Source organism: Quercus suber, unplaced genomic scaffold, assembly GCF_002906115.3.
Source record: "Quercus suber isolate HL8 unplaced genomic scaffold, Cork oak 2.0 scaffold_76, whole genome shotgun sequence".
Classification (NCBI taxonomy): domain Eukaryota; kingdom Viridiplantae; phylum Streptophyta; class Magnoliopsida; order Fagales; family Fagaceae; genus Quercus; species Quercus suber.
Genome location: NW_027069541.1, coordinates 1,039,778 through 1,101,790, shown reverse-complemented (window position 1 = coordinate 1,101,790; position 62,013 = coordinate 1,039,778). Strand labels below are relative to the sequence as shown.

The window sequence follows — 62,013 nt, the reverse complement described above, 5'->3', positions numbered from 1 at the left end:
ACACCTTGAAGCAAGGCCATAATCTCCACTAAATCTGCAAAATAGCACGCTTTTAGGAACTTGCAATTGGCTACAATTACTCCAACACTAGAGTTCCCACCATGATCCGCGGTTGCCCCATCAATGTTCACCTTGAAAAAACCTGGGGGGGGGGGGTTTCCATTTGACAGGAAGAGGTCTTGGTTGGGAGAAGTCCCAGTCAACTGCATTGCTAAAGTCCTCCACCACACTCTTAGCCAATTGTCAAACTTGTTGGTGGGAGAGGCAGCTTTCCTCATGGACTACCTTATTCCTATTATACCATATAGCCCAAGCAATTCCAAAGAAAAATTCCAGATCTTGTTGAGAGTGATGGGAGAGGATAAACATGGCTGAGTCAATGAAAGACCATTGAACCTCTTGTGAGCCTAAGGGATTTTCAGGCCATTGATTCCAGACAAGGGTGGAGAAGTCACAGCTGAGGAGGGCATGGTTAATGCTTTCAGGGTCTTTTTCATAGATTAGACAACCCCTATTGTTGCTGATTCCTCTGCTGCAAATAGCTTCCATGGTGGGGAGACCGTTGACACAAACCCTCCAAGCAAAAATCTTGACCTTGGCAGGAAGAGGGGGGGGGGGGGTTTCCATTTGACAGGAAGAGGTCTTGGTTGGGAGAAGTCCCAGTCAACTGCATTGCTAAAGTCCTCCACCACACTCTTAGCCAATTGTCAAACTTGTTGGTGGGAGAGGCAGCTTTCCTCATGGACTACCTTATTCCTATTATACCATATAGCCCAAGCAATTCCAAAGAAAAATTCCAGATCTTGTTGAGAGTGATGGGAGAGGATAAACATGGCTGAGTCAATGAAAGACCATTGAACCTCTTGTGAGCCTAAGGGATTTTCAGGCCATTGATTCCAGACAAGGGTGGAGAAGTCACAGCTGAGGAGGGCATGGTTAATGCTTTCAGGGTCTTTTTCATAGATTAGACAACCCCTATTGTTGCTGATTCCTCTGCTGCAAATAGCTTCCATGGTGGGGAGACCGTTGACACAAACCCTCCAAGCAAAAATCTTGACCTTGGCAGGAAGATTAACACGCCAAAGTCTCTTCCAAAGTGATTTATATGGGTCCCCTAAAGAACATTCTCCATCCTTCTTTGCTTCAATCAGGTTGTAGGCAATGTGGTATGCACTTTTCACTGTAAATTCTCCTCGGTTATTACCCAACCAGATTATCTTATCCTCAAGCATGTTATGAGTCAAAGGAATCCTTAGAATAGTGTCAGCCTCAAAGGGGAGAAGCGTTGCTCTGACCAAGTTGACATTCCACCACTTTGTGATAGGATCAATAAGAGTGAAACCATGGGAAATTCAAGATTGCCATTTGGGGGAGAAATAACCTTGTAAGTGGATGGGGTAGGCAGCCACCTGTCATCCCAAATGTGAATCAGCTTCCCATTGCCTACTCTCCATCGAGATCCATTCTTTATGACTTCAAGGCTGCTGTGTATACTTCTTCAAGAGTATGAAGGCAAACTCCCTAGTTTTGCATTTAGAACATCGCCCGTGGGAAAGTACTTTGATTTAAGGACTTGAGTAACTAGGGAAGTTGGGTTTGAAAGGATTCTCCATGCCTGCTTTGCAAGCATGGCTTGGTTAAAAGCTCTTTAAGTTCTGGAACCCCATGCCTCCATATGCTTTCGAAATACACATTCTTTTCCAGCTAACCCAACTCATTTTTGCTTCGTTTTGCTTTTGACCTCACCAAAATTTTTGCATCATACTCTCCAAATCATCACACAAGCTTTGTGGGAGTTGGAAGCAACTCATAGTATACGTCGGGATCGCTTGAGCCACTGCTTTGATGAGAATTTCCTTCCCCTCCATTGAAAGGAGCTTACCTTTCTAACCAGCCAATTTTTGCCCAATCCTCTCTTTTAAGACGGAGAAAACCTGTGTCTTAGATCTTCCAATAAAGGATGGGAGTCCCAAGTATTTAGTGTGCTTTGAGTCTTGCATTGGCCCCAAAAAGTTAAAAATCTCATCCTTAATATCTTGACCTGTGTTTGGGCTAAAAAACATTGAGGATTTGTCGATGTTGATTTTTTGGCCCGAGGCTTTTTCATATCTACGGAGGATTAGCTTTAACTCTTAGCATTCTTCAGGGTTTGCTTTGCAAAAGAGAATACTATCATCTGCAAAGAAGAGATGGGTCACTCTTGGGCAGCCATGTGCTATTGAAATACCAGTCAAGTTTTGGTTTTGGGAAGCTTCATGGATGAGGGTAGAGAGACCTTCAGTACAGAGGAGGAAGAGACTAGGGGAGAGGGGATCACCCTATCAGATCCCACGGGTTGGCTTGATATTTCCATAAGCAACACGATTTATAAGAACTAAATATGAAATAGAGATGATACATTTTATAATCAAATTTATCCACCTAGTATTGAAGCCCATTCTTTCCATTACACCTTGAATGAAACACCATTCCACCTTCTCAAAAGCCTTACTCATGTCGAGCTTGGCTGCCATAAAGCCTTCCTTTCCTGCAGATTTGTGGTTTAGAAAGTGCATTAATTCAAAAGCCACAATCACATTGTCGGTGATGAGACGGTTAGAAGTGAATGCACTCTGGTTCTCAATGATGATATGTGGTAGAAGGGCTTTTAGTCTGTTTTCCAGAGTTTTTGAGATTAGCTTATACACCACATTACATAAGCTAATGGGGTGGAAATCAGTCATTTTCTTTGGGCTGTTTGTTTTTGGAATGAGGGATATATTGGTTCTGTTAAGTTCGGCCACTGATACATTATTATTGAGAGCATTAAGGACCATGTTAGTAATACCATTACCCACAATATTCCAGTAATTCTGATAAAATAAAGTAGACATATCGTCGGGGCCAGGAGCTTTGGTGGGGTGAATCTGTTTAAGAGCAGTGACTACCTCTTCTCTGATGAAGACTCAGTCTAAGCTTTCGTTCTTGTCTTCAGTTACCCTTGATGGTATGGCTGCAGTTACTTCTTCAACTTATGCTGGATGGGTTGTTGTATAGATGTTCTAAAAATAACTAATGGCTGCATGGGCAATGCTTTCCTTTTCATCACTTGTTCATCCCAAATTCCAACAATAGTGTTCTGCTTACGTCTCTTCGAAGCCTGAGCATGGAAGAATTTTGTATTCTTGTCCCCTTCCTTGAATCAGTGTGCTTTGGCTCGTTGACCCTGTTAAGGTTCAAAAAATCATAATATAAGGCCCAAAGATTTGAAGCCCAAGATCCATGAAGGAGCAGGTTTTAGAGCCCATAATACAAAGGCCCAGCTTGCCAAGACCAGAAGACAAAAAAAGAGAGGAGGAAGAAAGAAACTAGGCTGGGATCCCAGAGACCGCCAAAAGCCAGGGATCCTTGGGACGTGCAACATAGCCAGAGTGGGATTGAGACAGCTCAAAAAGGGGAATAAAAAAGCACAGGAAACGAAGGATAGATATGTCCTTCTCAAGCGCTCATTAATGTAGCAAAAAACCAGAGGGCTTGGAAAGTAACAAATAGTGAGAAAAAGGTTGGCACTTTAGGGAACCCAGAAAGATGAAACATAAGGGGAAGTAGCAGGGAAGACCTTCGACTTGGCAGGGAAGGATTTGGCTCATTTTGGAAAAATGACAAAGGGTAAAGGCATGAAAGCATTGAAAGAAGGTAGATTGAAGGTCGGCTACTGAGAAGCACCATCAAATGGAAAGTCAGCGAAGGACTTTCGGGGAAACAACACCAAAAGGAGAAAAACTATAAGGAATGAGGAAAGAACCTACCATCTGGGTAACAGGCACAGCACAAGCTTTGATGCCTAGGGGAGCAAAAGAGAGAAATTGGTGGTATCCTAGAATCCTACCATGACATTATAAAAAGGGGCAGGCAGCCAACATCAAAGGGGGCATTCGGCAATAGTGGAATCATAACAGAATCATTGAGAAAACACTATCAAAACTCAAAAGAAATAGAAAAACACCTCTCGGTATCCCATAAACAGCCATTATTATTTACTTGGATTCAAGGGAATTCAAATTTTGCAAGTCTTAGAGGCTTGGATAGCCATCTAAGTCTGTAATTTTTGAGCTCATTTGGACCTTGTATCATGTTTTAGTGAGCATACTGTGATCTATAATAAAAAAGATAATTAAATATTTCATATTTCATATTTCAAATATATATATATATATATTTTTACGTTACATTGTCTTTTTTGTTGTTTTTCTTACTGTTCAATACATATATTCTTGTTTGCCAGTGTATACGTGTTGTAGGATCTTTTCTCTATGCATAACCTGGTTCATAAATAGCTCATTTAGCTACGATGAACCAAGCCTAGTCCCTTCAAACTATGACAAGAGGGTCCGGGGTCCTTGCTTAAGCTTGGGCTAGGATACCGTCAAAAATCAACCCTCATAGACCCCAATAGAGTTCCTCATCATCAAGGAGGGTATTAATTTCTCTCTTTAAGTTGTTGATTTCATTACTTAGGACACCATCCTTGTTACTCCGAGATAGGTTGTTCAAAACAATTCTTTTTGCCTAGATTTTTTTTCGGGATTTGCCCATACTCTTCTGAACTCTACGTCCTAAGGCCAACAGCGCATCATTTGATATTCTCCATAACTCCTTTTGGGGTGCTTAAATCAGTCCCCATGCCCCAGGATGATTCTATAACGACTTTACAATGCTTGTTCTTCGCCCACATTGCTTCGAAATAGAAGCGCTTTTCATTGGCGTAGCGCTTGGATATTGAATCTGTGACTAGCAATGTGAGGTGATTCGATGTTGAGTCAGTAATGTGGTGCACTTTCAAACCCCCAAACTTTTCCACCCACTTCGGAGTAGCGAAGGCCCTGTCTAATCTTAGGCTTATGCAGTTATCTCCCTCTTGCATATTGCTCCATATATAATCAGACCCACTATAACCTAAGTTTAGGAAATTGCAATAGTTAACTACCCTTCTAAATCCATCCATTTGCAGTTGGGTTCAAATAGCACCCCCTGCCTTCTCAGTTATCGATAAAATTTCATTAAAATCCTCCAGGCATAGCCATGGGAGTTGGAACTGATTATTGAGGAAAGCTAAAAGTTGCCATGATTCATACCTTCGGTGAGTTTCCGGATGCCCATAGAAGCCAGTGAATCTCCAATAGAAATTACTGTCATGTTCCTTAATCACTGCATCAATATGGTTCTTTGAATAGCTTTTGATTTCGAGGTCGATATCTCTAGCCCATAGAAGAGCAAGCCCTCCACTTCGGCCAATACAAGGAACAATAAGGCCATTTGCAAAGCCTAGCCTATTTCTGATTCTCTCCATACGTCTAATTTTTTGCTTTTGTCTTTATAAGGAAGACCACTTTGGGATTGTAACGTTGCACCAAATCCTGCAGCGCTCTAACTGACTGGGGGTTCCCAAGTCCCCGGCAGTTCCAGCTTATGGGATTCATGACTTTCGGCGGTGCTGCGCTGCAGCAACTACTGATCTCTCCTCAGACTCAGTTTGGTTTGTGTTAACTACTGTGTATCTCTTTTTCTGCACAATGACTTCCTCCTCTTTATCAAATATGAGCTCCCTCCCCCCCCTTTTTTTTTTTCTCACGGTTAGCAATTCTACATCAGACTGTGGGCTTTTATTTTTACCATGCTCCCTTGCTATCTTTTTCAAATAGACTCTGGTCTTTACTTTCTTTTCAACCTTTAGGCTTGTAGAAACTACCTCGGCTGTACTTCCCCTATTTGTATTAGTGCTTGGCTTCATTGGGCTAGTAACTTTCATTAGGTCTTTTTCAGCTTGGGCTTGTTGGCTCACTAAAGACAACGCATCCTTTGCCTTCTTTTCAATTTTGAAACTCCGCGGGAGATTGAGTGTGGGATTCTCAACAACATCACGTGCCTCTACCACATGCATTGGAACATGCTCTAAACGTGTGGAGTAGTCCCATCCATTCAGAACTTTCTCTGGCTGGTCTCCTCTGTCACCAGTGATGTCATTCACCTGCTCATTATTCTAATTTACCTCTTTTTGGTTACCTCCAATGCTTGAAGTGCTTCCTCCACCGTCAATTACAGAGGTATATGAATTCTTTGCCATGGTTGGAATATTTTCTTCAACCTTATCCTCATTACCATCATCTTTACCCCCACTACTAGTAGATTGTGATCTATTAACACCTATTTTAGAGCTTCCTTGAGCTCTGAGCCAGTCACCATATTGGTTGGATTAGCTTTGGGTGTTTGGAATTTCTTGACAGTGTTTCATATCATGCCTAAGTCTACCACAATGAAAACAAAAAGTTGGCAATCTTTCATACCTGAAACTTACCCAAAATTTCTCACCCTCCACGCTAGCTATTTTGCCCCCACCCCTAAGAGGCTTATCCAGTTGAAGATCCACTCTAACTCTCATAAACTTGGCTTGACCCGATTGCCCTGTTCGTCGGTTAGTTTCTATAAATCTCCCCAGGCTATTACCTAGGTCTTTACACACTTCCTCAGACATAAGCTCAAAAGGGAGTCCCCAAATTTGAACCCAGAAGGGGGAGTGGGTAAAGGTGATGTTTGTGCTTGATAGGCCTCTTCTCCTTCTGCACAACAACAAGAGGTTGTTGTCAAAATTCCATGGCCCATTCTTTTTTACCCATTGTAGTTGATATTCAGAATTGAATTTGAACTGTAATACATTGTTTCCCACATCCACGATTTGCAAATCCGAACCCATCTTCCAAGCTAATCTCAACATGGACTTCAAAGCTCTTTGATTCTAACGTCTGTCCGATAACAAACGGCCAAACAAACTTAGATTACACTCTTCTAGTAGATCCGATCTGCACCTTGTTGTGATTGAGATTTCTTCCTCCTCCTATGGTGAGGCGAAGGTTAAGCAAGCCATCCACCTCAGCCCGTTCCATGGTGGCACTTAGGAAAGGTGGGATATACCCTAGACAGACCCTACTGGCGAGAGAATAAGGAGAGAGGACTCTTGGAGAGAGAGAGAAGGCTCCTACAGGGTAGAGTTCTTACCTGGTGAAAGATAATTATTGTTAGTAAAAGAATGTACTAGAACATCTAAGGTAGGTAATTTTAAGGCCTTGTTTGGTTAGGGTGATTATGGGGGATGAAAAATGGAAGGAGAAAATAGAGGGAATTTTGAATATTGCCCTTATTTGGCTCAGGGTTGATTTTGGTGGGGACCGAGTATTTTCTCCTTGGGCCCACCATTTTGGAGTGTTTTGTTTTCTCACCAAATTGGGGAGACAATGGGGGAGAAAGAGGGCTTAGATGGGAGTTTACCTATTTGCCTCTCTCATTCCTCCATAGTAGGTTTATTTATTTATTTATTTTAAATTTTTTTATAATAAATTAATAACATTAGGTCCCCCCCCCCTTATGAACTTTTTTTTTTTTTTTTAAATAATGTAATAGAAGTATGAGAGTAAATTTTTACATATGCCATTTTCTATCATCACATTTTTCTTCTAAGCCAAATAAAAGTGTTTTTTATCCTTCCACTTTTTCACCCCTAGAACCAACTTGAACCACATAGAAATACCGGGTGTGGTGCTAATTTGGTGTATGAAGTATAAGCACAAATTCCTAGTGTGAGTGTTCAAGTGTCCTTACAAAGTTGAGTTTTTTACAATATGTTTGGTTGTAACTGAGAGAAGAGAAAAGATTGAGGGAAAAAAATGGAAAAGAAAATGCTTCTCTGTTACACATTTAGAAAGAGTGAGGAAAGGGAAAAGAAAAGATGTTTAATCTAGGTATGTATGTATTTTTACTTAATAACCCCAATAAAATAAAGAGTTGTTGTGAAAGGTGATGGACAAAATTGAAATTTTATATATCATTAGTGGTGGGCTCCAAAACTTATACTTGTTTTTACTTGGCTTTCTCCTTGTTGTGGGCCTTTTTTACAATATTGGGCTGGGCTGCCTCCTGCGGTACTGGGCCCAAGTATTCTGAGTAAAAGAGTTAAGACTGGTCTAACTACAACTCAATTTAGTCTAGCTTGTGCGTAAACTATACCTCGTTTGCCAAGAGCATGCTTACGGTAGGCCGAGCTACTTTAGATGAGTTGTGGCAAGCAGACATGATAACAATAATAAAAGAAAGTAATTTGGCTTTTTAATCAAAGTGAATAAATAATCCCCAATTAAAAAGGATAATCACAATAATAACAAGCACTTTTGTAAAGAAAGTAGGGGGAATAAGTGGGCAAGACACGAGTTAACAAAAGAAAGAAATCGGATCAATCTAATATGCCAAGCTATGCCACAAGACCAAGACCAGAGAGGGAAGAACGTTTTTCCTCAATGCGAATAATCTCCTGGGGAAATTCTACCATGGGAATTAATCACTTTGAGGGAAACGAATCTGAATGGTTGGTGCTCAAAAGAACCTTTGCTTTTGGTAGAGAGCAGGACTTTAAGAGAGAGAGAGAGAGAATCAACCTATTGGTGCATGCCTACTGTTCTAACTCTCTGTTTTTCTTTCATTCTTTTCTAATTTCCCCTTTTATCTTTCTTTTTCCTCTTTTTTTCTCAGTACTTGTTTTCTATTTCGTGGTTTTTCTTAGAGGTTCCTATTACCGTCCTTGTGATCGTCCCTGTGCACAGTAAAGGGCCCTTTTAATAGTGCCTACCGAGATCGAATTTTACTATTTTAGCCTTTAACCACATTTGTCTGGTCTGGGTGTACTTGCTGACCACCATTGATCCGTCTGTGTTGGTTGTGCCACTCCCCATCACTAGACAAAGAAGACTATTTTGTTTGNTGAACTAGCTCTGCTACTTGCCAAAATCATGATACTGAAAATATTGTGACCAACAATTGCTAGTGGATTTAATTTTAGTCCCACAATCCCCAATACTATATATATCACGACACATCAAATCCGTGTGTTATGCTGGTATTTGAAGATATCCCTATAGAGGACTTACATATGTTTAAATATTAAGGGTTTTCTTTCCCTTAACTTGTTTGTGGAACTTGGCCAAGTGGAAATTTCCTAGGTTGTATAGTATTAGATTCACTAAATACTTTTCATAATAGCTTTGTCATTATCAATATAATTCGAAATTTATGACAAATCTAAATATCATTAGTGATTATTATTGCTACTACTTTGGTGTGCAACATTATAATTTTTTCCCTTAATAACCCTATTTTGCAAATGATATTTTGAGGTTTCAAAATGTATAATCAGAACTTTATGTGTCATTTTTTTTGGTTACTTTTTCCTTCTTATGACGACAAGACATGCATGTTTAATTGAAGGCTAGTTTGAAGGACTAACGGTTTCTCCTATCAATGATATTCAGAAATAACTCCTCTATGGGTAGAGGTTTTGTCAGGAAATGGCTAAGAAAGTTGCGTAATGAGTAATGAGGTAGGTTTACATTCTTCATGGGAATAGAATATCGATTCTTTATTTATAACACATATTCAAAATATTCAAAATCAAAATCAAAGCATTAACAGATCCAAAATATTTTCATGATTAATAAAGGATGAGTTGTTGTTAGGCAAGGCTTTTCTTTTTTAATAACAGAACACGCCATCTCACAAAACTGCTAGCGGCAGTTGGATTGTTAGGCAAGGCTTGATCAATTAATTAACATCTAAGATGTGTACTTCAATCAATAAGCTACAGTTTATCTAAATTTTCTGTTTTGGGCTGCTGACAATTGTTGACTACAGCTCAGCTTTATGAGTCATGAAGTATATTATATATTACATGAATTGTTTTCATCATTAAAAAGAAACAGAAAAAAAAAAGAAAAGAAAAGAAAAAAGAAGAGATCCAAATTCAATGATGACTACATCTCATCTTCTAACATATAAGAAAATATATATCTTACCTGACTCGTATTAAATAAGTCATAGCATCCATTCTTCATTTCTCTTCATTTCAGCAGTCCATATCTTTAGAGAATAAGAAAGAAATGGGATATGATTAGAAAGGACGGGAACCTCAAAATCCAGCGACAGGGCTAGAGTGTTCAGCTTTCTGGTATGGTATACATGTTTTATTGCATTTTTTTTTTACATATGCTAATGATATAAGACAGATCCGAAGTTTAATTGCAAAGTATTTGGGATACATTCATGCTTAGAATTTTGAATTTTATTTAATCAATTGATATCAGAGCAATCTCTCTATGTTCATTAGCTATATGATTTTTTGACTTTATTTAAGAGATACAGTTAACGTCTAGAGATCATTGAAATTGTGTCTATAATGCCAAAATCTCCAATTTGTTTGAATTTTCTTTTGTGTTATCTAGCTACCTACTCAGGTTCAAAACTAAAACATATATTATATCCAAAATCAAGCTTTGTCTAATATTATGCAACCTTCATGCAAAAGACCAGAACATAGAAATATGGCACTAAGCTATCCATCAAGCCACATTTGTTCTATACATCAACCTGCACAATTCCAATTCCCATTGCATTCTATTAACATTTTTCTGTTTGGTGCTAATTCACTGCAAAAATTGTACAAAAGAATATGAAGATAGAAATTCATAGGTAGATTAGAGATAGAAATTGCACAAAAGAATATAAAGATAGAAATTCATAGGTAGATTAGAGATAGGGAAGAAGACTGTCTAACTGGATAAATTCCCAGAATTGACACAACATGTTCCTAGAAAACTATTCAAATGGTAGAATGTGATAGCTTAAAATGATAAGATGCCATTTGGCCCATTTCGGGGTTACCTTATAACAACACATTTTGGTGAGGTGTTAAAGCCGTTGAGGCTCTAAAAGAGCTAAAATAACTAGTCATCATTCTTCTTCTTTTTAATTTTTTTTTTCTCATTCGCTCTAATAAGGACTACATACTTATTGGGTACAAAGGAATGGCAACAATTATTTATTTACTTTTTTTTTTAAAGCAGTGAGGTAGAAGCTTTTGTGACCTGATTGATTGTGATACAATTCCGTAAAGAGCTTCAAATTGATTATCCTACTACAGTTCCATAAAGAGCTTAGTACATACTTCAAGAGTCATGTCTAATATCTACAAAATCAAGTGATTGGAACCAATTCTTAAAGTAAACTCCAAATTTCAATCTCCATTAAAATTGTTTTAAGTTGGTCAACTTGCAAAGTCAATTCTGCACTCTACTCTATTCATACTTTGTTAGGCTTAAATATGAATTGCAAAATTATGAGGTGGCATATATATAAGCTAAATTTGAAGCACTAAGGGTGTGTTTGCTTGGAGGTGAAATAGGGTAGATGGAAAACTTTGGGGAGAAAATGGGAAGGAAAACTTTTTTGAGTGAGTTTGGTTGGATGGAAAGGAAGGAAAATAAATAGTGAGCCCCAGGTATTTTCTCTCCTGGCCAGCAAAAAGTTTTCTTCTTAAAATTGAGAGAAAACTGAAGGGAGAAAATAAGGCTGCTTAATGGACAAAAATGCCCATGTCCAATTCATTTTTTTTTGGTGCTAGGCACGTTGCTTCCTTCCCCACCCCCCCCCCTTTTTCCTGGATGTTGCTTTCTTGTTTTTATTTTTATTTTTTATTTTTCATTTTTTGATTTCCTGGGCTGTGGGTGGGTATGTTGCCCTTTTTTTTTTTTTTTTTTTTTTTTGGGCTGTGGGTTTGATAGTTGTTTTGTTTTTGTTGTTGTTGTTGTTGTTGATTTTTTTTTTTTTCGGGGTTTAACGAGATGTGATTTTTTTGGGACATGATTTTTATTTTTTAATAAATTGGGTGATTGCTTTTTTTTTTTTTTTTTTTTTTTTTGTTGTTTGTCACTTTTTTGTATTAATTGGCCATCATTTTTTAATAAGGGTGTATGAGTAAATTTATACAAACTCACTTTTTTCATCCCTTCACTTTTCCACTCCCAACAAAGAAAAAAAAAAGAGAGAAATTAAAATCTTTTCTATCATTCTACTTTTCCACTCCTCCAACCAAACGGACCCTATGTGTGCATCATTGAAAAACTAATTTATTTTCTTTTTATTTATATTGAGACAATAAAAAATCACCATAAGATGAAGAAAGCCTGGAAGGTGAATTGGTGAGGGAATGAGATTGAATTGGAAATCCCAACTTGAGATTTAGCTTGAAACCAAAACCCATTATGTTTGTTAGAACCAAAAGGGAAGAGAAACAGGGTATATATATATATATATATATATATACACACAATCAAAACTCAAATTTGAAAAAAAATATTGATGAATCGATAATGGTGATGATGAAATAAAAATTAGACTAATGATGCATAAAAATCGTCAGTGAATTGATTGTCCACACGTGTGCCAATTAGGGTACTTAAAGAATAAGCGATGATGAACCAATAGAGAGCATTGGTGGGGTGCTGGCCAAAGATCCTCTGAAAGTTAAGTCAGTGATTGAAGAATCTCCAATAACTCAAAAGTGTAAGAGCTAGGAAATTTTTTTACGTACCTTGGAGAAGAGGAGACTCGATACTTATATTGTGGTGTAAAGCTGACCAAGATCCCATGAACATAGGAGCTTTCCTTGTAGGGAAGATATAAAGTTAATGTTTCGAGATCTTAGGGTTTTTCTTCCCATATTGGGGATATACGAATATGTTAAAGGATCTTTGGATGTGATGTGCAAGTTCTTTTTATATAGGGATGCATAAGTGGAGAGCATGCAAATGGTGTGGGGCTAAGTGTAATCCACTGTAGGTATTGGATAGCTCGACAGGTAATTCCATACCTGATGGAAGAAATGGAAGATGCCTTCATTGGCATTTGACCTGAAGGGGGGGATCTCCAACCTGAAGGGTATCCTTATCTCGAAGGATGCTACAAACCCGAAGGACACTTTTATCCTAAAGGGCTAAAGGAGATAAAGAATTTCTTAGTTAAAATATTCCCTATCAGTTGCCCCCCTATTCCGTATTCGTCAGGATAACCGATGGGTTACGAAATACATTGGGATGACATGATCAATTAGTGGCTGGCCTTGAGCCCTTGCCATTTATGAGGGAAAAAGAGTCTTTTTATGGCGTGTAAGTGACACGTGGCGTTTCCTAATTGGGTGACATAAACAGTTGCTTCGTTTCTTGTGCCCCTTCGCCCTATAAATAGATCAATGCCCTAACTGACCTTACTGTTTATTCTTTTTACTTTTTGATATCGTGTGGAGCTCCAGTTTTCTTGTCAATTTTTGGGATTTTTTTTTATCACTTTTAAAGCCATCTGTTTCGATAATTTGTCCATCGTTCTTCGATCGTTACCTCTATTGGGTAAGTCTCTATTCTTTGAACCTTTCTATTTATTTACTTATAGTTGGAGTGGTCGTTGGTCCAATGTTTGGTTGTCCCATGAGTAGTTTCTTAGTTTTCATATGTCGCTTGTAGGTGAGAGGATGTTAAATGATAGTTAAGCGATGAGTGAGTAGTATTCGTTGTTTGTCCATCCAGATTCGAGTGACGAAGAGGTTTCCCCATCGGGAAATGAATCCATGGCCGACTACCTAGTTGGTTCCTCTGAAAGGGAGCCATAAGCTAATTTGTTCGAGAAGGACGAGGAAGTGGCCAGTCCATCAAGGCAAAATTTTAGGGAGTTCGTCCTCCCTAGGATCTGGGTGGTGAACGAATTTCCCCTTAAAATGATGAAGGAGGTATTTAGAAGGCTCCATCCTCGCTTCCAAATTCCCAACGATGTCCCCATATGAAGGGAAAATAGAAGGGAGAAGTGTTATTTAAGAGAGGCTAAGGACATTGGTTTTTACGAGGTTGCCTCTCAATGAGATCCATCATCGGCTAGCGGATTACTTGGGTAGATCTGTATGCCAAATATCTCCTAACACATGGAGAATATTTCTTGGGCCAAAGTGTTGTGGGGCCAAATGAATGGAGGCCGTCGTGGTCTTTCTCTCGACAAGTTCTTCTATTGTTATAAGCCCCAACAAATTTTTGCGTCATAGGACTTTTATAATTTCATGTGTCGTAAAGCATCATTGCAATTGGTATATGATATGCCTGATTTCAATCATAATTGGAAAAAAAAAATTTCTTTGTTCAAGGGTCCAATTGGGTGTGTAAACCTAACGAGTAAAAAATTATAGGTGAAGTTTACGATAATACCTAGGCAATAATGGACAAGTTTGGTGAGTCATCAGGTTGTCTTCCTTGTTCGTTTCATCGGTTTTATTCTATTCCAAATCTATTTGTTTTCAATTCTGTAGCCTAAACCCGTTCGACAATATCACTCGAGCAAGAAAACTTTATTAATCATATTCTTAAGATCCCTATCAAATGATAAGGGTGGAAAGATCTTGTCACACTTGACAATCTCCAAGTTTTTTATGAGGGACCTGAACCGATGAATAAGGCTAGGCATTTGGATGCTCAATCTCAAACTTGTGAGTTTCTTTATATGTCTACTTTATTCATCAGTTTTCTCAACTAACTCATCATTTTCATTGTTGTGTTTCCTTAGAGATGGATGCTGGAAAGAAAAAAGCAAGTGGAGATAAGGAAAGCGGTTGCCTTCCAAGCTCTACAATCTGAGGGGTCGTTAGCTCTTCTGGCAAAAGTAGGTCAGAAGAGGAAACCCCTGAGCAACATAGGTCATCCGAACAAGAACACTTTTGATATTGTGGACCATCTGAAGCAAGTGAAGATGGTCCAAAAAATGCTCAAGCCTCCCTGTCATGGCATAGGCAAAGGTCTTATGACATCTCAAGGTCCCAACGCCAATCCTCCAGCCCCCTAATGGTGAGAAACAAGGGGTTTACTGTGGGTGATGCCTGTAATTTCATCAAGGATGTGGACCTCGATGAGTGCTCGGAGCATGAAATTAAGGCCTTTGGTGACTCAGGTCTCCTTATCTTGACAAGGGTGAGTTTGGTTCCCGTCGTTCCCTTCTATTTATTTACACACACACACACACACACACACACACACACACACACACACACGTATATGTATAATTTTTAATAAGCCTAATCCTTTCATCCATCTTATTTTAGGCCTTGGTGAGGATGAGGGCATGAAGCTTAACAACTGGTGCCCAGCTGTCGAGTCTACCAAGAGATCGATCCATGGAAGTGGGTAGCTGTTTTTTGGGCAAGCCTTATTCATATTGGTGAAATCCACACACATCCTCCATTTACCATTGGCCTTTTTTACCATCACTATGTTAGCTAACCAATTGGGGTTAGTAGACTTCTTTGATGAATCTTGCTTCTAGTAGCTTGCAAACTTCTTCTGTTATGGCTTTGTCCTTTTTATGGGTGAAGACTTTCTTTTTTTGTCAGACAGGAGGGAAGGATAGGGAGACATTAAGCTGATGGACCATGATACTTGGATTGATTCTTGGCAGGTCCTCATGGCTCCAGACGAAGGTGTCCAAGTTGTTTTTCAAGAAGAGTATGAGCTCTCGACAGATCGAAGGGTCCGCTTGGGTGTTGATGTGAGTGATTCTATCTAGGTGACTTTTGTATAAAGAAATGTCTTCCAATGCCTTCATTGGTTCCACTATCACTCGTTGTACTTTGATAGTCAAGGTTTGTAAATGATCATCCATTTCTAGCATGGCTATGTAGCATTCGTGTGTTGCCATCTAATCCCTGTGCGCTTCTCCTATCTCGTATTTCATCCGGAACTTGACAAGTAGATGGTAGGTGGAGGTGGTTGCTTTCCATGCGTTAAGCGTAGGTCATCCAATGATGGCATTATAAGCTGAAGAGTAGTCGACGACCAAAAATGTGATCTCCCTTGTGAGCTGCTGCGGTTAGCTATTAATGGTGGCTAGCAGCGTGACTGACTTGACGGGGAACACCTTGGTTTTGCCAAACCCCATGAGAGGCATGTTCGATGGTAGGAGACATTTCTTGTCGATTCTCGTCTGCTTAAAGGTGGGATAGTAGAGTATGTCAGCTGAGCTCCCATTGTCCACCAACATCCTTAGGGTGGTATAATCAGCTACAGATTGGGTGATGACCAACGCATTGTTGTGCGGGGGATGGAGCTGTCAAGCATCTTCTTCAGAGAAGGTAATAGGTGAATTCTCAACCCTTAACAACTTAGGGAGGCGACCAATGATTTGTACACTCTGCACCATGCAAAGATAAGTCTTTCTTGCATTTCTAGAAGACCCAACCATTGTGATTCCTCCTACGATCACCCTTATTTCTCTGAGCAGAGCTCTTGGCATTCTTCTGCCCTACCATTGGGCTCTAGACCTCTAGCTGTTCCTTTCAGCTCTCCCTCATTTTAGGAACTATTGTAGCTTTCCTTGTTTAAAGAGAGCTTCTCTCTTTGCTTCAAATCATAGCATTCAGAGGTGTCATGCCCATGGTCTTAATGGAAGCAACAATACTTATCCCTTGAGCGCTTGTTAGGATCACTTTTGAACTTGTCTGGCCACCTGGGTGTTGAGTTATCACTTACTTGCATGAGGACCTGCTTGAGCGGGGTGTTTAGTGGGGTGAAGTTGGTCATCCTTCTGGAAGGAGGTCTTGTCCTCCTGTCTTCCCTTTTGTCATTCTTCTAACTTCCAACCACCATCCAAATGGGGGTTGTCCTGTCTCTCCCTTTTCTTTAATTTGCCCATTTAGGCTATTATGGCATCTTCAGAATTCATATACTTAGTAGCTTTATATAGCATGTTCGTCATCGTCTTTAAGTTGTTCTTGTAGACGAAGAAGAGAAATTCCCCAGACTGGAGTCCATTTGTAAAGGTCATGACCAAGACCTTGTTGTCGGCTTTGTCAATCAAAAGAGCTTCCCTGTTGAATCGAGTCACATGCTATCTCAAGCTCTCATCTTCTCGTTGCTTGATGTTCAAGAAACTTGTCGAGGGCCTCTTATATCTTTGTTCACTAATGAAGTACATGACGAAGTGCCTATTCAACTCCTTGAAGGTTGAGACAGAGTTTGGAGTAATCTTGCTAAACCATACCCTAGCCGGCCCTTTGAGTGTGGTTAGGAATGCTCTACACATTATCTTGCCGGGCACTCCTTGTAGGTGCATTAGAGTTTTGAATGACTCTAGGTGATCAAGTGGATCTTTTGTCCCATGGTATATCTCCACCTAAGGCATACAAAATTTAGGTAGAAGGGGACAAAATGTGACATGCACCATGATAGGAGAGTTAGTATGGTGGACTAGTTCGTCCAAGTTGGTGGACATTTGCCCCCTCATGGCATTCATCATCATGTCCATCTTATCTTTCATCATGTGTATATCTAGTGCCATGTGAATTGCACCGCTCTCCAATTTTGACTAATGGTTAGTATCCTTCCATCGATTTTGCTTGCTGCCGACATTGCTTTCTTCTTGATCTTCCCCTTCATGTTGATCTTCCATTGAAAGATGACTATCTTTGTGCTCGCCGTTGTGTTTTTCATCATGTTGATCGTTGTTCTGGGCACGACACTCATTCACCAAATTCATCTACTGTTTGAGCTCTTGATTTCACTGGGTAAGTTGCTCAACGGCCGTGGTAAGGCTTTGCACTTGCCTCTCCAAGGCGTTGGAGGGGTTTCTAGACTTTGGATGGGTGGTAGTCATTGACCGTATCTAGACCATGCAATTATTTTTCTTAGAAGCAGTGATATGGCCAATCACTTGTTCCCACAGATGACGCCAACTGATGAGCACAAAAATCATCAATGAATTGATTGTCCACATGCGCGCTAATTAGGGTGCTTGAAGAATAAAAGTTAAGGAACCAACAGAGAGAACCAGTAAGGTGCCGGCCAAAAACCCTCAAAAGATTAAGTCAGTGATAGAAGAATCTTCAATAACTCAACAGTGTAAGAGCTAGGAAATATTTTTACGTGCCTTGAAGATGAGGAGACTTGGTGCTTATATTGCAATGTAGAGCTGACTAAGTTCCCATGAACTAATGATGAACAAAAATCGACGGTGAATTGATCGTCCATACATGTGTGCTGATCAAAGACCTTTCAAAAGTTAAGCTTGCGAAAGAAGAATCTCCAATAATTCAAAAGTGTAAGAGTTGAGAAATTTTTTATGTACCTTAGAGAAAAGGAGACTTGGTGCTTATATAATGGTGCAGAGCTGACCAAGATCCCATGAACTGATGATGCACAAAAATCATCAGTGAATTGATCGTCCGCACGTGTGCCAATTAGGGTACTTGAAGAATAAGAGATGAAGAACCAATAGAGAGCACCGATGAGGTACTGTACATAAACCCTTTGAAGATTAAGTCAGCGATAGAAGAATCTCCAATAACTCAAAAGTGTAAGAGTTAGGAAATTTTTTACGTACCTTGGAGAAAAGGAGACTGTAGTGATGTAGAATTTACCAAAATCCCATGAACCAGGATCTCTCCTTGTAGGGAAGATATGGAGTTAATGTTCTGAGATCTTAGTGCTTTTCTTCCCATATTGGGGGATACAAATATGTAGAAGGATCTTTGGATGTGGTGTGCAAATTCTTTCCATATAGGGATGCATAAGTGGAGAACACACAAATGATGTGGGGCTAAGTGTAATCCACTATCGGTATTGGATAGCCTGACAGGTGATTCCATACCTGATGGAAGAAATGGAAGGTGCCCTTGTAGGGATTTGACCCGAAGGGGGATCTCCAACCTGAAAGGCATCCTTATCTCGAAGGATGCTACTTTTATCCTGAAGGGAAAAAGGAGATAGAGAATTTCTTAGTTAAAATATTCCCTATCACAAATTTTATAGGAAAAATGACAATGAAGAAATTACACATGTATACTTTGAATCTACTACCATCTCAATTGGAGTTTTAAGGGAAAAAATTAAATTAAATAATATCAATTAAAAAGTACACAATATTCTCCTCAAAATTCAAGTTGTTATATTTAACACGAAGAAATATAAAGTAAAACAACATGCTAACAACATCAACAATGGCATCATGAAACAATGGTATTGGTTCACTCATTGAAACATGATCCAAACACCATAGACAGATAAAAAAGAAACATATAACTCAAAAAATCAATACTTCATGAATATCGGTTCTATATAATTTTACATTTTCTAAATTTATGAAGATATAATGGATTGGGTTGAAATTTCCCTAGAGAATGACCTTTAAATATACACTAATGAAGGGAAAATAAATGTCTTACCATGAAAGAAAAATAAAATCATTAAATGAATTAACATAGTATATTTAGGTCTAAACAAATAATAAGCTTTTAGTTTAAGTTGTGTCTCTATATCTTATGTTAAGGTGTTATCTCCTTGGCTTTGTTGATTTATTATAACATGAATCTTGGGTAGTATTTGGTTTGTAGGGTCTTAGATTGTTTGGATTGTTATTTTCTTGAGTAAATTCCAGACAACTACCTTGAGGTTTGGGCTATTAGTAATTAGGTCCATGACTTCTCGAAACTAACCAACTTAGTCCCTAAGAGACAACTTTGTCCCTATATAGCTAAACATTGTTATTTATCTCTTCCCTCTCTCTTCTCTCCAACTCTATTCTCTTGTCCCTTTATCTCTCTCTCTCTCTCACCAAACCCAAGCGATCTCCCTCTCTTCTCTCTTGTTCCTTTCTCTCTCTCACCGAACCCTAGTGATTGATGAAACCCATAACCCTTTCTCTCTCTATTTCCTTTGGTTGTTAGGTTCAGATGATTTGGGTGTGAGTTTGAAAAATGAGATTTTGGGTATATTGTTCGTAGATCTATGAGTTTGCTGTTTTGATTTGGGTTTTGGGGTTTCTAGTCAATGATGTTGAATGAGGGCAACCCCCCACGAGCTTGGCCATGGGTAGGCATGTTTGGAAAAAGGCCTTGGGGCCACACCTCGCGTGCTTAATGGTGTGAGGTAGGGCCCCAAATGTATCATCGGGGTGTTGCTAATGTTTCTGTTTTTGGGTGGGTAGAGAGAGAGAGAGAGAGAGAGAGAGCTGATGCTAAGCTAACTTTTAGCAGTGATAGTTGTTTAATAAAGTTCCTAACACTAGTGAAGGCTTATGGGTTTTGCAGGTGACCAGGTTCAGTGAAAGAGAGGAACAAAAGAGAAGAGAGTTAGAAGAGATAAGTATCAACGTTTGGCTATTTATGGATAAAGTTATCTTTTAGGGACTAAATTGGTTAATTTTGAAAATTCTTGGATTTAGTTGGTATTAGCCCAAACCTTAAGATAGTTGTTTGGAATTTACCCCAGATTCTTTTAATCTTTGATCATTGGAATCATATTCTTGAAATATAAGATTACTTCTCCCAAGATATCTAAGATCAAATTATCTTCTAAAATCTCTAAAATAACAACAATATCCCTCAACGTCCCAAATAACCCTTGGATCTTTGCAATGACCAAAATATCATTTGAAACTTTTAAAAAAGAAAGCCAAAATCTCCTAAATGACCAAAGTACACCTAAACTCTTTAAAATGATTAAAATATTCCCACGATTATCATAATTACCAAAATATTCCTAAAAATAAAAAGATCATAATAATCCCCAAGATCTCCAAACTAACCATGGTTTTTAAAATGGTAACCAACCATCCAATTCAACAACAGACATCCCACCTTCCAGATTCTGTCCAACATGATAACCGTTAAGACTAACTATTATATTTATTTTTCTTTTAGTGCATTAAAAGTATTTATTTTATTATATCACATTTCTTTCAATCAATTTTTATTTTTAGATAAATTTATTTATGATTTAGGAATTGTACTTTTTCACGTAAATGCGCTATTTATGAATTTATTTTTAAAATGGGCTTATCATAGATTAAATTAGTTTCTACTTGAAGGATTAATTAACACAACTTTTTTATATTCGCTAATGATTTATTATTTTCTAAGGTAAACTATGTATTTAGTTCCTATATTTTACACCATATTTCAATTTGATTTCTAACTGTTCAATTTTCTCAATTTGGTGCATAACCTTTCAGTGTCGTGTTAATTTAGTCATTGCTATTATCTCTTAGATAAAAATTATTAATGTGGCAAATGACCAAAATAAAAAATTAGTTTACTTTGATGTGGTAATAAAATAATTTTTTTTTTTTATTTTGGCCATTTGTCACATCAAAATTTCTATATAAAAAATAATGGTAGAGACTAAATTGACACGGTACTAAAAGGTTAGAGACAAAATTGACGAAATTGAAAGGTTAGGGATCGAATTAAAATATGTTGTAAAAGATAGAGACCAAATACTAATTTATCCTATTTTCTATTAACCTTATTAAAATCGTTAAAATTCATTTGAAAGTTGTTCAAATTTCCTTAGATATTTCTTAGTCAATTTTGCTATTTTTTACAACTTAAAATATCTTTTTGTATTTTAATTATTATAACCCCTTTAGCAATACATAAATGGGCCATATACATATATATATATATATATATCTATATATATAATAATAGGTAAAGCAGAGAGAGTCTGAAATTGAATTCCAAATTAGAACTCTAATTGTGTGCCACGTGTCCACACCAAATTAGAATTCCTAATTAGAATTCTAATTTTGTGCCATGTGTCTAGAATCTGAAATTGAAGTTGAATTTTGCATCATGTGGCTAAATGTATGTGGACTCATTTTCATTAAAACCACTTCTATGTATCGGGTCAAGTGAGTTACTGTACTAATTAAGTTTTTTCTTTATTTTGCAGTCAAACGTGAAAACTAAAGAGATTAATATCGGTGATAAGAACTTGGTTTAGGTACATTGCATAATTTCCAAAAAGATAAATGTATATAAGCCCATTCTCATTAAAACCACTTCTATGTATCGGGTCAAGTGAGTTACTGTGCTAATTAAGTTTTTTTCTTGATTTTGTAGTCAAACGTGAAAACCAAAGAGATTAATATCGGTGATAAGAACTTGCTTTGGGTATATTGCATAATTTCCAAAAAGATAGCAAAGCCAGAGTTTACATCTTTGTTATAAATTATTTACAAAGTTTGCATCTTTACATTTGCACTGAGTTTCGGATTAAAGTACTTTATTCTTGGTTCTAATACTGAGTTTTGTTTACTATTCACTTACAAAGTTTGCATCTTTACATTTGTTATAAATTGCTAATATGTGATTAGATGCACATTATGCTTAAAATTCACTATCCTTGTATTTGACTTTTTGTTCAGGTTTGGCACCTATAATAACGAAAAAAGCACTGCTGTGGACCTATGGATGATACTTTTTGCAGGCTGTAAAGGAACTTAGTGATCAATGGAATCTCACGCGAATTGGAGAGGACCCGGCTGTAGATGTCTAGATGGCAGATATGAGTCACTATATTTTTAAAATTTTCGGTGAAGGTAAAGGTTATGAACAATGTAAATTTTCCGGAAAGAAATTTATTATTCTATATTTACGCAAGTTTGGTCGCCTTCTTGGAGTGGATCATTCCACCCTGTCTTTCTATTGGAAGTTTTTATTCAGATTGTTACAATTTAATCCAAAATTTTATTTGAATTTTCCTATTGTTGTTACTATCATATATTATCATTCCAATTGTTCAATTAGAATCTAAAATTGGAGTCCAATTTTACTATACACATGTACAATCTAATTATTTTTAATTTTGCTGTCATGTGTAGAAGCCAATGAGATAAAATTAATAACACATTACACACTCATGCTTTGGGAATCGATAGTACTAATTTAAATCCATTGGACCTGTTTCGTGATAATACAACTATGAATGATGTATAAAAACACGCACAAACCCATCTCTCTATAAAAAGATATTGGAGAGAATTTCTTTTATCAACCATAGAACTTCAAAGGTTTTTTCTTCACACAAATGCCCATCATGTTACAAAATGACCCATCATTAAACTACAAAATGAGTACATCTTTGATGGTTTTTTTTTTTTTTTTTAATTATAAAATTTTTAAACTACAAAAATTTCAATCACCAATAGAGATTGAAGATTTAAAAGTGTGAATGGATCTTTTGGATAAACATTGTCACCAAGGTTCATCTTTTTGTGTAAAATATATATACTGCTAAGTTTTGTTAATGAAATTTTCTGGTTAATAATATGAATTTAGACTTAACTGAGCCTTTTAAACATGAATAAACTCATGATTAATAATATATCCATTCCCGTGTGGTAGCATGGGGCTACATACTAGTATATATTAAAAGCCAAAACTGAGAGAATCGAAATTTAATTAGAGTCTAATTTTGCGCCACGTGTCCCATCTAATTTAAGTTTTTAAAATTTTGTTTCAAGTGAGTTAATTCAGTGTAAAAATTGAATTTTAATTAGAGCTTAATTTTGCACCACGTGTCCCATCTAATTTATTTATTTATTTTTTAATTTTTGTGCCAAGTGAGTTAATTCAGTGCAGAAAACAAGAAGTCCAATATAAATAAATCATAAAAAAAAAAACATAATCATATATCTAGCTCTATTTATAAAATTAGAGGAAGAGAGAGTTTGAATGATTTTATATTTATGAGCCATTTTTTTTGTGTAACTAAAAATAATTCAAATTTATAAGTTATTTATGTAATATATCATGATTATGTACGGTCCATTACTAATAAACATATATATTTTTAAAACTATTTTTATTCAAATATTTTGTATGCGAAGATTTTGAACGTAACAAATTGTAATTGAACTGAACGATCCCATGCACCTATCCCAATTCAATTTATATAGGAGATACTATTGGACCAATTTATTCTTTTATTTTGTGTTATATTTAGTAAAATTTTACGAACAGTGATTGTGAATTGATATTGTATATGTAACTTGAATGGTGGTAATATTATGGTTATTTTAAGTGTTACAGGGCATATGTTTTAACCAGACCAGGATAATGTAATAGGTGGAAGTATATGTTTTAAAGGTATATGTGTTAATGATATAACAATATCTTTCAATATGTATATCTTATAAAAAAAATATTCTTCAAGGGTTAATTTATTTATTATGTAATAATATTAACAAGTATTTTTCTTTTGAAAATGTTAACAAAATTTTTATTTTTCCTAAAATAAAATAAGAAAAGGATTTCTTTAATTTTATTTTACTTCGCATCAAATACCATAAAATAATTTTCAAAGCATTTTTAGAAATGTAATCAAATTCACAAAAATAAAATGCTTTCCCTAAAAAGTTTATAGTGAAAACATTTTAATTCGTAAATCATTTTTAAAATAAAACAAAAGTAACCTGAATGCAGGACAAAATGGGCTTTTGTCCTTTTCGAGCAAATTAATTAGCTTTATACTCTATTTCCCAAACTAAGTAAGGAAATGCTCCTCTTTAAAACTTGATTTATGATAAATCGAGTTAGAAAAAAAAATTTCTGAAGCCTTATAGTGGTGTTTTAATGAGCCTATAGTGACGTTTTTAAGACTTATAGTGACATTTTTTAACTCGACTTCAATGAAATCGAGTTATAGGCAATTTTTAATTTTTTTTTTTTTTACCTATAACTCGATTTCATTGAGGTCAAGTTAAAAAAACATCACTATAGGTCTTAAAAAACGTCACCATAGGCTCCTTAAAACGTCACTATAAGGCCTAACTTGATTTATCATAAATCGGTGCTTAAACACGTGTGGTGTTCGCCCCCTTATGAGAGAGAAGATGCATGTTTCCGAAACATGTAATACCTTCTCAACAAGTTGAGCTAAAGACATGAACCAATTGAGAAAGCTCTTATAGTTGCGTGTTTAAATGCATCTATGCTTGTTTAAATGCAACTATGCTTGCGTGTTCATACTATTAGAAAGTAACACTGCCTCTCTAACCAAAATATTCTCTCTCGTTACTATTGCTTTATTTGGAATTCTCTATAAAACATTCTTTATTGTGGAATGATTGTCAACACACACTCTTTGTTACACATCTCATTGTATACACATTGCCACATGAACTGAAACTGTGTTTTTAAAATATGATTTCACAATTTTAATTAAAATTGTGTTTTAAAAAATGATTTAAAAAGAGAGTGTGTATAGAGTGTGCAATATCAAATTTGTCATAATATTTTTTGTTTCTCATTTTTCCTTTAGAAGCCTCCATACATAATTAAAGTTTAGCCATAAATTTCTATGTTGTCTAGAAGCTTGGTGAAAGATAATTATTGTTAGTAAAAGAATGTACCAGAATTTAAGGTAGGTGACTTTAAGGCTCTGTTTGGTTAGGGTGATTACGGGGGGGTGAAAAAGGCGAGGGAAAATAGGGTGAAATTTGAATAGTGACCTTATTTGGTTGGGGGGTTGATTTTGGTAGGGATAACGTGTTTTTTCCTTGGGCCCTCCATTTTGGAGTGTTTTTTTTCTCTCCCCAAATTGGGGAGAAAATGGGGGAAGAAAGAGGGCTTAAATGGGAATTTACCCATTTCTTCCTCTCATTCCTCCACATTAGTTTTATTTTTATTCTTATAAACCATTATTCTTTTTTATGTGATAGGAGCATAAGATATAATTTCTATATATACAATTTTCTATCATCGCATTTTTGTTTCTCAACCAAATAAAGGAGTTTTCTATCCTTCCATATTTTCACCCCTAAAACCAACTTGAACCATGTATATAAATAAGGGGTGTGGTGCTCATTTGGTGTGTGAATGCATAAGCACCAATTCCTAGCATGAGTGTCCAAGTGTCCTTACAAAAGTGAGTGTGTTTACACTATGTTTGGTTGTAACCGAGAGAAGTGAAAAGAAGAGAAAGGATTAAGGGAAAAAAATGGAAAAGAAAATGTTTCTCTCTTGCATGTTTGGAAAGAGTGGGGGAAGGGAAAATAAAAGATGTTTAATCTTAGTATGTATTTTACTTAAATATCCCCATTAAAATAAAGAGTGTATATGAAAGGTGATGGACAAAATTGAAATTTTATATATCATTAGCGGTGGCCCTAAAACTTACACTTTTTTTAATTAGCTTTCTCCTCATTTCCTCCCAATTTGAGTGGATGAGAAATGTGGGCTTGAATGAAATGTGGGTCTTAGAGTATTCACATTGGTGGTGCTAAATAACTAAAATGCTATTTTAGGACCTAAAACATTAAAAAGCATGCTACATTGGTGGTGGTGGTAAACTTAAAAGTTTATACAAACTAACTAAAGTTTATTGTAGCAAAAAGTGATAAAAAAAAAGTTTATTCCTTAAGGGTTACATCTTCACATTCCACAAAGTTATAAAAATAAAAATAAAGAAAGAATATTTAAATGAAGTGATATAAAAGTAAAATTTTAAGTGTATTGTAAAGTGAGGACTGAGGTGTTCATATGTGTCTACTACGTGAAGTGAGTTCAAGTGAGTAGGTGCGTGTCTTATAAAAACTCTAATGTTGGAAAAGTGCAAAAGGCAAAAATTGCCTGTGTGTGTTTATGGGTTATGTGCGTTTAGGAAAATTATTAGTTTACATGGATAGTATCGTTTAAAGTATACATTGTAGGCAAAAATATGTCTAACATTTGCCACATTGGAAGAAAGTAGACAACATTTGTCACAATTTTTTACTTACAGTTTACACTTTATATATGGTAGGTACTATATATATATATATATATATATGTATAAAGCCAAAGTCGAGAAAAAATAAAATCAGATTTTAAATTAGATTCTAATTGTTGCCTAATTTTGCATCATGTGTCCTATCTAAGTTTTTTTATTTTAAAATTTTGTTTTAAGTGAGTTAATAATGTTGTGCAAAAGACAAAAAGTCTAATATAGATAAACCATCAAAAACCCTATTTTCTTCTTCATTTGGACACATTTTTTTTTTTTTTTTTTTTTTTGAAAAGAAAAGAAGAAGAAGAAGTAAAACTCATCTATATATCTATGGCTTAAAAAAAAGTATAACTCCTACAAAAGACGTAATTTGAATCCATATATGTGTAAGTATAATTGTGATTATTTTTATATGTACTTACTTATACACATGTTATACATTAGTACAAACTAATGTCAACTAATGATTGTCTGTGTGTCTATATAAAAACTTCTTGTCTTTGTTTAAAATAAAGATTTGTTTTGGGGTCCTTGTAACAAAATCCTTTGTTTTGTTCTTCACTTTGTGTCGGTCATTTTAGATTTGCATACCCCAAACCAAACCAAAACAAACCTCTCTCTCTCTCTCTTCCCACTCATGGGAAAGTGTGAATGGTACCTCTTTCTCTTCGAATTGACTCATTTGTAGTTTGTACCACAAAGTAAATGAAAAGACAAGATTTTGAAGACCAAAAGGCGTACGTCTGTTGATCTTGGTGAGCCTGCCAAACCTTTCATTCCTATGTAGGACCAGGTATTAGACATTGTTCAATAAATTACTAATATAAAGTAAAAACAGTCTCAGTATCATTATCATCTTCTTCTTCTTCACATTGTTGTTCTCATTTATGCTTTTTCCTGGAAAAAGGTTAAGTAATTGGAAATGTATATATCAAACAAGTATTAAATATATTGCAATGCATGCATATAGTCGTATGAATAGAATAAAAAATGCCATTATTCAAGGAAGGTAGGCAGGACAGTAAAGGTAGGTAAATACTTTCATTTGACTTGAAGTAAACCTCTTCTTCTACATATTTTCTATCATTTGAATATGACTTCGGTCATTCTTTTAACATTTGCTTACATGATTTTGTGTATATATTTATTTGTTTATTGACCAAGACTAAGGATACCATATTACAATAGGCTCTCTTATTAAGCCAATATTTTATTTTTTTGGGTAGTAGTCTCATTTTTTCTTACTTTCATCATGGACGTGAAATGGTATTTATACTATTTCCTTATCTTCTTCCAAGCTGGTTCCTTCATGCTTATTGAACCTTTATTGTTCTGTATTTAAAGGGCATCTGGGATTTTGGCACATAGACTGACTATACAGAAGCGAAAATGATTGAGAAAACCGAGTTGAAGAAGGATGAAAGTCAGGGTAGAAGCTTAATAGGTTTGCTATCTTGGTCTATCAAGGGTGTTCTCAATGTGCTCTTTAATAATAACAGGTTTGTGCATGTGGATTATCATATGAATATTATTTTTATGCAATTTATTTTTTAGCCAAATGTCAACGCATGTGGATGATAGAATAAGTAATACATGACTCATTATGATTTAAGCTAATTATTGTTGCGTATAGCTAGTTATACATAGCCTATGAAATCGTGTGCACGATTTCACGATTTCAGCTTGTGAGTGCATGCACACTATTTGTGATAATCATTACTAGGTCTGTTATTTTTGACAATGATTGACTGTACTGAAGCGAACAAGAAACTAAAATTATGGAGTCAATGGTGGAGAAGACTGAAACTAAAATTATGGAGTCAATGGTGGAGAAGACTGAGGTGAAGAAGGAAGAAATTCCGGGTAGAAGCTTAGTAGATTTGGTATTCTCTTGGTCTCTCAAGGATGTTCTCAATGAAGATCTTCACAAACACCAGGTTTGTCCACCATGAAGCTCTCACCCTCCTCTTTCTAATTAAAATAAGTTTCAGCATGTGGATTATGATATGAATAATGTTTTCAGGGGGAAGGGTAATATTGATTTCCTTTAAGAAAAAAAAAACTTTTTTCAATAATTACTAATGTTCCCTATTAGAGGTATATCACTTTTACTGAGAATCACTGCTGACACCACTTTTATTGTGAGTAGTTATGAAAATAAAGTTGTAAAAAATATTTTGTTCCTAGATTTATAGGTAGATTTGTATATTAAACAGAATTGTTTTTTTTTTTTTTTTTTAAATAAAAAAAATGAACTTAACCTAAAATTACATTGACCTATTTTATGTTTTCTTACTTTTCTTGCGTGTTGCTAAATCTTTGCATTTTTTGGTCAGACAGGTGACTCTAAAACCTTTTCTGGTTAATAATCTCTGGAGAGTTAGTTGTATTAATATTTAATTATACTAGCCATTCCCTTTTTGCTTAGTGGCTGAGTTTAGGATTTAAAACTACGTGAGAGAGGGCAATACTAAGGGGCTATTTGGATTTGCTGTTTTCATAACTCATAACTCTGTTTCCATTACTCATAATTCAAAATATGTGGGTCTCACCAAAAAAACTCTGTTTGGATTTGTTTCCAGTTTTTGTTTCCATCACTCAATTCTTTGATTTTTAAGTGATGAGTTATAGAAACTGAAAACACATTACCTTGGGCCTTGGTCGAGGACGTTGGTTGGTCCGAGAGCGAATAAACGGTTGTGGAGGCATTCAACTCAGAATCCCATGAGTAGGTTGCGAATGGAAAGGTTGAGGAAGGTGGTCTGAGAAGGGTTATATTCTCAGATGAGTAAAGCACAGATCAAATATATATCTTATCATTCATAGTGACATTCCAGGATGCTCTACTGATAGGGACGTGTATTATAAATGTACAAGAAAGATGGAAGCTCAGAAATATCTAAGGAAAAGCTATTGCCAGTTCATTGAATGTTCTGCAGCTAACTTTCTGGCCGCATTTATGTGGAGAGGGCCCTTGAACAGTGCTGCCTTGACTATCCTAACTCACGAAAGGTCAGAGAGGGTGTTCGATGGGACAAACACTCATATAGTGGCTTGGATGATCAACATATGGATGTAAGAGACCCCAAGAGAAAAAGGGATCGAGAAAGGAAGGAAAAAACACTGTAGCATTGTGAATTAACTTTATAATCAAACTTGAAAGAAGTATGTAAGAACAGATCTCCTTGGACTTTGCCAAGGATGATTTTCTTTGGCATAAACCTGTCTATTTTCATTATCTTGTTATTTGAATTTACTTTAGTGTTTGTCTGATTCATTAAAGTCCAGTTTTCCAATCCATTCTCTACAAATTCATTGTTTTGGACTTTTTGAGCCTAAGTCCATTCACCTTTTGGGCTAGGGATTCAAATCTGGTCCTTACAATTGGCATCGTCTGTGGGGGGAACTGGTGTTACAATGAGTCCAACGTTTAAAGATGGTAGGTTCAAGTCCAAACCAGGTAGAGTCCATAGGGTCTCAACGTCAAGATAACTTTCGTGATCTTGAACAAAAGAGGGACTGGGAGGGGAGTGTACATACTAACCATACTAATAAGAACCATTCTCGTGGTGGTAGCCATCTCTTTCACGAGAAAAATACCAGAGTCATGCAGCTAGAAATTGATCAGTTGAAGAGAAGCTTACGCCATAAACGGCGAAAGCAAACTCCTTTCAATTCTGATTTCTCTTCCGACGATGAAAAAGATGGTGACTATAGGCGTAGATCAAGAACCCCTCCTAGTGAATCCTTCTTGTTTGATGAAGACTGCCATTATGAGCGCAAAAACAGAAACTTATCTTCGAGAGGCCTAGGAAATGATGCTATGAGTAGAGCACTCAATCAAATTTTTAGATCATCTTTCACCGATAGAATTGAGGGAGGGAGACTTTCTTGATGGTTCACTTAGCCCACGTTCACTGTGTATAATGGTCGAACAGACCCTATGAAGCACGTTAGCCACTTCAATCAAAGAATGGCTGTGCACTCCAAAAACGAGGCCTTGATGTGCAAGGTATTCCCATCCAGCTTGGGGCCTGTGGCGATGAGGTGGTTCGATGGTCTGAGTGCAGGTTTCATTGATTCCTTTAAAGAACTCACTCAGGCGTTTAGATCCCGCTTTGTTACGTGTAGTAGGGTTCCTCGGCCTTTAGATTCCTTATTGTCTCTATCCATGAGAGAAGAAGAGACCCTGAAAACATATTCGGACAAATACTGGGAGATGTTCAACTAGATAGATGGTGACTTCAACGATGTAGCCATTAGCACTTTCAAGGTCGGCTTGCTTGCCGAGCATGGCTTAATGAAGTCTTTGACCGAGAAGCCTGCTACTAGTGTATGCTAGCTCATGGATCGGATTGATAAGTATAAAATGGTTGAGGAGGACCAACAGCAAGACAAGGGAAAGGGTAAAGTTATTCCTTAAGAGAGAAGGGATTTCCAGTCCTATCTGCGGAGAAGGCGTCGGGGGAGGCAAATTGTGAAAGGATGGAGGAAATTGCTATAAATGGTAATTCAAGGAAGTTTTTTTAGATCAGAGCTCAGTTGCCTCCTCGGGAGAAGGAAGAATTACTAGCATTTCTTAGAATGAATATTGATGTGTTCGCCTAGAATGCTTATGAAGCTCCTGGGGTAGATCCAAAATTCATTTGCCATCATTTGAATGTCAACCCGGCTGTCCTCCTTAGAAAGCAACCACCTCAGCGCTCATCTAAAGAGCATTCTAAGGTTGTCAAGGAGGAGGTGAATAAGCTTAAACAAGCATGGGCTATTAAGGAAGTTTTCTACCTTGAGTGGTTGGCCAATACTGTGGTTGTGAAGAAAAAGAATGGAAAGCGGCAGGTATGTGTGTACTTCACAGATTTGAACAAAGCTTGCCTAAAAGACCCCTTTCCCATGCCTTGGATCGACCAGCTGGTGGATGCCACTGAAGGTCATCATCGAATGAGTTTTTTGAATGCTTTTTAGGGCTACTACCAAATACCTTTGGTTTTGGAAGATCAGGAAAGGACAGCTTTTGTCACTTCTATTGGGAATTACCATTATAAAGTGATGCTCTTTGGTTTGAAAAATGCTCGGGCTACCTATTAGAGGATAATGACTAAGATGTTTGAGCTATAGTTAGGAAAATATATCGAGATTTATATAGATGATATGGTGGTAAAGAGTAGAGCAGAATTCGAGCATGTTAATGACCTTGAGAATATCTTTAGGATATTAAGGAAACACAAGCTGCGCCTTAACGCTTCTAAGCGTATTTTTGGTGTTGGATTAGCAAAGTTCATGGGGTACATGGTCACCCACTGTGGAATTGAAGTTAACCCTAACCAGATAAAGGCAATCAATAATCTGTAACCACCTTGGAATCCCAAAGAGGTCCAGAAGCTGACGGGGATGATCACTGCTCTAAATCGATTCATTTCTCGGTCAGCAGACAGGTGTAGGCCTTTCTTTTAGTTGTTAAAAAAATGGAAGGGATTTGAATGGATTGAGGAGTGTGTTTTGGCTTTCTAGTAGTTGAAAGAGTATCTATCTCGGCCATCCATCATGTCCAGGCCCGAAGCAGATGAAGTTTTGTTTGCCTACATTGTAGTGGCCTCCCATGCAGTAAGCTTGGTGCTGATACAGGTTGATAAGGGTGTACAAAGACTAGTTTATTATGTGAGCAAGTCTCTACATGAGGCCGAGGTCGGTTACCTACCACTAGAGAAGGCCATTTTGGCAGTAGTACATGCTATGCGTAAGCTCCCTAACTACTTCCAATCACACATAGGGTCCGTTTGGATAGCACTTATTGTTGCTGAAAGTTGATAAAAACTGATTGTTGCTGAAAACACTGTAACAAAATAATTTTTAAATGTGTGAATAGTATTGTGGGACCCACTTTTAATATTAAATATTGCGTGAACAGTGCACGCACAGTACACGCACAGTGAATTTTGTCCCCCAAAGTCAACAAGTGCGGCAAAAAAAAAAAAAAAAAAAAAAAAAAGAGAAAACGCGAAGCTGGAAAACACATCGCAACTAACCTTCCTATCCAAACCCACACATAAACAAAGTCAACAAGTGCGGCAAAAAAAAAAAAAAAAAAAAAAAAAAGAGAAAACGCGAAGCTGGAAAACACATCGCAACTAACCTTCCTATCCAAACCCACACATAATTGTTGTCTTAACCCAGCTCTCGCTCAGATCTCTACTTCAAAGTGTTGATTACACAAGGAGAATTGCAAAGTGTGGTACAATTCTAGGGGCTTTTGACATCAAGTACATGCTCTGCACCTCTGTTAAAGGTCAGATCCTCGCCAAATTGGTAGTTGAGTTTGCTGAAACCCCGTTAGAAGAGAGGGGAGAGGGGCAGAACATGGATGAAAAATCAGTTGGTGTAATCTCCGTACAAGAACCTTTAGCTTGGAAGGTCTATGTGGATGGTGCAGCAAACCATAGAGAGTCTAGAATGGGGCTAGTTTTGATATCTTCTAAGAAGATTACAATTGAGAAATCCTTGAGATTGGGCTTTTCGGTCATAAACAATGAAGCTGAGTATGAAGCTCTGCTAGTAAGAATGACCATGGTTCAGAAGATGGGCAGAAAAGTAGTGAAAATATTCTCTGATTCAAAGCTGGTTGTAGGTCAACCTCAATGGGAGTTGAAAGCCAAAGATTTCAGAATGCAGGAATATCTAAGCCAAGTTAGACACTTACAGTCCGCATTTGAGTCATTTAATTTATCACAAGTCCCTAGAAGCAGAAATATACATGCGGACTCTCTTGCCACACTGGCAACCTTCTTGGCACAAAGCTTACCTCGGTCCTTGTGGAGGACTTATGTAAACCTGTTGAGGTTAGAGGAAATGTGGTTCATGTTCATCAAGTAAGGGTGGGTCCTAGCTGGATGGACTCTATTATACTATTCCTTAAAGAAGATGTCTTGCTCGAGAATAAGTCTGAAGCTGACAAGGTAGGGAAAAAGGCTCTTTGATTTTGGCTGTTTGAGGACCAAAAGTTATATAAGAGATCATTTTCTGGCCCATATCTACTGTGCATACATACTGAAGCAGTAGAGCTACTCCTAGAAGAACTACATGAATGAATTTGTGGAAGCCACACAGAGGGTAGGTCTTTGTCTCACAGAGCCCTCATACAAGGCTATTGGTGGCCAAATATGCAGAAGGAAGCATAGGAGTACGAGAAGAAGTGCAATCAATGCCAAAGATTCGCCCCAAACATTCACTAACCTAAAGGGGTCCTTAATCCTTTGTCTAGTCCTTAGCCTTTTGCTCAATGGGGCTTGGATATTGTAGGGTCATTTCCTAAGGCAGCAGGGAATAAGAGATATTTATTGGCCAGCACTGATTACTTCACCAAATGGGTTAAAGCTGAACCGCTGGCAAATATCAAGGACGTGGATGCCAAAAGATTTGTTTGGAAGAATATAGTCACTCGGTTTGGAATTTCTTATACCCTCATCTCAGACAATGGACTTTAATTTGACAGTAAAACCTTTAGGAGATACTGCTGTGACCTAGGAATAACGAATAGATATTCCATCCCGGCTTATCAACAAGGGAATGGACAAGTTGAGGCTGTAAATAAAGTCATAGTGGGTGGAATCAAGAAGAGACTAAATGATGCGAAGGGGAAATGGGTGGAGGAGCTGTCACATGTCCTTTAGACATACTAGACTACACCTCGAAAGTCTACTGGGGAGACACAATTTTCAATGACTTATGGGGTTGAGGCTGTCATTCCTTTAGAGACTGGATTCCCTACACTGAGAACGAATTCCTTCACTTCGAGCAGCAATGAAGGGCTATTGGAGAAGAGCTTGGACCTAATTGAAGAACGAAGAGAAAATGTTATGGTCCAGTTGGCCTATTATCAACACAAGCTCAAGCAAGGGTATGATGCCAACGTAAAGCTAAGGCTGCTAGCACCTGGTGATTTGGTGTTAAGAAAGGTTCTAGGAACTACAAATAACCCAGCATGGGGAAAATTGAGACCCAATTGGGAAGGACCATATCATATCACATCAGTGGTTGGAATAGGTGCATATTTTCTCGAAGATCTAGAGAAAAAGGCTGTACCATGCCCCTGAAATGTAAATAACTTGAGAAGGTATTACTATTAATGGAAGCTTTCTTCACCCTATTTGGGTTTGTTATATTGTGCGTCGTGCGTTCTACTTTCAATCTAAGTATCAAACAGAACCTTGGTCATGCTTGGCTTTTTGGACTACATAACTTAGGTAAATTGATATATTAAGTCAATTTTCTAAGTGTTAAACAAAACCTTAGTCATGACTGGCTCCTTAGACTATATGCTTTGGGAAAATTAACAATCTATGACATTTTTCTAAGTATTAAATAGAATTTTGGTCATGCTTGGTTCCTCGGACCATATACTTTGGGTAAATTAATACTTCTTGGCATCAATTTAAGTATCAAACAGAACCTTGGTCATGCCTGGCTCCTCGGACCATATACCTTGGGTAAATTGATATCTTTTAATCATTTTTTAAGTATTAAATAGAATCTTAGCTATGTCTGGCTCCTCGGACCACCTGCTTTGGGTAAATTAATACTTTCTGGCATCAATCTAAGTATCAAACAAAATCTTGGTCATGCCTAGCTCCTCGGACCATATACCTTGGGTAAATTGATATCTTTTAATCATTTTTTAAGTATTAAATAGAACCTTAGCTATGCCTGGCTTCTCGAACCACCTGTTTTAGGTAAATTAATACTTCCTAGCATCAATCTAAGTATCAAACAGAATCTTGGTCATGCCTGGCTCCTCGGACCGCATACATTGGATAAATTGATATCTTTTAATCATTTTTTAAGTATTAAACTGAACCTTAGCTATGCGTGGCTCCTCGGACTATCTGTTTTGGGTAAATTAATACTTTCTGGCATCAATTTAAGTATCAAATAGAACCTTGGTCATGTCTGGCTCCCTGGACCACATACCTTGGGTAAATTGATATGTTAAGTTATTTTTTCTAAGTATTAAACAGAACCTTAATCATGCATGACTCCTCAAACCATGTGCTTTGAGGAAATTAACACTCTATGACATTTTTCTAAGTATTAAATAGAACTTTGGTCATGTCTGGCTCATCGAACCATATACCTTGGATAAATTAATACTTATTAGCATCAATCTAAGTATCAAATAGAATCTTGGTCATGTCTGGTTTCTCGGACCACATACCTTGAATAAATTGATACTTTTAATCATTTTTTAAGTATTAAATAGAACCTTAGCTATGCCTAGCTCCTCGAACCACCTGCTTTGGGTAAATTAATATTTCCGGGCATCAATCTAAGTATCAAACTGAACCTTGATCATGTCTGGCTCATCGGATCACATACCTTGGGTAAATTGATATCTTTTAATCATTTTTAAGCATTAAATAGAATCTTAACTATGCTTAACTCCTCGAATCACCTGCTCTGGATAAATTAATACTTCCTAGCATCAATTTAAGTATCAAACAGAACCTTGGTCATGCCTGGCTCTCTGGATCATATATCTTGGGTAAATTGATATGTTAAGTCATTTTTTCTAAATGTTAAACAGAACCTTAGTCATACCTGGTCCCTCGGACCACATGCTTTGGGGAAATTAACACTCTATGACATCTTTTTAAGTATTAAATAGAACTTTAGTCATGTCTTGCTCCTCAGACCACATGTTTTGGAAAAAGTAATACTTAGTGACATCTTTCTATATATTAAACAGAACATTAAACATGCCTGGCTCCTCGGATCACATGTTTTGGGTAAATTGACATAACCCATTTGTTTTCCTAAGTACCAGAATAAATCCCAGGTTACACACGACTCCACGGATCAGTTGTTTTGAGTAAGTTAATGTCCTTAGATATTTATCTAAGTGTTGAGCAGAATAAGGGTTGTTTGCCTTGTTTATTTTTCACAAGATATGTTATTCATTTTTATAAGATTCAGCCTTCCTTGTAGAAGTCCTAACTTTCAGTACAAGTATGTGATAATTCTCTTTATTACTAACATTTGTACAATTTATTTGAATTAGCACTAATACAATACTTTTAGCTTTTGTTAAAGTATGAGTAATAACAATTCACTATTGCCAGCAATCTTGGTTAATATTAACAAGAGAATAAAAGTTACAAGGTAAAAGAAAGATTCATGAAACTAAAGGTAAAGGTAAAGTTTCTTCATTGATCAAAAGGAAGTTATATTACAAACAGTGGTGAAAACACCATAACAAAAGAAAAATACATGCAGAAAGATAAAAAAAGAAATCCCTATAGCTAGGCCTTTGTTGGGTGAGAGTCTTTCTTGGGATCAGTTGTCTTGGATTAGGAATCCCTAGCCTTGGACTTAGGCTTTGCATCTTTGACCTTGGAGATCACATCCTTGATTGTGAGGGTGTCCTCGGAGTCTTTGGTCTTCACTAGTGGCTGAACCTCTGTAACCTTTCTAGCCCTTGTTGAGACTTCAACATCAGGAGGAGGGGCTTGGGTGGTGGGGAGCAGCTCAAAAGGGGGGAGAGGATTAGCAAGAGGAGGAGGAAGCGTGCCTAGAACTTCTCGGATGTCCTTTGGGAAGAAGACATTCTCCACCCTCCTTAGCTCGGAGTCAGGAGGGACTCCTTACACACTACTGCCACCTCTTTTGCCAACCGGGTCTCCGTTTCTTACACCCCACGCTTATAGGATGCGGTCGCCGCAGCTTCAGAAGCTTCCTTAGCCACCCGAGCTACATCCTTAGCTTTTTGCAGCTCAACCTTAAGGTCCAAGACCAGTTTTCTCTAGGTGGCTAGTTCAATCTCAGTCATATGAAGTTGCTTGCACTGGTCCTTAGCCTAGGTCTCCGCGCTCTTCAAAAAAGCTTTAGCACTTAGACGTGCCTTCTCTGAAGTGGTCAGCTTATTGGCCAGCTTCGTTTTTTCTTGCTTGAGGGCTCCTAGGGACTTCTCAACCTCAACATGAGAGTGGGCCTTAACCCTAGCCTCATTGCGGGCGTCCTAGACCCACTCCTCGACCACATAAACTTGCTGGGTGACCTGCATAAAAATCACAAAGGAAGATTTGTTAGATGGGTTAGCATAAAAATCAACATTTAATTCAAAAATTTGTTAGATTGCTTACCATGGCAAGGTCCCTCTTCAGGGACAAGAAGATGTCAGGCTGTTTAAAGTGCCTAAGAGCGTCTATATCTTTAGGGAGGAGAAGAGGTTGTTTTAGGGCTTCAGCAATGTAGCCTAAGTGCCCTCCTTAGAAGCTCCAAACTGAAGCATCCCAAGGGATGGGAGTGCCGTCTAGCTCCAGCCGGGGAGCCCAAGTGCATTGTGGTCGACGCACTTCGACCCCTAGAGAGTCCTCCTTGCTTTCCACCGAAGTCTGCCTCATTTGTCTATCTTTGTTTGTTTTTTACTGTTTCGACTCCTTCATTGGGGCAATCTCCCCTTCCTCGATCTCCTTCCCCTTCTTCTTCTTCTGCTACAAATTTGGGTCAGGGTGTAGACCAAGGGGGGAAGGGAGAGGGGGAAGGGGAAGGTTGGGAGGAAGTTGGATCTTTGGGGCATCCTTGGATGATGCCCCCTTTCTCCTAGTGACTAAATCTTTAAGGCCTCTTCTAAGATTCAAGGCCATACTCTTCTCTTCCTCGGAGCTGGTATCAACCTGGGCGACTATAAGCCTTGGAGAATGGGCCACGAAAAGTTTGTCAAATTCAGCTTTGGAATCCGAGAGCTTTGCAGGCCTTTCTAGTGCTCCTTCTTCTTCTTCAAGTTGGAATTGATTGATCTCGGCCTCAAGAGATAGATGTGAGGAAGCTGTTTCCTCCCTCAGAGCAGTTACTTCTCCTGGGGAACGTTGAAGAGGAAGTTCAACTGAAGGGAGGTCTTCCCGAGCCAAGAAATAGGGCCGTGAGATGTCTATCCGGTGGATTCTTGGATCGCTTGCCCTTATTGCTTGGCCCACGTCTTGGAATGTGTTTGACAAAGGCTGGAAGTCCAATATTAAGTGGATGGCTCACAGTTGCTCATCTTCACTCACAAAAATCTCAAACCACAGCACCTTGTTGAGAGTTGTGACATTGACAAGACTAAGCCTGGGAGCAAGGTGCCCTTTATCTACAAAAACATCTGAGTAGTAAACCATGGTTAGATTAATGAAGTCCATCGTTGAGGTAAAACAAAGTATTAGAAAGAAAAGATGGTAAAGCTAAAGGGGCTAAATCCCATGTCGAGGAACCTAAACCTAGGGTACCCCACCTGGATCTCCCTCCCAAGTTGGGTAGTGAAGACCGTTGTGCCATTCCCTAGAGGCAATCACGTAGTCATACTTCATGCCTTTGTTAGACTTAGGAAGACATGATATCAGTCTAACAATGTCAGATCGAGAGATGAGGTAATATCCCACACCGGAGAGCTTGTGGCACTCATACATGTGAATGACATCATGCCACGTGAGTCTTAGGCCCATCTACTCGTTGAGAGCATCTACGCTACCCAAGACCCTAAATAGGTTAGGGGCCCACTGATGGGGAGTCAACCTATGGTTGATCAGATAGTCTCGGGTCACCCTACCCATGGGAAGTGTCATTCCTCCTTCTATGAAAGCGATCATAGGAATGACAACCTCCCTTTCCTCCTTGTGTGTGACTATTTGGTCTGAAGCACAATACCCTAGGGCTACTCCTTGCGGAATGTGATACTTAGCTCTAGAACCCTCCATACCCAGAGGAGAATCGACAAGGTGTTTGAACCTACCCATCTAGGCGAACTAAAGAGATGTGAAAGAAATTTTCAAGGGAAAGAAACAAAGAATAGAAGGCCGAGGAGACCGGCCGAGGAGAAAATACCCTAGAAAAAAGGAAACTTATGAGAATGAGTACGTTAATTGCTTCTGATACTTCTTAAAGGTTTGAATTTTTCGGAGAAAAAGACTTGGAGACTTTACAAATCTAGGAAGCTTTGAAGGTTTAAGAGCTAGGAATCTCTGGAGAGCTTGAGAACTTGTGAAATGAGGAAAAATGATTTCAATGGGTGCTTTATATAAGGGATGGAATTAAGTGGGAGTTATCCTGCTCAAAATTCAAGGGGAAATGTTTACCGTAGGATCTGCGTCTCACCATTGGATGTCCCTGTCTGGAGCAATCAATGATGTATCGTGGGCTCCGAAGCGTTAGTAACAGTTATGGGACACGTAAAACGGTATTCCCACATGTGTAAACTAAAGAATTTAATGATCTTAACTCTTAACAAATCAAAACCCCACTTTTTCTCCTCGGGTTAGAAGGAAAAATCGGAGTTTTGAGGGACTATTGTGGGGATGAGGGTCCAAAATTGTATATTGGGCCTTGAGCCTTGGCCGATGACGATGGTTGGTCCGAGAGTGAATAAACGGTTGTGGAGGAATTCAGCTCAAAATCCCATGAGTAGGTTGCGAATGGAAAGGTTGAGGAACGTGGTCCGAGGAGGGTTATATCCTCGGATAAGCAAAGCACAGATTAAATATATATCCTATCATTCAAAGTGACCTTCCAAGATGTTCTACTGATAGGGATGTGTATTATAAACGTACAAGAAGGATGGAAGCTCAGAAATGTATAAGGAAAAGCTACTGTCACTGCATTGAATGTTCTGCAGCTAACTTTTTGGCTGCATTTATGTGGAAAGGACCCCTGAACAATGCTGCCTTGGCTATTCCAACTTACGGAGGGCCAAAAAGGATGTTCGATGGGACAAGTACTCATGTAGTGGTTCGGATGATCAACAGATAGAGGGCTAAGATTATTAAAAGGGACATATATAATGTAAGAGACCCCAAGAGAAAAGGGGATCAAGAAAGGAAGGAAAAAACACTGTAGCATTGTGAATTGACTTTGTAATCAAACCTGAAAGAAGTATATAAGAACAAATCTCCTCAGACTTTGCCGAGAACGATTTTCTTCGTCATAAACTTGTCTATTTTCATTCTCTTGTCATCTAAATTTACTTTAATGTTTGTTTGATTCATTAAAGTCTAGTTTTCCAACCAATTCTTTACAAATTCATTATTTTGGGCTTTTTGAGCCTAAGTCCATTCACCTTTTGGGCTAGGGATTCAAATCTGGTTCTTATAATTTCCAATGGCATTTTGGTAATTAAACACACACTGAGGGACCCACTAGTCAGAGGTCAGCTGCAACTTTTGACATTCTTTTTTGTTTTTTTTTTCTTCTTCTTCTTTTTTTCTTTTTCCTCACACTGTTCTTCTTCTTCTTCTTCTTCTTCTTCTTCTTTTTCTTTTCTTTTCCCTTTCATGCTGGGTCTGGTCTGGTCTTCTTCATCTTCCATTTTTTTTTCCTTTTCACACGGCTTCATATCCAAAACCAACATCATACCTTCATTCGAAAATGCAACGTCAACCTTCAATTTAACATCAAAATCCATAATCCCCTTAAGGAAATCCAAAATCCAAAATCCATACAAATCACTTTCATACCACCAAATCACAACTCCATTTTCATACCACCACAAATCTAAATCGGTTCTGTCTAGCATCTGTAGATAATTTGGGACATTTGACTATAATTATTGAATATAATTTTTGAAGTTGGCATACCGAAATTTATGGGTTTTTTTATTATAGATTATTTGGGCGTAGATCTATTATTTGCTTCTCACCTAGGCAAAGTCTTTGGTAGAAAATTCACGAGCTGAGCAAGGGAGAGATCCGAAGAGTGTCTTGGTTTCGGCTAGGCTTCTCGGTGTCTGATGGGTTTCAATTGGGTTGGGGTTCTTCGAACAAGACACCTTTTCTTCGGCTGTGAAGAAATGAAACTCCAAACGTACCACTTGAGAGATGACGAGGAAGAGAAAAAGTAAAACAAATGGAGCAAAATTATTTTAGGTGAAGAGAGGTGGATGAGAGGAGTAAAGGAAGTTGTTGGAGTAATGGTTGAGAAAAGAGAAGAAGCATTGTTGTGAAGAGTCAGAAAGAAAGAAAGAATAAGAAATTAGAAAAAATAGACGGGTCGTACACTCAGCTCAGTTATGGGACCCACAAAAAGGTTGAAATATTTGAGTGATATGAAGTGAAAAAAGTTGTCAAACGGGTGGGTTTAGGAAATAGGGGTATTTTAAGTGATGAGTGATGAGTGATGAAAATTGAGTGAGGAGTGATGAGTGATGAAAAAAAAAGAAAAAGAAAAACCAAACAGCCCCTAAATGACTTAACAAAGGTTTGCTGAATACAAATCCTAGTTCCACTTTATGCTCCACTAGGATTTTTTTTCCTTATAAAGTAATTAAAGTTTTAAATGAAAAGCAAAAAGAAAAAAGAAAAAAGAAAAAAGAAGACTAATGACATATTATATTTGGTAGAGTATAAAGTAGAACACTAAGTCTAAGAGCGAGATAGATCATTTTTATTCAAAGTTTGTATTTAGTTCCTTATATCTTGTCAAGTAAATCATGATAGGAAAGGAGAAGGGGCTATGACTAAATAGTATGACATCTAGCAGTTAGCCGTACCAAATAGTTGAATTATTATGATTTAATTCAACTATTTATTCTGTATGTTACCAATTTTCATAAAGAGATATAGTGCTGCAATTATTTTCATACCATGTAATGTACTTCTACGTGTGCTTATCTTTCCTCTGATTAAAATTATTCACATAGGTGAGAAAGATCCCAGAGACATTCTCCTCAACCACAGAGTACTTGACCTCATTCTGTGATCCACTTGTTGAAGAAACTCATGCTGACTTGTTGTCAAGCATGTCAACAGTATCCCAAGCACCTACGCGTGAAATATTTTCTGTTACGCAATCTGTGAAATGTAAACCACCCAAAGACCTCCTTTACCATGTTACACTTGAAAGTGTGAAAAAAATTGAGAATCATGGTGTGAGATATGAACCTGAAGTTAGAGACATCATTGCCATAACAGACGTAAGACCAAAATGCATTGATGATTTAGAAAGACAAAACAGGTCCTATGTTGTTGCTTTTGTTCTGAGCGTGAGATACGAAAATTCACTGACAATATTGTCCTCAAAGCCTATCTTGTTTGAACATGACAAGAACAAGAAGAGACAGACTCTTTATGCAGTTCCCTTGATAAACATGACCACAAATATTCGTATATGGAGGGCCTTGAACTCTAAGTTGGAAGGTGGGAACTTAAACATCATTCAGAATGTGCTGCAATCTAGTTCTATGGTAAGCAATTTGGCAATTGCTTATTTCATATGGCATATTAATATTAGGCTTAAATTCGCTGTTGTTGGTCCCTAAACTTTAGCACATGAGCAATTTTAATTCCTTAAGTTTAAAGTGATCACATTTAGTCCTTTAGATGATGTTTCCAAATTAAAAACTAATACGAAATCACTCCATAGGGACTAAAAGCAGTCACTTTAAGCTTGTTAAGGACTAAAATTGACAATTTCAAAATTTTTTGGGATCACTTCAAACTTAAGGGTCTAAAATTGGTCTTGAACTAAAGTTTTGGGACAACAGTTATTTTGGCCTTGCTATTTTTATTGGCTATAAATTTTTTTTGACCTCCCTCTATTTACGTTATATAGGATGCTACAAATTGTACTACCTTCCTTATTGAAGAAAATTGCAATGCTGCCTTTTCAGCTATTAGTTCCAAAATCTGCTCTTCTGATTTAAATGGCTCCCAAAAAGATGCAGTTCTTAGCTGCATGGTAACTAGGGAATGCAATCATCAGAATACTGTCAAATTAATATGGGGCCCTCCGGGAACTGGGAAAACCAAGACAGTTGGTGTGCTCTTATTCTCTCTGCTTAGAATGAAATACAAAACACTTACATGTGCCCCAACTAATACTGCTGTTTTGGAAGTGACACAGAGGCTTCTAAAGAATGTGACAGAGTCACTTGAATATGATACTTACGGGCTTGGAGATGTGGTTTTATTTGGAAATGGGAAGCGAATGAAGATTCTGGATCGCCATAACCTCCTCGATATATTCCTTGATAATCGAGTTAGCATGCTACATGAATGCCTTGTTTCATCATCTGGTTGGAAAGGTAGTTTAACATCAATGATATGTTTGCTGGAGGACCCTAGACGGCAATACAATTTGTACTTGAATGATAGAAGCATGATAGACAATGAGGAGGAGAAAATTGAAGACAAGAAGAGCAAGAAAAATGTGAGGAATGTTACTGTTAAAGTCTCAAATGAAAACAAATACAAGAAAAACGAAGGACAGGTGGTTGACAAATGTGACAGTCATTTATCGTTTGAGGAATTTGTTCAAAGGAGATTCAATTGCACTTTACAGCGTTTGAAGTATTGTAATGCAAATTTGTGTACACACTTACCGACTTCTTTTATTTCATTAGAAGTGGTAAAGAAGATGAAGTTAGCCCTTGATTTGCTCACATCTCTAGAAAAATTGTTGAGTAATGTTACTGTTGCTGACAAAGAATTAGAGCAAGTCTCTGAAGAAAATGATCAAAGATTTGGTCACTTGATGAAATATAGTTTTGTGAGAGGAGATTGCCTTCGGATACTTAGAACAATTCCAAAAAAATTCCCTGTTCCAGACTTTAGATATGAGTGGGAGATTAAAAAATTCTGCCTAGAAAATTCATGTCTATATTTCTGCACTGTATCAAGCTCTGCTAAATTACATGAAGTAAAGACTCAATGGGAAGTACTGGTTATAGATGAAGCTGCTCAGCTTAAGGAATGTGAATCCACCATTCCTTTACAACTTCCTGGCCTCCGCCTCGCTATTCTCATTGGGGATGAACGGCAACTTCCTGCGATGGTTAAAAGCAAGGTTTGAGTTTTATTATTATGACTCACTGGATGTTTGTCTATCTCTACAAATTATTAATATAGTTTATGTATCTTTAAAACTTGCTATTATTAGGTTTCTGAGGAAGCTGGATTTGGAAGAAGTTTGTTCCAAAGGCTAGTATTGCTAGGAAAAAATAAAAACCTTCTTAATGTCCAGCATAGGATGCATCCATCCATAAGCTTATTTCCAAATAGGGTGTTCTATGAAAATCAGATTTTGGATGGCCCCAATGTCAAAGAAAGAAGGTATGAGAGGCGATTCCTCCAGGGAAATATGTTTGGCTCTTACTCCTTCATTAATATTGCACATGGAAAAGAGGAATTTGATTACAGCCATAGTCTCAAAAATATGGTTGAGGTTGCTGTAGCATCTGAGATTGTTGCAAGCCTTTTCAAAGGTATGTCTAAATTCACAACTAATCGTAGTCTCAATTTTGCTGAAATGTTATGCTATGAATGTTAATTATAGTTAGCTTGGTGATAGATAATTTAATGAGTTCAACAACTCTCTTTTTTATTTGTTTCTCTTGCCACTGCTAAAGAATCCGTTCGCACAAAGAAGAAAGTTAAAGTTGTTATCATCTCACCATACAAGGCACAAGTCTATGCAATTGGAGAGAAGGTGAAACACTACAGTGCTGATTCTAATGATGACTTCTCAATTAGTGTTCGCTCTGTTGATGGTTTCCAGGGTGGTGAGGAGGATGTGATAATTATCTCAACTGTCAGATGTAATATGAATGGAGTCGTTGGTTTTCTTGAAAATCATCAAAGAGCAAATGTGGCACTAACCCGTGCAAGGTAACACACTATAGACTTGACTATGGGCAGCTCAAACATATTTTGGGGCTTTGATAGTTTTTGCAATTAATTGGCATGGTTTTACTCTACAGGCATTGCCTTTGGATATTGGGAAATGAAGCAACTTTAACTAAAAGTTGCACTATTTGGAAGGAATTAGTCATTGATGCCAAGAAACGGGGGCATTTCTACAATGCTGATGTAGACAAGAGCTTGGCTCAGGCTATTACGGTGTCCTTGGTTGAGCATAACCAAATACACATTTTACTCAACATGGATTCCTTTCTGTTTAGAAAGGCCAAATGGAATGTATGCTGATTCAAAGTTTTCTCGTCATATTTCTAATGATACATCAACCATTGTCTTTGTTATTAGGATTTGAATTCCATATTCCTAGATTATTAATGTTAGTGTTGTGATTAGGTTCAAACATTATTAATCAATTGACAGATACTTCATTTTTGTTTTTGTTTTTTGTAGGTCTCTTTTAGCAATGACTTTTTGAATTCCATGTCGAGAGTGAAAAATGCTGAGACTTGTAAACAAGTCCTTACTTTATTGGAAAATCTAGCAAATGGTTGGCGTCAATCACGCAGGAAGAAAAACATCTTTTTTTATCGGGGAACTTCTTCCCAATTATTGGAGCAGTACAAGGTCAATGGGTGTCTAAATCTTGTTTGGACTGTAGACATCCTTAAGGAAAATTCATATTACATTCAAATTTTGAAGGTCTGGGATATTTTGCCATTATCTGAAATACCAAGAGTAGCAAATCATCTTGATGTCTTTTTTGAGAATTATACAGCGGATAAGATGAGTCAATGCAAATACAAATCTCTCAACGGGTATGCATTTATCTGAATTTATGATTTGTCAATTAGCTTCTAGTCAACTTAAAAAAAAAAAAAAAAAAAAGACCCCCCCCCCCCCCCCCCCCCCCCCCTACAATCCATTGGACCTTTGACCTATGGGAAAGCAACACATCCAACTAACCACCAAGGCGACATTGAAGACTTGTAAAAAGTGGAAGCATTCGCTTATATGCTATTCTAATTAGATTTTCTGGTCGGAGGCAACGTGGTATAATGAAGTTTGCCTAAATTAAAGGAATCTGTCAATTATACTTTAAGAAGTCCGTTCAAGAGTCTTCATCTATTTATATATGTAAAGGAACATATAAATATATATATATATAGAGAGAGAGAGAGAGAGAGAGAGAGAGAGATATTTATAATAATTACTATTTAAGCAAAGGCATTGTTACAGAATATGTGCCTTGGGCATGCAGGGTGCAGGAAAGAATAAAATCAAAACTTTTATGCTGACTTCCTCAAACTTTGAAAAACAATAAGTAGCTAACTATTAAGATGTTTGTCGTGGAACCCTAACTCAACATTTTATTTGCTATAGGTGTTTACTTGTTCCAATGAGATGGTCAGTTGACTCGTGTAGTTGTTCTGAAGTTGATCCTCTGGTGTCACTGTCAAAACCATTGGCTTCGCTCAGTCTGAGGGATGATTCAGAATCATCATCTACAACTGATACGTAAGTAACAATTTCAAATTTTCAACTATTATTAATTTGTAAATTTTTCTTAAGAATAGCTTAAACAAATTTAAACAAACAGTATGCATTAGATTATCAAATGGGAGTTACCATGCTATTGGAGTAAGGTGTCAATTAGAAACATAGTCAGAAAGTTCTATTTTGCTTTAGGTGAACTAGCTCTGCTACTTGCCAAAATAATGATACTGAAAATATTGTGACCAACAATTGCTAGTGGATTTAATTTTAGTCCCATAATCCCCCAATACTATATCTATCATGACACATTATATCCGTGTGTCATGCTAGTATTTGAAGATATCCCTTAGAGGACTTACATATGTTTAAATACTAGCTATCATGACACATCATATCCGTGTGTCATGCTAGTATTTGAAGATATCCCTTAGAGGACTTACATATGTTTAAATACTAGGGGTTTTCTTTCCTTTAACTTGTTTTGTGGAACTTGGCCAAGTGAAAATTCCCTAGGTTGCACAGTATTAGATTCGCTAAATACTTTTCATAATAGCTTTGTCATTATCAATAGAATTCCAAATTTGTGACAAATCTAAATATCATCAGTGATTATTATTGTTATTATTACTACTACTACTTTGGTGTGCAACATTATAAAATTTTCCCTTTATATCCCTATTTTGCAAATGATATTTTGAGGTTCAATATGCATAATTGAAGGCTAGTTTGAAGGACTAACGGTTTCTCCTATGAATGATATTCAGAAATAACTCCACCATGGGGAGAGGTGTTGTTAAGAAATGGCAAAGAAAGTTGCCTAATGAGTAATGAGGTAGGTTTACATTTTTTTTTTTTTAACTTATATTTACTAATTATTCATTCTGTTAGTATTGAAATTAAAAAAATAAGTTTGAAAATGTTAAGAGCCTTCTATCTTTAACTTTAAACAGATATTTAGGGCATGTTTGGTTTAGTGCCCGTTTGGTTGGGCTTTTAGAGCCCACTTTTACCATTTATGCGCATTTTACAAATGCTGAGACAGTTTTTTGCGTTTGGCTCAGCCCAAAACGCAACTTTTTGAAAAAAGTTACGTTTTGGGCCAAGGCAAAAAATAATCCATGAACGCGCAACAATATGGAGCATCAGAGGTCCATAAGCAAAGGCAAACGCGCATATGTATCCGTTAGCTCTTGCTGTTCACCAAATTACCCTTGCAATATATATACCTCAGTTCTCCCTTTTATTTCTCTCTTCTCTTCTCTTCTCTGCTCTGCCGTCAAGCACTGAGCTCTCTCACTCTCACGCTCATCTCTTCTCTGCCCTCTCCGTGGTAAGTCATCCATGAACCCGGTCTACCACCACAATCAACAAAATCAACAAAACCCATTTCAAATCCAACTCAAAATCAAACCCAAAATCCACAGAAAATCAACTCAAAATTAAACCATTAATTAAAAACCCATAACCCAAACCCAAAATCAAATAAAAATAAAAATACAAACCCAATGTTTCAATCATCTTCATCATCATCATCATCATCATCTTCTCTGGAGGAAGTGAAAGAGCAGCTTTCGAATTGTCAAAAAAAAAAATAAAAAAATAAAAGAGCTCAGCGGTGGAACAACGTTCTGGAGGAAAAGAGAAAGGGAAAAAGGAGAAAAGAAAAAGAGATGAAGAAAAAAGTGGAAGTGGAATGTTCTGGAGGCTAGGGAGTGGTAGGGAAAAATGGAAAAGAAGGAAAAAGAAAAAGAAAAAGAAAAAAGAGAAGGCTACGTGGGTGGAGGAAAAAAAAAGAGGGAAAAAAAAGAAAAAAAAAAAGAAGAAAGGGGAAATGTTATCACAATATTTGTATAATATTTTCACAATAAATTTTAAAAGATAGGTTATTATTAGCTAATATTAGTGAGAAAAAAATAATTTTTTTAGAAAGAGAAAAAAATAATTTTAATAGTACGTTAAAATTAAAATCTGTATTAATTTTTATCACAATATTTTTACAATAAATTTTAAATGGTAGGTTATTATTAGCTAAAGAAGAAGTATGGATAAAAGCAATGAATGATGAAATTGCAACCATTGAAAAGAACAACATATGGGAACTTGTTGATCATCCTGAAGACAAAGAAGTAATTGGGCTAAAATGGGTCTATAGGACCAAGTACAAAGAAGATGGTTCAATTCAAAAGCACAAGGCGCGATTGGTGGCAAAAGGTTACTCACAACAACTAGGTGTGGATTTAAATGAAACTTTTGCACCAGTTGCTCGCATGGAAACTATCAGAACTGTCCTAGCCATAGCAGCCCAAATGGAGCTACAAGTTTTCCAACTTGATGTAAAAGCAACATTCTTAAATGGAGAACTTGAAGAAGAGGTATATTTGGAACAACCTCTAGGCTATGTGCAGAAAGGAAAAGAAGATAAGGTCTATCATCTCAAAAAAGCCTTATATGGACTAAAACAAGCGCCGCGAGCATGGAATAGCAAAATTGACTCATATTTTCAGCAAAATGGATTCCAAAGAAGTCCAAGTGAACCATCACTATATGTCAAGAAAAAAGGTATAAAAGATTTTCTTTTAGTTTGTTTATATGTTGATGATCTTATTTATGCAAGTACAAACCCAGAGATGGTTGCAGAATTAAAAGGAGCAATGATGAAAGAATATGAAATGACAGACTTAGGTCTCATGAAATATTTTCTAAGGATCCAAGTACATCAATGCAAAGGAGAAATATTTATTTCTCAAGAAAAATATCTTGAAGATCTACTTAAAAGGTTCCAAATGAACAATTGCAAACCAGTATCCACCCCAATGGCATTCAATGAGAAATTGCACTCAGACGATGGCACAGAAAAAGTTGATGCAAGAAATTATCGAAGTTTGGTTGGCAGCTTAATTTATTTAACAAACACAAGACCAAATATTGTGCAACTGGTCAGTCTTATTTCCAGATTCATGAATAAACCAAGCAAAATCCATCTCACAGCAGCAAAAAGAATTCTACGCTACCTAAATGGTACAAATAAACTTGGTATCAAATATGTGAAAGAAAAAGACAGCAAGCTAGTGGGATATATAGATAGTGATTGGGCAGGTTCAATTGATGACCGCAAGAGCACTTTTGGTTACTTATTTTGCCTAGGTACAAAACCAATTTCTTGGTCCTCAAAGAAGCAAAAAACCGTTGCATTATCATCAGCCAAAGCCGAATACATAGTAGCAACAGATGCAGCATGTGAAGTTGTATGGTTAAGAAGAATTCTTTCAGACATGCAACAAAGTGAAGAGATGCCAACCATCATCTACTGTGACATGTCAACCATTGCTATGACCAAAAAGCTAGTGTTTCACAGTAGAACAAAGCACATTGAACTCCGCCATCACTTCATCAGAAAATTGGTGCAAGAAGAAGAAATACAACTCAACTTTGTCAACACAAAAGAGAATCACAAATTAAGAGGGGGTGTTAAATGTAATTTGTAATTGACAAGTGGCTCCCTATGTGTCAAAGAAAGAAGCAACTAAAATCTAAGTGTCAACAAATGAAGAATCCAGCACCAAGCAAGCATGCAAGTAGACACCTCATGGACAAGTGTCAATTAAAGAGAAATGAAGCAACCTTCTGTAGTGTTCTTGAAGCTTGTAGTCATCCTAAACTCCTTAACACATCTATATATAGATGTGAGTTGTAAATGAAGTTGAATATCCAAAATTTAGCAATAGAGTTTCTGCAATACTCTTCTTCTTTTTTAGCATAACAGCAACTTAAATACTAAATTCTACTCCTAGCCATATTGTTCTAAACTTGCACCCAACATCTGTACCATAAACTAGTGCTAGTTTTAGTGAACTATAATTTTCTGTTGTATTGAATATCTTAATTTATTCTGGATTTGATGGTTTCAAAAAAAAATTTGCATGATTGGGGTTCTTGGTTTTTTTTTTTTTTTTTTAAAGAATGATTGGGGTTCTCAATTTTCTAGTTGACAGCAAAGATTCATTCAACAACTAATGAACACAACTAACTAGTACCAGCAACAAATATTAATTTGTTTTCTAGTTGAAAGTAATTTTATTTTCTTATTAACAAGGGCCTTTGATAGTTGCCTATAGCAATTGTTCCAACAGATATTTTCAAGGGCTTTTATAGTGTGTTTTCTGGGTATAAAATCCAAGTCATTCAGGTTGAACTGAAGAAAAAATTACAAAGGACAGTGATACTACCTAATTGAAATACTTTCCAATGCTTACTATATTTAAAATATAGAATTTCAGCATAGGGAAGATGCCATTGCTCACAATTTTGGCCAGTATTATATCAACATCATAACTTGTTAGGATTGGGCAAAAGATAATCTTGAAAGCTGTTCCAGAATTTGCATTTCTTGTGTTGTGCCCCATTTCTTAGAGTTTTTCATTACTTCAAAAAAAGAAATGAGAATAAGAAGCATTTCAGGCTGGTGATGGTTATAACCTTCCTCTGAGCCATCACTGCCACCAAAAGCCTGCATCCAAATAGAAGAAGAAGTGAGAATTATAGAAAGTTAAAGATTGAAGGCTCTCATTCTCAACATTTCAAACTTCATTTTAAATTGCAATATTGACGAAATGATTGATTAGTAAGAGTTTGTTTGGATATCATGAAAACTGAGTGATATCACTCAGTTTTCATGATCCATCATCCAAACCGAGTGGGTCCCACAGATGACAAACTGTTTGGCTTGATTTTGGATTACTATTTCCATGACTCAAAAACTTAAAATTTTGAATGCGAATGATGGAAAATAAAAACAGGACTTTGGTGTTTTCAAAAGTTGAAAACTGAGATATCAAGTTTTTTTGTAATATTTGATGAATATGGGACCCACGGTCAGACTCTTAAGACCACACGTGATCAAACATCCGTTTCTTCTTCACTTTTTCTCTCCACCATACTGATATTTCTTCTCTCTCTCTCCTCTTTTGTCTTTTCTTTATTTATTTCTTTTCTTCTTCGACCTGGGTTCTTTCAATTGCTTCTCTTTTTCTTATCTTTTTTTTTTTTTTTTTTTTTTGTTCTACTTCATGGCTAGGTTCTTTCATCTTCTTCTCTTTCTTTTTTCTTTCCTTTTTTTCTTTCTTTCTTTCTTCTTCACTTTGGTTTCTTTTCTCAGCTTCTTATTATTCTTCTTCATTCTTTCTTTTCTTCACGCGATGATGGCAAAGGGCTTCAATTTCAGTTGTACTTTGCATTTTAATCAGATTAAGGTGTGCTTTTTGGGCTTGGAGTAGTGGATTTTGTGGGGTAATTTTTTCTGGTATTTATTTTTATTTTTATTTTCATTATATATATGCAAAAGAATTTGCTATGATGTTGAAGGTGTTGGTGGATCTGCTATGGTAGAATGGTTTGATTTTTGGTGATTTGTACGATGGTGGATGCAAAACAATGGCAGTGGGTTGGGTTTTTGAGAATTGCAATGGGTGGGTTTATGGGTTGTTGGAGGTGGTAGAGGCCAAAAAAGGGAGGAGAAATGTTTCAATGTTTCAGGCTTCGTGAAAGAGGAGAGGGAAAAAAAAATGAAAGAGATGGAGGAGAGAGACATGTTATCGTTCTGATCTACACATAGGGGCAGAGTTTTTTTGGGAGGCCAAGTTGCAGTATTAATATATTAATCAAGACAATCCATCCACACACACACACACACACACACACACACATATATATATACATGCTTTTTTTATTATATACACACTTTTATTTGATAAGCTCAACAACAACAACAACAACAACAACAACAACAACAATAACAAAAAAAAAAAAAAAAAAAAAAAAAAACCTAAGTATTTTCACTCAAAATTATGTTTGATGGCAATCTTTCATAAAATTAATAAAATTTATTTTTATCATTTTCATAGTGAAATTCTTAAAAAGTTTCATTTTCTATAGAAATTATCAAATTTTATACTAATGTAAGTAAAAAATCATTCAATTGAACTAATGAAATTTTTAAAAACATGAATAATCCAAAACTTGGAGGAATAAGTTAGGTTTCAAACATATTCGAAGCAATCTTGTTTTAACTCATTATATGACAACTAAAGAGACATTTCATGTATAATTTTAGTGACAAGATTTTTTCTAATGAGTCAATGACTTGTTAATTGCTACATAACGGGTTGAAAAAGATAAATTCAAACATGTTTGGTGCCGAACTTCATCATATATTTAACAAATATATGAGCACATTTTACAATAAAAAATAGGATTGCGAAAAATAAAGTTATGTCTCTATAACTATTAGACAAATTATTTTTTTTAAGAGCATCATTGGACTAATTCAAATACTTCGGGGGGCCAACTCTTATTTTTGTAAACTAAATTTTGAAAACATTAAAATAATTATATATATATATATATATATAAAAAATTCCAAAATTTCCGCCCCTATCTACACAATACATGGGCTCTACCACTTTGTCAAAATTTTGAGTTAAGCTCACCCAAATTTGAAACCAAACAAAAATAAGATAGAGTTAAGGAAAAAGTAGAGATAGAGATATAAGTTATGAAAATTGAGTTTGAATGATAAGAAATGAAATATGAGAATTGAGTTTTGAGTTAAGAGTAAGGGTGAGTTTGGTTCAGCTTTTTGTAAAAGTGCATAATGAAAAAGTGGAGTTTTTAAAAAGTGCATAATGAAAAAGTGGAGTTTCAAAAAGCTGAGTGTTTGGTAAAAGCTGTTAAAAAGTGCTTTTTGAAAAAGCTGAGTGTTTGGCTAGCACTTATAAAAGTGGCAGTTTAAGGGATAAATTACCAAAAAGGACAATGTATATATAAGGAAGTTTATTTCATACTTTTTTTTTTTTTATGTGAGTTTATTTTATACTTAAATCAACTACTTCATATACTTAAATCAATTTTTCTCTTTCTAAAAAAATTAATTTTTTCTCATCAATATTAGCTAATAATAACCTACCACTTAAAATTTATTGTGAAAATATTGTAAAATTATTGTGATAATTGATACTGATTTTAATTTTAACATACTATTAAAATTTTTTTTCTCTTTCTAAAAAAATTATTTTTTTCTCACTAATATTAGCTAATAATAACCTACCTTTTAAAATTTATTGTGAAAATATTATACAAATATTGTGATAACATTTCCCCTTTCTTCTTTTTTTTTTTCCCCTCTTTTTTTCTCCTCCACCCACGTAGCCTTCTCTTTTTTCTTTTTCTTTTTCTTTTTCCTTCTTTTCCCTTTTTCCCTACCACTCCCTAGCCTCCAGAACATTCCACTTTCACTTTTTTCTTCATCTCTTTTTCTTTTCTCCTTTTTCCCTTTCTCTTTTCCTCCAGAACGTTGTTCCACCGCTGAGCTCTTATTTTTTTTTTTTTTTTTTTGACAATTCGAAAGCTGCTCTTTCACTTCCTCCAGAGAAGATGATGATGATGATGATGATGATGAAGATGATTGAAACATTGGGTTTGTATTTTTATTTTTATTTGATTTTGGGTTTGGGTTATGGGTTTTTAATTAATGGTTTAATTTTGAGTTGATTTTCTGTGGATTTTGGGTTTGATTTTGAGTTGGGTTTGAAATGGGTTTTGTTGATTTTGTTGATTGTGGTGGTAGACCGGGTTCATGGATGACTTACCACGGAGAGGGCAGAGAAGAGATGAGCGTGAGAGTGAGAGAGCTCAGTGCTTGACGGCAGAGCAGAGAAGAGAAGAGAAGAGAGAAATAAAAGGGAAAGCGTGAGAACTGAGGTATATATATATTGCAAGGGTAATTTGGTGAATAGCAAGAGCTAACGGATACATATGCGCGTTTGCCTTTGCTTATGGACCTCTGATGCTCCATATTGTTGCGCGTTCATGGATTATTTTTTGCCTTGGCCCAAAACGCAACTTTTTCCAAAAAGTTGCGTTTTGGGCTGAGCCAAACGCAAAAAACTATCTCAGCATTTGTAAAATGCGCATAAATGGTAAAAGTGGGCTCTAAAAGCCCAACCAAACGGGCACTAGATGACTCTTGGACAAAACAAAATAGTAAAAATCCCGAATGTGTGTCTGACATTTTTGACCGAAAGCTTAAAAGTAGATATCTATAGGGATGGTAAAAAATCTTTGGAGAAAACAAGGAGACAGTAAGCTGGAGCCTGGAGGAGAAATTGAAGCAGGAGAAAGAAGAAAATAATAGAGAGGAATATTGCAGCGAGCTGGTGGGGAAATCGAAGAAGAAGAAGATGTTTTCTGCCATTCAAACAGTGGCGGCTTCAGAAATATTTTTCAGGGTGGTCATCAAAAAACTTAAATTATACAAAATTTAATAAAAATAGAATTTCATATATTGACCATTAAAAAAAAAAAAACACACACACACACATACAGAAAAAGACATAAGTCTTACAATTTCCTTTTTGAATTTTCTTATTTTGAAATTTTTGCATGATAGTCTCATTATCAATACTACAAATTACATATTTTTCAAAATTTTAGTTTCATAAAAATTTTCTTGGGCTTTTGCTACAATTCTCACTAAACAAATTAACATGATTACATATTTTGAAAATTTAAATATTAAATTGTATGTTCTTTATGTTCTTAAATACTAGTTAAATTTCATGTCAATCAGAAGTTATTTACTATTTATTTTTATTTTTATTTTTATGTATAATTGTAGACAACAAAAATTTGAAATTTAAAGATTTGAGTGATGACATAGCTCTTGATATTCGATCTTTTTGAAAATTTTCAAGTATAGAGGATTTAAGAAAAAAATGTAATCTAATGGTAGATTTACCAAAATTCACATCCAATTAAAAAAGATTGAGTGAAGTTGTAGTCTTAATCTACAACTAAGTTTGTTGCTAAATTTTGTCTAAAGTATAATTATGTTGAGCCTAAAAATATTTAGGGTGGTTCCAAATATTTTTTAAGGATAAAAAGTCATAAATTTTTTAAAATTTACATATAATAATTAAATTTTTCTCAAGTTAAGATGGTCCTGTGATAACCCCGCACTCTACATGGAGACGTCAGTGCATTCAAACATCAAAACCAGACATCACTAACAATAACAGTATGACAGTGAAGATTTTTGGGCTGTTGCATGCTAGTGTCTAACTTCATTCATAATTACATATAGCTACTAAAATTAATTTTATTCCTTAAGGTCGAGCATCGCCATAAAATTCAAAACAGTTCATAAAGACATCCCTTGTGTCACAAATTACAAAACATGGGCTACCCAATTCTAAATGGGCCTTAATGCACTTAAAAGACTGCTACGTAACGCTGCCCATAAATAGTGTACGTTGTCTCGTATATGGCGTGAAATTGTCTTTGTTTCGAACACCTGCATGATAGCGTACCATCATACCCTAATTCTAAACTTAGAAATAATGGAGAGGTGATATATATGGTGGTTTGGGGATGTTGGCAAAGTTCACTCTCAATGTGGGAACGAACCCAGACATCCCCTAAACCTCAAATACCCTCTATAAAAGGGGATCAAACCCCACACCTTAAATCACCTTTGAGCAACCCCTTTATAACCCTATTTTACTTACAAAATCTATGCTCAAACATCCCCACTAGTTGCGCAATAGGTCTGAGGTTCAATTTCCTGTTTTTCTTTACTGACCAACTGATTTGAAAGTGTGTAACAAGCATTTTTGAAGAAAAAAAAAAGAAAAAAGAAAAAAAGAGAGCCTTAACAAAGCAACTTCTTCCAATTCTTGAGGGGACTGGTAAAAAGTTGATCCATTGCTGTATATACTAGTGTTTTTCCTAGTCCATAGACAAAGGACCTAGTTCAAGAGACCTCAAATTCCTTTTGTTTGGTGAGTCCCTTTTCTCCTTTTCTTTGTTTCCTCTTTTTACTTTTAGATTCTAAAAAATGTGTGATTTCTAGGGTTTTTAAGTTAATTTTAGAGTAATTTATTTATTTATTATGCACATTTTATTCAATTGGTCTGGTTATTTGGCAATAAGATTATAACACTACAAAAAAATAGGGCTATCCCAGCGGTTTTCAAAACCACTGGGATAGCCCCAAAAAACACTGGGATAGGGTCAAAATTACTATTAGGTCGTCTGACCTGTACCGGCGCTTTTCAAAAGTGCTGGGAAAGGCATACGCCCTATACCAGCACTTTCAAAAGCACTGGTATAGGCCTTTTAATTATATTGATTCAAGACCTATGCCAGCGTTTTCAAAAGCATTGGCATAGGTCATGAATCAATATAATTTAAAAGACCTATACCAACGCTTTTGAAAGCGCTGACATAGGTAGTACCTATTCCAGTGTTCTAAAAAGCGCCGATATAGGTCTTGAATAATATAATTTAAAAACCTATATCAGCGTTTTTTAAAGCGCTGGCATAGGGAGCACCTATTCCAGCGTTCTAAAAAATGCTGGTATAGGTCTTGAATCAATATAATTTAAAAGGCCTATACTAGTGTTCACAAAAGCATTGGTATAAGTCGTGGATCAGTATAATTTAAAAGGACCTATACCAGCGCTTTCAAAAGCGCTGGTATAGGTCCTTTTTTTAATTTTTTTTTTTTTTTTTAAATAAAAAGTTTGACATTTTTTTTTATACCGTTTAATTTAAAGAAACTAAATTTCGTGTTTTTTTTTTTTTTGAAACCAAACAGGATTCATTCGAAGAAAAACCAAACAAAGAATACTGATTAAAAAAAGTAAGAAAGAAAGATAGAGATTGTTTATATCAATCAAATACTTTACCAATTTTTAGGGTAAAAATGTTCGATAATTCAAAAATAAAAAATAAAAATAAAAATAAAAATTTGAGAGAGAGAGAAAGAAAGAGTTTACCATCGATAGGAGGGTTAGAGATTTGCCTACGAGAACGAAGCTCCATTACTTATTCTCAGAATATTTTTCTCTCTCTTTTATTTTTTTGATATAGAATCTGATAGAATTTTTGGGTTTCTCTACTTTCTTTCTAGTGAGTGAGAGAGAGAGAGAGTGGCGTTTGGACTTTGGAGTATGTGAAGAGATCGGCGGGAAAGCCCCTTTTATAAGTGGTTGCGAAATTCGGCTTTTTATCTCGGTGGTGTTTATTTCAGGGGTTGTACCGCTTTTGAACGAATCTGGGCCGTCCTTATGTGGGTCCTGCATGAATCTTGAATTTATTAACGGTGTGATTTGTGGCACGTGTGTACAGCGGTTTGGGTATGTTGGGATTCCCGCGTGCAACCATTCGCCGTTTGATTTTTTTTTCTTTTAATGAACACCCAATCGTTGTTTTAGTTTTATTTAAAAGAACTGTTGTTTTAAAATGTTTTTGATGATACTTTCAAAAAAAAAAAAAATGTTTTTGATTATGTTTATCTCTTTGGCAGACTGAGTAATGGGTTTAAAAGAAAATGTAAAAAATATGGAAGTCTCAAGTTCCAGCCATTCGTAGTATCAATTTGTAAGGTTTTCAAGGTGATTCAAAGTTGACGTCGTGACGAATGTAATAATCTTTTTAAAATCACCGCTTTACTTTTTGTTTGACTTCTTTCCAAAAATGCATTTTTGTCTCACCCATAAAACAATAAATTAGCTTCTTATTTTTTTGAGAACAAAACTAGCATTCATGTATTCATTAAAATTGAGTCTTGGTACAGAGCTTCCAATGCAACTGGGGGCATCTTTCATCCAATATATATCCTCAATCCTAGTATAAATTTCTAGCATATCTTGCAAATACATGAGCTACCCTATTACTATCCCTTTTAACACAATTAATGGACACCCTCCTTAGCCCACTTATAAGCCATTGGATGTCAACAACCACATTCCCAACTATTGACGGGTTCCTAGTTGATGAAGAAATTGCTTTCATGACATTAACATTATCGCCTACAATCATTAGCTCAGAGAAACCCGCATCAACAACAAACTCCAAGGCTTTCCTGCATGCCATTGTTTCTGCCACTTCACTACAAGTTACTGATGGCCCTTTGGCAGATAGTGCAGCCATCACATCTCCTTGTTTATTCTGTATCACAGCACCAAATCCAGATGTTAACGTGTATAATATATTGTGGGCTTTAGGCCCAGTTAGGTTACTTATATAGCACACATATTCACTTGTACTGCACACATATGCCTTTTATATAAAGGCACCTATGTACATTCTTTCATCAAGAAATATAATACAATTGCATTCAGTATTTCTAATATGGTATCAGAGCCACTACTCTGACCTTTTCTTAGCAGTCTTGTTCTTATTGGTGTTACTCCACTCTCAACATCACTTCCGCCATCACAACAGTCGCCGCAGCCTCTCGCCGTTGAACCTCCGACATCTTCCAACTGTTCTCTTCGGGTTCTGGACCTGCAGTTGCTGTCGTTGAGGAGTGCAACACCGCACAGATCACTGCACGTGTCATCCCGTCGCGAATATTGCTCCGATCCCATTTCCGGAGGTATCACTGAAATCGTCTTGAAACGATCTACCCGTCGGTGAAAGCCTCACACTCATTAGAGACGGCATGCGCCCTCACGTGTCGCCAGAAATTTCTGCAACAGATATCCACGCGCCGTCAGATATACTCACGCGTCGCCACGCGCTTACACGCACCAGTTTGCACCTACTGATGTCATACTGCCACGTCACCTAGGGCTGACATCATCATCCACTCCTCTGCTGACGTCACCCATCAAGCAGCTGACGTCATCGTTGACCGGACCGTTGACCAACGTTGACTTTGACCGTTGACTTTTCTTCAGAGTTGATTTTTTGCAATCCAGGTGCTCCTTACCCAGTTTTTTGCGTAGATTTCATTTTTGCAGTCTGTTTTTACATATTTTGCTTCCAAATGAAGAATAAGGACAGGTCTTCTTCTTATTGCAATAATCGTCCCGGCCAATCCATCAAACGTTTTTGCAAATTTTGCAACCATTTTGGCCACAATATTGAGACTTGCTACCGTCGCAACAAATCAACTATTTCAATTGTTGATGCTACTGTTGCTAACACTGAGAGTGACCAGCCACTGACTCCTATCTCTACACAGTCTAAGTCTTCGGGGTCCACTTTCTCCATTTCTAAAGATGACCTTATAAATATCATCGATAATGTCATTCGTATGGTTGGTAATGCATCTTATTCCTCTTCTCTCTCAGTTTTATCTGGTATGTCTCCTACCTCTTGGCTTATGGATTCTGCTTGTTGCAATCACATGACACCTCACTCATCCTTATTTTCTGACCTTAAACCTACACCGCACCCTCTTAATATTCGCACAGCAAATGGTTCCACAATGTCTGGTCATAATATAGGTTCAATTTCAACCTTCAACCTCTCAGTTCCTGGAGTCTTTAATGTTCCTAACTTTTCTTATAATTTATTTTCTATGGGACAATTAGCTGAGTTGGGTTATTGTATTACCTTTAATTATTCTTGGTGCATTGTGCAAGATCCTAGGATGAGACAGGAGCTTGGGACCGGTCCCAAAGTTAGGCGTATGTTTCCCGTGGACAACCTTCGTCTTCCACTTGTTGCTCCTGTTTTTGTTGCTATAACTGCTATAGTTTCTTCCACTCCTTCCCTTGCACTTTGGCATGCTTGACTTGGTCACACATCTTCCTCTCGGGTACAACAATTGGCTTCTAGAGGTTTGTTAGGTTCAGTGTCTATAGAAAATTTTGATTGTGTTTCATGTCAATTAGGAAAACAACCAGCTTTGCCTTCCAATACTAGTGAATCAATATCCACTGATATCTTTGACCTTATTCATTCTGATGTTTGAGGGCCATCCTCTGTCTCTAGTATTGGTGGGTCTAGATATTTTGTTGTCTTTGTTGATGATTACTCTCGCTATAGCTGGACTTTTAATATGAAACATTGTTTTGAAGTATTGGAAGTATATTCTAATTTTGCAAAAATGGTTGAAACTCAGTTTTCTAGACGCATCAAAATTTTTCGGCAAAATGGTAGAGCCGAACGAAAACTTCGTCATATTCTTGACACTGTTCATGCTCTCCTTCTCTCTGCCAAAGTTCCTGCTCCTTTTTGGGGTGAAGCAACTCTTCATGCTGTTCATACTATTAATCGCATTCTGAGTCCTGTTATCCAAAATCAAACTCCATATGAACGCCTTTTTGGGTCACCTCCAGACTATCACCACCTTCGCTCTTTCGGTTCTGCTTGTTTCGTTCTTCTTCAGCCACATGAACATAACAAACTCGAGCCTCAGTTAAAGTTTTGTTGTTTTCTTGGCTATGGAGAAACTCAAAAAGGGTATAGGTGTTATGATCCTGTCTCTCATCGTCTTCGTATCTCTCGCAATGTTGTCTTTTGGGAACATTAACTTTTTGTTGAGCTCTCTCATTTCAGTGTTTCCCTGTCTTCCTCCTCTGTCTTAGATCTCTTTCCAGATGAAGCACATATTCTTTCTGTAGCTGCTCCTGATCCTCTTGTAGTTGCTCCTGATTCTGTTACTGTAGACTTCTCTGTCCAACCATTAGATATCACTGATCCCTTTCCTAGTTCACCCTTTAATGAACAAGTGGAAGATGAACAGGTTGAAGACGAGCTACCCAACCCCAATCCTGAGCTTGGGTCTCCTGCTCCTGCTCCGCCTGAAGATCTTGCACAAGACATTCCACCTCGTCACTCAACTCGAGTAAGATCTATTCCTACACATTTACTTAACTATCATTGTTACACTGCCCTTGCTACACTACACGAGCCTCACACCTATCGTGAGGCTTCCATTGGTCCTTTATGGCAGATTGCAATGAAAGAGGAACTTGATGCATTATCTAAAAACCATACTTGTGATTTGGTGACACTTCCTCCTGGAAAATCTGTGGTTGGTTGTAAGTGGATCTAAAAGATAAAGACTCGCTCTGATGGGTCCATTGAGCACTATAAAGCTCGTCTTGTTGCAAAAGGTTTTACACAAGAGTATGGGATTGATTATGAAGAGACCTTTGCTTCGGTTGCTCGTATCTCATCTATTCGTGCCCTCTTAGCTGTTGCTGCTGCCAGTAAATGGGACCTTTTTCAGATTGATGTCAAAAATACATTTCTTAATGGGGATTTAAGTGAATTAGTGTATATGCAACCTCCTCCTGAACTCTCTGTTGACTCAAACAATGTTTGTCACCTTCGACGTGCACTTTATGGCCTTAAACAAGCACCACGAGCTTGGTTTGCCAAATTCAACTCTACCATCTCTTGCTTGGGTTACATGGCCAGTCACTATGATTCTGCTTTATTTTTTCATCGCACTGACAAAGGCACTATTTTACTTCTCTTATATGTGGATGATATGATCACAACTGGTGATGACTTCAATGGCATTCAAGAACTCAAGGTTTTTCTCAGTCAGCAGTTTGAGATGAAAGATCTTGGACATCTCAATTACTTCTTAGGTCTTGAAATCACTTATTCTACAGATAGACTTTATATTACTTAAGCCAAGT

The 62,013-nt window shown here is 36.7% G+C and overlaps 1 protein-coding gene across 1 annotated transcript; it reads left to right on the top strand.

The window, feature by feature from the left end:
• Nucleotides 1–27,640: 27,640 nt before the first annotated feature.
• LOC112003924 (uncharacterized) lies at nt 27,641–47,408 on the top strand. The gene is made up of 10 exons (XM_065773520.1): nt 27,641–27,925; nt 28,186–28,363; nt 42,082–42,624; nt 42,993–44,225; nt 44,319–44,643; nt 44,788–45,046; nt 45,139–45,355; nt 45,527–45,891; nt 46,457–46,591; nt 47,335–47,408. Exons 1-10 carry the CDS (start codon nt 27,816–27,818, stop codon nt 47,396–47,398), a joined length of 3,429 nt encoding a protein of 1,142 aa, XP_065629592.1. The 5' UTR covers nt 27,641–27,815; the 3' UTR covers nt 47,399–47,408.
• The last annotated feature ends 14,605 nt before the right edge of the window (nt 47,409–62,013 follow it).

Coding starts and splice junctions, on each gene's coding strand:
- LOC112003924 (XM_065773520.1), top strand. CDS start 27,816: ATGATTGAGAAAACCGAGTTGAAGAAGGATGAAAGTCAGGGTAGAAGC. Junction 28,364..42,081: donor AAGATCTTCACAAACACCAG/GTTTGTCCACCA, acceptor TTATTCACATAG/GTGAGAAAGATCCCAGAGAC. Junction 45,892..46,456: donor AAATACAAATCTCTCAACGG/GTATGCATTTAT, acceptor TATTTGCTATAG/GTGTTTACTTGTTCCAATGA.